This window comes from Megalobrama amblycephala, linkage group LG6 (genome assembly GCF_018812025.1).
Source record: "Megalobrama amblycephala isolate DHTTF-2021 linkage group LG6, ASM1881202v1, whole genome shotgun sequence".
NCBI classification, from domain to species: Eukaryota; Metazoa; Chordata; class Actinopteri; order Cypriniformes; family Xenocyprididae; genus Megalobrama; species Megalobrama amblycephala.
Window position 1 is genome coordinate 32,533,602 of NC_063049.1, and position 60,780 is coordinate 32,594,381.

Here is a 60,780-nt window from a genome sequence, read left to right on the forward strand (position 1 = left end):
TGCCAAAGTCACGCCCCCCAGTGGTGAACCATTGAAATTTCGAAACACTTATGATTTAACGAAGCTTTGTTTACTGAAATCACGTGACTTTGGCAGTTTGATACGCGCTCCAAAATACTGATTCGAAACAAAAGATTCGTTAAGCTTCGAAGCTTCATGAAGCAGTGTTTTGAAATCGGCCATCACTAGATATTGTTGGTTAAAGTCTTTATTTTGTTTTTTTTGGCGCACAAAAGTATTCTCGTCGTTTCATAACGTTAAGGTTGAACCACTGTAGTCACATGAACTGTTTTAAGTATGTCTTTAGTAGCTTTCTGGCCATCTGAAAGTGTTAATTGTCTGTTGGCAATGGAGGCCTCACTGAGCCATCGGATTTTATCAAAAAATATCTTAATTTGTGTTCCGAAGAAGAACGAAGGTCTTACGGGTGTGGAACGACATGAGGGTGAGTAATTAATGACAGAATTTTCATTTTTGGGTGAACTAACCCTTTAAAAGTAGTGTTTAAAACTCTGAGTTAAGCACAGTGTGAAAAGCCTTGTCAAGTCTGTATCATATTCTGGTTTCTATATGGTTTGGATCCACTATTCAGTCCGTGAATCTTTTGTCAATTCATTAGAAACATTATAGGGCACCTCTAAAATCTGCATAATTTGAATTTTGAGTTGTCGTTCTAGCACATACTATGTAGGACAAGTTACAAGCCAAATTTGAACAAATTATGTTATCCTGTATGAGTATTAGGAATAGTGAAGCAAATGTAAGGTTACAGAGCTGTGGGAAACATTGTATGGCATAATCATGTGGGCAAATATGGATTTATGGTATCATTAGGAGACTTGGATTCAATGCACTGCTCAGGAATTTGATCGTGTTTTGACTTTCTCCATGGCATTTAATCAGAGACCTGTTAACAAAGAGGGAGAACCATCAGAACCTGACACTGAGAATGTGGGTTGGTTATGGTTATATAAACATTGACATAGACTGTCTGCCCCAATGGACTAATCAAACTTTCCACTCACACACTGCACACATATAAAATTGGTATATGTAGCAGCTTCATTGAATACAATTGACTCAATACCTTGTAGTCTCATTGACATGGTCCCATGCACTAATGACAATACATTCCTGCTATACACGTTTGCAGTCCCCTGTCATGACTCATCTGAGGAATGTGGGACAGTTCCCATGCCGTTTCCCAGGCTCAGAGTAACACAGGAAGTGATGCCAGCACCAGCCACCACCTCAGTATGGCATATGAAACATATGCATCTATATGAGTAATGTACTGCACACAGGAGCATAGCTGAGCACTGACCTACATCTGATACATTATATATGCACATCCCATACAGTTTCTTTGTTAGTTAGTTGGAGATGTTCACATGCACCATATGCGTGTCAGTGTGTTAGACCGAGTTGTCCTCTCTCTGTATTTGTGTCAGTGTGTTATGTGAGCCCTTTTCTCATGGTACAATCGATTGCCCCACATCCATCCACCCTTCAATACCAATATTGTGTCCCATAATGGTGCCAAATATAGGATATAGAGAACTTTAGCTAAACTAATACATTTTTTATGACCTTAGATATTCACTTCTATTAGTCCTACTTTTTAGGGACATCACTAACTAGCATGATGTGCCAACGTATTCTTAGTTAATTCATTGTGGTATTTTTTTATTGACACCATAATCAATAATAAATACATTTTTGTAGATTTCACATATTTAATCTTTAATCTTTTTGCTTTGATTCTGCTCATAATTAAACAGAGGTTTGCAATAACCTCTTTTTAGTCTGTCATAACAGTTTACTTGAATTGACAGTTTTGTGAATGCCGTATCAGCTTTTTTTGTGTGTGCGTCAGATGCTGATTCATATGCAGTACCAAATATAGTCCCTCTGCTGCAGAAAAAAAAATTTCATAATGGAGAGGCAAAACGTGTCTGAAAGAGAATTGTGTTTATTTATTAATTTTTTTTGGTCTTGTGTGAAAGGCGGTCTGTGCTTCAGTGATCACTGTGTGGAGCTGTGTGAATGAATTATTGAGGCTTGGTAGAGCCCTCATAAATTAGGAATGGTGGAGTCTTTGGGTGACGGCCGCTGCTCTGTGGCCGCTCGGCATCTTGAGTGTCACGGCCACCAGCTTGAGACTCTCTCTCTATAAGCCCTGAGGCCCATCAATCTCTTTAATGGTTCCACTCTCCCAGACACAGCAACAAATACAGTGTATTCAAAATCTGGATCTATTTTGTGTGTTTGTCAGTTTAAAAATGCTTAATTCACATGGTTCTTAATTGATGTTTCTTCAACTGAAGGGATTTCTTTTTATGTCCAATGGGTTGATTTGTACTAAAACTAACTGTTAAATGAAGGTCACATTAAAACTTTGAATCTTGGGAGGTCTTGGAATTTTCTTTTTTAGATATAGATACACTACTGTTCAAAAGTTTAGGGTCAGTATTTTTTTTTTAAAGAAATGAATAATTATATTCCGCAGTGACAACAGTAAAGACATTTAAATTGTTACAAAGATTTCGCTTTCAAATAAATGCTGCACTTTTGAACTCTATTCAACAAATAATCCAAATTTTATCATGTTTTCCACAAAAATATTTAGCAGCACAACTGTTTTCAACATTGATAATGATAATAAATGTTTCTTGAGCACCAAATCAGCATATTATGATTTCTGAAGAATCATGTGACTCTGACGATTGGAGTAATGGCTACTGGAAATTCAGCTTTGCCATCACAGGAATAAATGACATTATAGAATATATTTTAAATTGTAATAATATTTAACAGTATTACATTTCATACATTTTTATTTATTCACTCTTGTCCCAGACCAAGACTTCCATCATAAAAAAATGAATTATGTTTGTTTAAAAAATCTCGCTAATTATTAATGTTGAACAGAATATTTTTAACTTTGACTAATAGAAAAATTGAGAAAATATTATTTTGGTGTATTTGGGATATACAAAATGCTTGCCATGAGATTAGCCTTAACAAGACAAAGGAGAGTTTTAAGGGTTTTTTTCTAATAGTTTTTTTCTAATTTTTTTCAAAATTGCCCATAGTTGAAGAAACATTCAAATATGAATTCAAAAATTCATGTTTTTACATGGTACTCCAAGATGCTTTCAAGAATTTCAAGAATGGCATTTTTCTTTATCACCAGTTGCAAAATGATGGACAATGATTCACATTTTCGTGTGCGTCATTTCCTGTGATAAAAATTATTAAATAAATGAGTAAATAAACAAGCAATCTTAAAATTTCTGTGAATAATTTGTTGATGCAGGTAAAAGAAAGACTTTCTTTCCCCCCAACTCGAGAGTCAAATGTCGTCCATGATGGTAGATATCCAAAAACCATGGTATTACTATGGTACTTTGTGGTTTGTGTTTTTAATTGAAGTCATTTTGTCATGTTTCACTGTTAATCAGATGATATTTGTGTTTTTTAACTAGCCATATTTCTTCTATTTGCACTGTGTGCCGCTGCTCATATATAGACTATATAAATCCGTCCCTCTGGAGAAGCATTCAAGCTAATGGATGAAGCATTTACTGGCTGTAGTGTATTAAACCAACCCCAACTGAACCACAGGGACCTGTGATTTTATTTCGATCTCACCACAACTGCGGTTATCCATTGAAGGGCCAGATACAGCTACATATCGTGATGAATAACTTATAAAGATAAATTACACAATAAAAACCAAAATTAGCTGTTAGAGTCTCTGATAAAAGTGCCACTTTGGCTAATGTAATGCTAGAAGCCTTGAAACAAAAGCTAATAGTAAATTTGAGTCTCTCCAGGGAGCTTGGTATCAAATGCTGATAATGCATCGGCTGCCGGTCTCTTTCGCTTGCCTTGTTCCCAATAGATCAAGGAGGTATGGCAGAGACAAAGAGGAAATCCCTTCCTTTGACCTGGCCGCTCCATCCCTGAGCCCCAGAGATGCAGTGTGCGGGGCTTGACAGGCTCAGCTGATGTCTGTTTAGCGCTCTGATCGCTGGAGGAGCTGAGGAGCATGTGTGGTAATGTAGAGGATTAGCTTAGCTCTCTCCATATGGCCCGGTCACGGCAACCCTACGCAACATACTGTAATTACAGAGCACAACCAATATGCTCTGAAAACCCTCTCATGGGAATTCTGAGGAATGCTGCAAAATCCTGCACTGCGTTCCAATAGAGACTATTACGGCCCATGCTTTGGAATTGGAATTAAATAAATATTAAAACCTAGATAAACTAGTTGATTTATTTAGATTTTTTTTATATATATATATATATATATATATATATATATATATATATATATATATATATATATATATATATATATATATATATATTTAGATTTATTTATTTATAGATATTTATTAAAAAAACAAATGTAACAAAAAATCTACATAAACTTTCATTCATTCATTCATTCATTCATTCATTTATTTATTTATTTATTTATTTATTTATTTATTTATTTATTTTAAAATAAATATAAAACCAAAAATCTTGGTAATCTAACCTTATTTATTGTTACATATTTATTTATTTTTAAAATAAATACATATTAAAAACCTAAATAAATTAGTTGATTTATTTAGATTTTTTATATTTAGATTATTTATAGACATTTAAAAAACAAATATAACAAAAAATCTAGATAAACTATTTCATTTATATATATATATATATATATATATATATATATATATATATATATATATATATATATATATATATATATATTGATATTTATTTATTTATAATAAATACATATTCAAAATCTAAATAAATTAGTTGATTTATTTCGATTTTTTATATTTCGATTATGTATTTATTTATTTATAGATAATTAATTAAAAAACAAATATAACAAAAAATCTTTTATATATATATATATATTTATTTATGTTGATATTTATTTATTTTAAAATAAATATAAAACCAAAAATCTTGGTTATCTAACCTTATTTATTGTTACATTTAAAAAAAAAAAAATAAGCATTAAAAAATAAACTAGTTGATTTATTTAGATTTTAGTTTTTTAGATTTATTAATTTATATATATTTATTAAAAACAAATATAACAAATGTAGATAAACTAATTTATTTATTTTTATTTATGTCGATATTTATTTATTTTAAATACATATAAAACCTAGGTAATCTACTTTATTTATTTATTTATTTATTTATTGTTAAATATTTATTTATTGTTAAATATTTATTTATTTAAAGTTATCTATTTTTTTTTAATTAAATATAACAACCTAAATTAACTACTTTATTAGTTTATTTATTTATTATTTTTAGACATATATTTATTTTAAAATATAAAATAGCTTATTTATTTACTTATTTTTATATATTTATTTATTTACATTTTTATTTATTTAATTCACTAATTTAATTTAGCTACCAGCTGGTCGTTTAACATTCCTGCAGAGTATCAACTCATTTTGTGAAGTAATTCTACACTGTTTAAGGTCAAATTGTGATTATGTAAATGATTTTTTTTTTTCTCATAACAACACAATTTGGATTAAACCGCAATTAACTCAAGATTAAAGGCAATGACTCAGAAAAGGATGTTACATCGCCCCTGTCTTTCATCTTAGCTCAGTTAAACTTCATGAGTGGATCTTGTACGTCAATTTATCGCCTGTGGAGCTTTGCTTCAGTGCACAGGGTTACACAGACTCAAAAACAAGGAAAACCCCCTTGAGAGGACAGGTGGGGGGAAAGAGAGAGTGTATATCAGGGAGGTCCTTTTTAGTGAGGTCTGTGCTTGAGTGGTTCCCATGCCAACAGTGAGTGGTGTGGTGTTTGGAGCATGCTCAGTGAGGAGCTGGCGGCTGTAACAATAGCTGAGAGAGCTAAAGCAGCTCACATGCTGCTATCACATCAGAGTGGAATAGACCGCTGCGTGCGCACTGCTGATTCTGCTGACACGGTCTGCCTTCTCGTCTCCTACCTGTCATTTCTGCATGAGAAAGAGGTATGTAACTCTAGATGATGATTGAGGAGGTTTTTGATATGTAATATAAAAATTTTGCCACTGGTTTATGCTTTTAAAAAGCTCTTATTTTGTGCTTGTTGAATGGGATGATTTGTATAGGAATGAGTGAAAGAACATATGTTTTTGTGCCGGGATGTAATCTAGTGTATCCACTGATCTAAGTTACATCTTTTTAATTAATATTTCAATATCTCAACTCGTGGTTGTTGAGTGAAATGCCACCTGAGGAGATTTCCATTTTATAATATGCAGAGCAGACTTGCTGAACAGTACAAGGGAACAGTGTGAATATCATTTGCATACTTCTGCTCATGACATTGGACAGATCTGAGCAGAGGATAGACCTCTGGAGAGAGAAAGAGAAGAGCTGAATACATTTATACTCGCTGCTCTGTCACACGATCCTTCTGTTGTGCGGAGTTGTCATGCCTCACTGACCCCTTGATGTGTCGTCGTGACGATGGGTGTAAGGGGTCAGGCTGTTTCGTTGTGACAACACCGGCATTCTAGTTTTGAGTCTGACCTGGTCTACCACCGTGCACCTTAACAATACACAGAGCACAGGCTTGCTGGAGATGTAGCCGTCTGCCCTAATGAAATGCTTCGTTGATTTATTGTGTGTTGTTGTGTGGGCAAAGAACGCTACAGAACTTGAGCTGGGATGCTCGAGACCATCACCTCAGTGTCTGCCACACACGGGATGAAAATGGGCCAGGATATTCCCCAGCAGAAAGCATTCAATATTTCATCTAGTCGGACAGTAGAGCGATAGAAAGAGAGAGGGTATCTCAGTGGACAGGAAATTGGAAATTGAAGCGACACATTGCATAGTATTCATCAGGGGAGAACGCCTTCTCTGTGGAGCAGAAAGGTTGGGTGGACATCTGATAATCGGAAGATTTCGCTTTCTAAGTAAAGGGTTTTCCCCGAGTTGTCTTGTAATTTAAAGAAGTAAAATAAAAACTCTGGCATCATTTATGCTACCTCATGTTTTTTGAAACCTGTATCTGTGGAACACAAATTGAGTTATTTATTTCAGCGACCAAGCTTCTGTTTTCCAAACAAAGAATGTGAAAAGCTACCATGTGAGTTCAGAAGACTGAAGTGTAGTAGACGAGTTCTATAAACCACTTTTAAATTTTTTTTTTCGTCCTTTTTGGAGCTTGACAGCCCCAGGTTGCCATTCACTGTCATTATATGGAAAAGAGCAGCTTGGGCATCCTGCTAAATTTCTCCTATGGTATTTTATGGAAAAAAATAAAGTCATACACACTCTTGGAAAAGATTTGTAGGGGTACAACAGCTTGGCTAAAATCGCATACTCTCGGAATACTTTGAATAAGTAATTACCAATAAAAAATTGTTCTATATAGAATGTGTGTAGAAATTTGAACATACAACATTCGTCATGTTGTCACTGTTACGTGACCTACCAGCATCAGTTGCATTGCTTCAGTGTCGTTCAAAACTCCACTCCCATGGCCTCATGGGATAATAAAGTGTCCATTTGATGGTGGATGCATGCTTCAAAATCTCCCCAGAAGTAGTAGGTCATCTGGGTACTTTTTGCCTTCTGTTTTATGAATACTTGGAATTCAGCATAATTCTATTTTTTTGCCTTTGTATAGTAAGGAAATATGCAGATACTTCCCTGTCACTGCATTGTAAAAAAACGACATGATCAATAAGCCAAGACAACATATGTTTTTACATTAACTCATCAAAATAATATAAGCAATTTCAACTTCATTTTTATAAGTTACAATATTAAACTTGATGTTTTGAGTCGGTTTTAACATAATTTAAGTTGAAATGACTTGTACAGCCAATTTGATTATACTTAAAAATTTATGGTAGCAACTGGACTAGATCTTTGTTCCTTATTTACCCCTAAAAGGTTCATAATAGTACCTCGGTGTTGTACCACTTACAATTTTTGCACATTTTCCTCCCTGACAGTGCAGTTTTAGAATGACTGAGTAAATGATGGCAAAATTCATTTATTTCTCAGTGAACATCCCATAAAAAAACCGAATCCATGTAAATCATTTGACTTGTAGGATAACCTTCATATTTGCCTCAGACTGTCTATACCCAAATAGTTTGAGGCAAGGTTCACATTTATGTCAGTGCAGAATGCTAAACATGTTTTGGGAGGAATAAAAGATCTGTTATGTGAACCGCTAGAGCTTGGTTTTGTTATCTGGAAGAGGAGACAGTTATGTTGCAAAGTATGTGGGGCATTGGCATTGAACTGCCATTGTTCATGTGTGATAGATGTTTGGAATAATTATACTGCATCAGAGAATGGCAGTAAACCAGCATTTTACCATCTCATTATGGATTGAGTCAAATCATAATGTGATATGAGGTTTGCATTATGGTTTTTGATTGATTTGGTAACACTTTATGAGGTTGCACTTGTTAACTGCATTAGTTAACATGAACTAACAATAGAAAATACTTCTAAAGCATTTATTACATTTACAACATTTACTAATACATTATTAAAATCAAAAATTGTATCAGTTAATATTATTTAATGCTAACATTATTGAACTGTTGAACAACTATTGTAATTTTATCAACGTTAACAACAATTAATAAATATTGTAACAATTGTTAGTTAATGCTATGCATTATGTCACCTAATGGGACATTTTTGTAAAGTGTTACCATATATTTTAATGTATATTTTCATTCATAATTCATTAATAGTTATGTGATCACAACATTTTTTTTTTTTAATCCATGTTGTTTTTTTGTTTTTTTTTAATGGAGGCATTTTTTTTAAATCTTGCTGAATTGTTATACTGCTATTCTGTTGCTGCATTTGTGGGCCACGGTCTCATTCAAATGAAATCACTTTGAAATGGAGATGATTCTGCTCCGTGTTCATCTTACCCAGTTGGATTGGACATTTTCCTGTGAAAGTTGCACCAGCCTACAGTAAGCGGAGATGACAGCTGATCAATTGCTGTCCCCCTCCTGTTCTAATTCATAATCCCCCTTTCTCCCCCCGTCTGTCCTACCCTGCTCTCACCTCATCACCCCCCGATGAAAGCCCATTACCGGCCAAGTGGTTCTGACGGAGATTGGGGCACCTTCACGTAGAGATCCGCTGCTTTGATCCCTTCTTCATTCACAAAGAACAACAAAGGAGCTGATGTGTGTGTGGGAGGGCCCCTAAAGACAGGGTTGTGTGGGTCTTGTGATGTTCTCCCAATGGAGGGTGATTAAGGCTCATATGGAGCTGTTGAAATATGACAGCCACAGGCAGCTCCTGAAGACAGCGAACAGCCCTGCTCTACTGAAAGAGAAGTGTGATGCTGTTCATCTCTATCATCTATTTAGTGCCACAGCCCATGATGTAGTACAGATATTGACTCGGTTATGTATGGCTGCGTTACCAATATAATTGTCTGTCACTTTGTAAATTATTTGTTGTGTTCTTCATTAGTATATAGTATAGATGTTAGTATAGATCTTCATTGTATTATTATATATATATATATATATATATATAATACAATGAAGATCTATACTAACATCTATACTATATACTAATGAAGATCTATAGGGCTAAAACCTTGGCTGACCTGTACACTACCGTTCAAAAGTTTGGGGTCCGTAAGATTTTTTTGTTATTCAGCAAGGATTAATTAAACTGATCAAAAGATATTAAAGAATTATTAAAAAAGATTTCTATTTCAAATAAATGCTGTCCCTTTTGAACGTGTTTTACTGTTTCCACAAAAATATTAAGCAGCACAACTGTTTTTAACGTTGATAATAATAAGAAATGTTTCTTGAACATCAAATCAGCATAATAGAATAATTTCTGAAGGATCATGTGACTCTGAAGACCATAATAACGATGCTGAAAATTCAGCTTTGCCATCACAGAAATAAATTACATTTTTAAATATATTAAATTTAAAATTAAATCAATAATATTTACCAATATCACAGTTTTTTACTGTATATTTGATCAAATAAATGCAGGCTTATTGAGCAGAAGAGCCTTCTTTCAAAAACATAAAGAAATCCTAATTCACAAACTTTTGAAAGATAGTGTACAAATGTACATTTTGAGAAAGTAAGTTGTGTTTATAAAGTCAGTCACAAAAACATTACATTTGTAAAGTCAAAAGTTAACTTTCTTCATTGTTTTAGTAATCTATGAAATATATGTTTTAGTTCTTTTAGTTTTACTGAACATCGTGGTGCAGGTTCTTGGATTTTTATTTGTATTTCTCTCACAAGGTAAAATGAATAATGCTTTAGCAAATAAATACATTTTGGTTTGTTCCCTAAAGCTATGGTCTGGACTGGTTAGAGCTTTGCTTCAGGATTGTGAAGTCCAGGACGGTGTAGTGCAGACAGCATTGAGAGAGAAATGAGAAGCTATCGGTGATTCAGTGATAGCATCATTTTCTGTTTAGCCCATATCTCTGTCTCTCTCTGCCACAGGGCCATTTGCTTCTTACAGCATTCCTGCCTTATTACAAGCGCTGTTGCCTATCAGCGGAGCTCCTGGGATGTTCTCTCTGCATGTCATGTTTGCTCTCCTCCCTTCACCGGCACGCTCATCTCTCATCGCTCGTGTCTCCTCCTTTCCACACCTAACCCTTTTATCAGGCTGTCTGATAAATCACCTATCAATCACTCTTTCCTGTCTTGTCCTATCCCATCCCTGTCTTGTCCTATCCCATCCCTCTCTGTCCTTGGCACAGTTTTCTCTGGTTATATTCTCAGTATTTCACACTTAATCCATAGCACTCTCTCTTCCTCTCTAGAGGTTGATAAGTGTGAAGTCTGCAGGTTCGTAGGTTGTTTTTGTTATTGTTACTGTTGCCAGAGCTGCTGGTGTCATTATCCAATGAAAACACAAACAGAGCCGTACTTAGGAGTAATGAAGAGGGAAGAGCACTGGGCTGACTAGATGACAACCAACAAGCTTTTAAAAACAAAAATAAATTATTTATTATAAATATAACAGTAATTGTAATAGATCTCATTTGAATAATATTGAGGTTTGTTGTTAGAAGGTTAAAGTATAAATGGTGCATGGTGCAGTGATTGCACCTGATGAATTTACTATGGTATTTTGGTATATGGGTAGTTGACATAAATAATTTGGGATGTTCTGCGGTGTGACATGCATGCTTTACTCAAAATGTATGAAATTGCATTTTGCCCATTCTTTTATAATTTTTATGCATGCTAATTTTATGATCTCATGTTAAATTATATTTATAAATTCATTTGTCAGGCTGTAAGACTATTTAAAATGAACTAGGGATGTCAAAAGCTGATTAAAAATTAGAGCTGGCTGTTATGGCCAACAAATCATATCTCTGTATTTTATGACTAAATGGCAAAATACTGTATATATCTCAGTATTTTCTATTTTTTGTTCTTTTTGTATAAAAAAAAAATCTGTATTTATTAAAAAAAAAGTTATTTAACATCCTGCCCAATGTTGTCCTACAAACAATGTTTATATTGAAGGTTATGAAAACAAATATAGTGAATATAAACATGGCTATGCCATACAAAAAAGGGTTAAAATCACATTAAATTCTAAATTGTAACATCATTACAATCTAAAACAAAAGTAAAGCAGAAGTTAAAATCATTAAATTTTATTAGCCTACATTAGATTACCCCAATAGAATAGTCACTTTATATCATAAAGATACACTTACTTGTAGGTTTAAAATTCTACATATGGCACATTTAATGTCCAACAACAAATATTGTATATATTGTACAAAATGTATATTTTATATTATGTATTTTTACATGTATGTATTTTTATATTTATATATTTCAGAATTCTGTTGTGCTGCACATTCCGCGGCAGCAACTCACTGTTATTTTTCAGATACGCTTGTAATTTCAAACTGCCTCATCCTGTATTGTTTATAAAATATATATCCACATATCATACAAGCTCGATATACCGCCCACACTGTAAAAAAAAATCCCTGTAAAATTAATGGTAAATCCAGCAGCTGTGGTTGCCAGAACTTTACCATAAAAAAAAATACGGTAGCAACGTTTTAGGTTTCACGGGACAGCACTTAGTTTACTGTTTTTTTTTTACAGTTCAAAACCATATAATTTAGAGGTTTATATTGTAATAACTAAGGTTAATAACTGTTTATTTTACACACTATAAAAAACATTTCATTAAATTTACGGTAAAAAAAAACGTATTTCTTTAAGTGATATAATGTTAATGTACCAACCTGTTGAAGTACTAATATCTGTTTTGTACCTTTTGTAATACACTGACAACCACACATGATAGATGGTGTCAACCAGTGTCACATGATGAATCAAAGCTCATCACAATCAGCTTTTCAAAAAGTTGAGAAGGACGATATTACTATATAGAAGGTGCACAGTGCTATTCACACAAACACTAAACACCATCATGGTGTAACACACATGAAATTTAAAAAATGCAATAAACATTTATTTAACAACATTAGAAGTAACATAAAACTCTAAGGTACAAAACTAATTAGAAAAAAATAAGAAAAATAGTTTATTCCAATTAAAATACATTAAATGTTAAGTGTCACGCAGGGAATTGTGGGAATGTCAATTTATGGTTTTTCACTGTAAATTATACAAGGACTTGTTATTTTTCACTTCCAAAACTGTAAATTAAACAATATTTTACTGTAAAATTACATTACATATAGTACAGAAACTTTCTGTAAACCAAGTAATTGTTTTTCACTGTAGCTTTTTTACAGTCTTTTACCGTTAAAATCACGATCATTTTTTACAGTGTAGCCCTATTAAAAAAAGTGCAAAACTTAAGGATTGACAAGTCACAGGAAGGACTAGTTACACATACATTACCATTTAAAAGTTTGCTGTTTGTAAGATTTTTAAAAGATTTTTAAATTAATAATTAGAAATTAATACTTTTATTCATCAAGGGTGCATTAAAACAATCAGAAGTGACAGTATATGATGTTACAAATGATAACTATTTCAAATAAATGCTGTTTTTATTTACTTTCTATTCATCAAAAAATCCCGAGGGAGAAAAAACATATCAGGGTTTCTATAAAAATATCAGGCAGCACAACTGTTTTCAACATCAATAATAGGAAATGTTTCTTGAGCACCCGATCAGCATTAGAATGATTTCTGAAGGGTCATGTGACACTGAATACTGGATTAATGATATAAATTTTCAAATATATTCCAATAGAAAACAGTTACTATAATGTTTCACAATATTACTGTGTTTACTGTATTTTTGATCAAATAAATGCAGCCTTGGTAAACATAAGTCTTCTCTCAAAAGCATAAACAAATCTAACCAACCCCAAACTTTTAAACAGTAGTTTATAGTTTCACATATGTGACAGTTTAATGTACTTTTTCTGCTGTCCCTTCCAGACACTGTTTCTGAAAGCAGTACAGACTACTGTTGACAGTTTGTCCGTAACTACCGGCGTTATCTTTCAGAGCAACGGTATCATGTTCATGTGACTTATCTAATTGAGGAAGAGGGGGAAAAAAATCCTTGTGGGGAGCTGCAGCGCATTGATTCATCAGTCTGAAAGGCAATTATCATCTTGCTTCATTTCCCTCTGCTTTTCAAGGCAGAAATCAGCTAATGACAGTGTTATATCACACAGGGCTTCAATGTATATTCATTTCACGGAAAAGATTCTTATCCTCGTCCATGTCTCACTATGCATTATTTAAGCAGTGGTCTGTCTCATTAGAATGAGGATAACTGTATAAAAGACATAGCCTCATATTCAGCATTTAAAGCTTGGAAGACTTTGTGGTATGGAGGCAAATGTACTGATGAACTGGGTTACATTGGTACTTCAATAAAAGCTATTTCTATCATACTCCAATTTTCAGGGTGAAATGATGCACTTATAATATTGCATGTGGCAGCTTGGTCATTAATTAAACACATCCACCAACAAGACGGCCGACAGACATTGATCCATAGCCATATTGATGTGTCTCTTGGATATGCAAGCTCTGTAAATTGCCTTTGTGTTGTTGCTGGCTAGAATGACATGATCTGTGCTAGTTATTTGAGACAATCCTCGGCCAGATATATAATGATTTCCTGCAAGATCGTCACATCTGTGTGCACCAATTAGTGATAGCAATAACTTCAGTACAGCTTTGTAATGTGTACCAATTACTAGTGCTTCAATAAACCTGCAATCACTTTTATCAAAGGGCAACTCAGCTAAGAATAGTACTGGATGTAGACTAATGTGTTTATGGAAAAACTTGTGCACTAACAATGCTTCTCTCACCTAATCTACCTAATGCATTATTCATCAGCTCAGTTAACACTGCACAAGCATAAAATATTCACTAAACAATCTTGAACTTACAGGAAAAGACACACCCTATAGTTTATCTGTCAAGGTTTTTTTTTTTTTTTTATCTGCATGATGTACGTTGTTCACCTTGGATACCATGCATGTTAAATTTGACAAACTATTGTATCTCATTTGGCTCTGATGTTGCAGATATGGTAGACAGCATACTTTGTTTGGTGCAGTGTTGAATGCAGTGAACTCATGGCAAGGTTGAATCCTAATTAACCAAGGTATGCTGGTACTTGAGTCTTCACCTCTCCTGAGGATCACTCTAACATGTTTTGAATGCGTCTCCTCTTACTTTGAAGAGCCGTAACCCAGCTCTGTCTCGGCTGCTCTTGTCAGAATGAGTGCGGTACTCTGCTGACAGGTAATAGAGAAGCTCTTCAGTTCTGCATGTGATTATACAGCACTCGCTCTTACTGTAAGGTACTACCTCACCTCCATGACTACTTCACCTGTCTGAGAAACAGATGCTAAAAACAATGCTATGAAGGGTTATTCACGCTTTCAAGAATATGGGTCAGCCACATTTTACATTGTATTATTTATGCAATATAACTGTTCAGTGTTCAAATACATTCTGGGGTTATTTTATGTGTTTCACAAATTTTGCAAATTGATAGGAAAGATATGAGGACACCATTTACTTAATTCACGTCTCGGATTTACAATATAAACCCTAATACGGATAATGTGACCGTAAAGATAGCCTTTAGTCCACTTACCTCAAGATATGGGAGATAAGCAGCCAATGATCAATAGCGGGTGGACCTTCCTGATCTTTCCCGTCTATCAGCTTTCTGCAGGATCAAGATGGATTAGGCAAAACCGCCAACAGGTACTAATCCAAAAATGGCTACTTAGCCCTAGCACGTTTCCCACATTAACTGTGTAAACCATCACCATTTTAACTAAAGCTAACCTACATTCTGCACAGCCATGCAGATTTAAACATTTTCTTTTTCTTTTTTTTACCCCTACCATTGTACTCATATGACCCCCATCTTTTGCTGAAATTGCTCCAGGAAACAGCTTAAAATCCTGTTCGTGGAAGCACAAATCCAGTGGTTAGAAATAGGTTGATATCTGCTGCTGTGGCTATTGTGACCTCAGACAAAATAGTTCAATCTCTACTACCAATCATGAGGTCAGTCTTCTGCAGCATAATCATACTGTGAATCTCCATCTGCACTCCATGTTTTTCCACCTCCCTAAACCTAGAAAAACCCCTGCTGTACTATCACACAAACCTGCAGATACAATCAATATGTGGCCTTTTAGTCTTTAATTCCCCATGGAGAAGCTTTCATAGATCAATGTTCAACCTTACTACTGCAGTGGCTCGATGGAAAAGAATAAAAAATTCACATTTACAGGTGTAAGATATATGGAAGCAGCACCTGCAAATCACAGAATTAGATGGAGATGGAGATACAGTTCTTTTTTTCCTTCATATTTGTTGACTTAAGGGATTGAACTGGTGTAGGTGCTAAAATTAGGTAATAATGAGGTTTTGTCACATCTTTATACAAAGGTTTATAGTGTAGCTCAGTGGTTAGAGCATTGGTTATTCCTGTAGTTCAGTGGTTAGAGCATGGCACTAGCAATGCCAAGGTCAGGGTTTCGATCCCAGGGATTGCACATACTCAGACACAAATGTATAGTATAATGCAATGCAAGTCGCTTTGGATAAAAGCGTCTGCCAAATGCATAAATGTAGTGTGTGGTTGTAATAGCTCTATCTATCTATCTATCTATCTATCTATCTATCTATCTATCTATCTATCTATCTATCTATCTATCTATCTATCTATCTATCTATCTATCTATCTATCTATCTATCTATCTATCTGTCTGTCTGTCTGTCTGTCTGTCTGTCTGCTATATATCTGTCTGTCTATATCTACGTCTGTCTGTCTGTCTGTCTGTCTGTCTCTCTTTATCTACATCTGTCTGTCTATCTATCTATCTATCTATCTATCTATCTATCTATCTATCTATCTATCTGTCTGTCTCTCTCTATCTACATCTGTCTTTCTATCTATCTATCTATCTATCTATCTGTCTGTCTGTCTGTCTGTCTATATCTACGTCTGTCTGTCTGTATCTGTCTATCTATCTATCTGTCTGTCTGTCTCTCTTTATCTACATCTGTCTGTCTATATCTACGTCTGTCTGTCTATATCTCTTTATCTACATCTGTCTGTCCATCTGTCCGTCTGTCTGTCTGTTTGTTTGTCTCTATCTATCTATCTATCTATCTATCTATCTATCTGTCTGTCTGTCTGTCTGTCTGTCTATCTATCTATCTGTCTGTCTGTCTGTCTGTCTATATCTACATCTGTCTGTCTGTATCTGTCTATCTATCTGTCTGTCTGTCTCTCTATATCTACGTCTGTCTGTCTGTCTGTCTGTCTGTCTATCTATCTATCTATCTATCTGTCTGTCTGTCTCTATCTACATCTGTCTGTCTATATCTACGTCTGTCTGTCTATCTGTCTGTCTGTCTGTCTCTATCTGTCTGTCTGTCTGTCTGTCTCTCTTTATCTACATCTGTCTGTCCATCTGTCCGTCTGTCTGTCTGTTTGTCTCTATCTATCTATCTATCTATCTATCTATCTATCTATCTATCTATCTATCTATCTATCTATCTATCTGTCTGTCTGTCTGTCTGTCTGTCTGTCTGTCTCTCTCTCTCTATCTACATCTGTCTGTCTCTATCTGTCTATCTATCTATCTGTCTGTCTGTCTGTCTGTCTGTCTGTCTGTCTGTCTATCTGTCCATCTGTCCGTCTGTCTGTTTGTATCTATCTATCTATCTATCTATCTATCTATCTATCTATCTATCTATCTATCTATCTATCTATCTATCTATCTATCTATCTATCTGTCTCTATCTATCTATCTATCTATCTATCTATCTATCTATCTATCTATCTATCTATCTATCTATCTATCTATCTATCTATCATACCAATCATAGTACTGGAGTACAAAATAAACTAAGTAATGATAGCAAGACAGATGTTGATTCAGTAAACATTCTGACAAATCCAGTGAAATCCAAAAATAGTGAGTATTATACTAGTGTGCTATTCTCAATTTAGCCTTCATTAAAAGAACCACTTATAACAGTCATTTGGTCATGAAAGTGTGCGCATGGAATACTTGTGGATGTATATTGTGTACAGCTTGGTAGAAAAACATCTTTTCTTGCCATCATTTCACTTTACTGATGCCCCGCTTTAGTTCTTAGCAATATGTTACTCTGAGATGCGTTAGCGAGCAGCTGGACCACATACTGACAGACATTCGTCAAACACCAAGAGCTCATGCGATTAGTAAGATGGAGTGGAAGAGCAACTGAATGTGTTTATTGACCGAAGCCTGACTCCATCCTGGTGGAGTTTGAGCAGTGTCTCCCTCAGTAATGAGAAATCATTGAAACTACATTCACTGAGATACCACTATCACAACTTTAAGTAATTCCAGAAGGTCTCTGGATGATATTGAGGTGAGAGGAGATAAAATTGTGTAAGGCCCAACTCTACAACATGCCTTGAATTACAGAGCCTTGAATCACTGGAGGTTGAAGTACATGTGATCTAGAATATTTCAAGAATGGATTTTGGAATTCAGTTTGTTGTGAATGTTAATATGTTTATGAATATTATTATAATTCTCTGAACAAGTGAAGTAGGTATGGAAGCTTGTTCCTGCCATGGAATAGAAAAGTAATTCTGACTTTATATCTTGCAATTCTGATTTTTTCTCAGAATTGTGAGATATAAATAAACTCTGATTGCAAGAAAAAAAATCAGAATTGAAATGAAAAGTTGCAGTTACCTTTTTTATTTTCAGTAAGTAGGAAAACCTTGTTAGGAGAAAAGTAATAAAAAGACATTTATTCAAAAACAAACATTTAGGTCTTTCTTAGAAAGCGAGAAAATAAATATCAAATTTAATAATGTCTTTAATACAGAGAAATCATTTTGTTTGTGTACACAGGTGCTTATAATCATCAAAATTAAAAGAAATAAACATTTGAAATGTATCAGTCTGTGTGTAATGAATGAATATAATATACAAGTTTCACTTTTTGAATGGAATTAGTGAAATAAATCAACTTTTTGATGATATTCTAATTATATGACCAGCACCTGTAAGGGAAACCACAATGATGACTTAGTTTCATCCCAAGTGTTTGACTTGTTAACAAAATATCCTCAATCAAAGCAAAACAGAAACACAAGATCCTTATACTGCAGGCTCTTGTTCATTCCAGAAATTGATCAGTATTATTTTTGGATGCCTGTATTGATGTTTTTTTTTTTCTCTTCTTTTGTAGCTTCCTGCACTTAAGGTCTCAGCAGTCTGGTGTTGTGGATGGTCTGTCTGCCTCTAACCCAAACCAAAAGAGATTCTGTTGGCTCAGAGCCTGTGAATGAGAGCCTAAAGCAAACCGACTAAAGGTTCACACACAGAGTTCATTAAAATGGGGTAAGTTTTTATGACTAACATAAAAGACTAAAATACTGCAATTCCTCCAGGCCTTACATACATATACAAAGTACACAATTTAAAATTGATCAAGCAACCAAATTAGTTTGTCATGAATCGGACTGATCCAGTCCTTTCCAAATCTCCTGTATTTTGGCTTGTTATGAAGCTTTTGTCTCAGTGAGGGACTGTCTGCTCACGCTTTCCTGTGTGCGTAATAATTCTGCTCAAATAGGAAATGGAGCATCTGCCTGTCTGTCACACACAGAGAGGACATAGTGGGCCCGGCGTGAGCTGATCCTGTGCCACATGCTCATTAAACAAGCTCCTTATGCTAATTGACTGTTTATTCACACGTCAGCAGTTTTCAAGCGCAAGCGAAAGAAAACACTGGCAGCGCTATTGAGACAGTGAGTCTACTCGCCCACGAAGATAAATCCTCCCTGCGCTTCACTGTACAATTCACAGAAAAACAAAAAGAGGGGTTTCGCTCTCCTTATCTCCCAAATGAAGCGTTAAAATTAGCCTGATAATACCAGAGGGCTTTCAAAAGCTTCGTTTTAATTAAATTGGGCCAAACATTAATTGAACACCTGAACATGCTGGGCTTCCCTCACTTTTTGTCGCTCAAAAACCCTAGTTTCCCGCCTTTTTCAATCTAATCGCATACCATTGTTGTTTTCTGACAGGCAAGATGAATATTCATCTAGATGGATTTGGCTGCCTGGAATGATTGTGACATGCTCTTTTGTAACTCCTGCCTTGACCCTGATTTCTGTTTAAGATTACGGGTGGATATTAATATGGCCCAAAGCAAGGCAATTTGTACTAATTACTGAAAGCGAAGCCCTCTCCTTGCTAATCCACAGTTCTCATCTGATTAGTGGAATAAGAGCCCCGGGCGAGTGTTGTGGCTCTCTTCATTACTGTCCCTTCTGATTTTCCTCCCTATCGGTTTTATGTTTTTAATTCCAGACATGACTCCCCTACCATTTGATTTGTAAAAAAGAACAAGCCATTTTTAGAATACGAATATGATTATACAAGTCATAGGAAACTACGCATCATGAACATTAAAAATACTGCAGTGGTTATTGAACTATTAAACATCCTTGATTTACTTTTAGTGTTGTTAGTAGGATCATTTGATGTGATATAGATGAAAGAGGGATATTGTTAGTGTTGTACAGTATACACAATCTATTTTTAAATATGTGAGAAATGTAGGGTGAATATAATTTTGCACACTTGAAGGGCAGTAATATAGGTAAAAGGAGAGCAATTTGTAGAGTTGCTGCAAACACAAGTGAGCAACCGAATCCCTTACATACAAGCCATTAGCACAGGTTGCATACAATCAACGCTTCGAGAAGGTAATTTTACATTTTTAGGTAATCCTTGGTAGCACATCCTCATGATTAATTTTGTAACCTGGGGTAATTTTAAATCTTATCTGCTATTTTAAAATCCTCAAGGATTATCATTAGAATAGGCTACATTTCTTATGTATTTGGATATTTATATATTTGTTTATTTGTATTTTTTGACCAAACTTGCCATGGAGAAACAGAATGCCAGTTTTAAAAAAATATTTGCCACAACAGTCAGCTATTGTTTATTATTATATATATAATTAGAAACCCATTTATGGAAAAAAGTAATATTATAAAGATAAAGGTTAAGTAACTTTCAAATGCTAAAATACATTGTCTTTTTAATGTCATTGTACTAAAGCCAAAAGAATTCAAAATAAATAAAAACCAAAAATATTATCTGGAAAATATTTACTTTATAGTAATGATGTATTATGTACAGTATGTATTTTCTACTTAGAATACTGTTAGATGTATACACCTAAAGTATATGTCAGTAGATAAGTAGATGTATAAAAAAAAACATTTTTAGTTTAATTAATTTGTATAGTTTTTTTCATTTGGGCAAGCTAAATGTGACAGTGGACAGAATTTATAGTGCAAATGAACAAGTCACTTTTTTTTTTAACACTATTTTACTATTTTACCATTTTTAACCAGCAGGTGTAAGTGAATTACTGATGCTTAGATGCAGAGCGTATGACCTGATTGTTCTAGTGATACCTTGTCTGTACTTCTGCAGGGCTGTGATCCCAGTGCTCCCTTCTGGAAGATGGCAGCTCCTGCTGTGGCCATGCCGGATGTGAAAGCTCCACAATGTGAGTACTCCCCAGCAGGTTCTCCTGCAGGCTGCAGCATGGACTTGTCCATGGACCTGTCTGTCCTCAGCTCCCCACTGTCTGCTTTCCCTCATCATGGCGTGCCCCCCTTCCCTGCCCAGGACATAGCGCCAGGCCACTGCAACAACAACAATGGCCTGCTCAGCAACTTGGGGCTCTACTGCTCCACTAGCAGTATGCATCCCCTTAAACAGCCTGACGGTCAGTCTGGCTACGGGACGATACGCATTCCACAGGGCTGCGTGAACACCGGCGGCACCCGACTTTACCGGAGCCTAGAAAACCTTCACTGGGCTGCCGTGTCTGACCCCAATGCGTATCCTTACAGGAGTGTGGACAGTGAATTTATTCTTCATTGCACTTCAAGCAGCCACTGGTACGATGGACCTCCTCAGGGACCACAGGTATATGGCTTAATGCCTTCCCTCGAAGGCATGGCGATCTACGGCCGCCAAGGAGTGGTCAGAAAGGATATTCCTCTCTTCCCGCAATGGCTTTTACCTGCGGTTGAGGACTGGAGCATGAACGGAAATGGCCGAAAGGGTCTTCGAGACAAGCTGCGGCTCCAGAGCACACGTGTGACAGAGCCCCACAAGCCCTTGCGTCCTCAACCTGTGCTTGGTAATGCACCTTCTCCGCTGTATCCGTGCAATCAGGATGTAGCAGTTCGGCCTGGGCCGCCATCATTGCAAACGAATGGACAGCAAAAGTTGAGTGCCCATCGCATCACCAGTCCTGAGGAGATCAAACAGGAAGCAATGCGACGACTGCAGCTCCGAAGGCAAAGAAGCACCCCTAACCTGGCTCTGAACTCCAGACAGGAGTCTAGTACCATGAGTAAAGCTCATACCGCAGAGCCCATCTGCAGCAACTCTGCCCAGTCAACCCCCGAGAGGAAAAGACCCCCGATGGGCCGCCTGCACATACCTACATTTGAGGAGTTTAAGAGAATGAGGCAAAGGGAGGGCAGTAAGAACCACAGGTCCTCTGAAATGGTGAGTAGCGACAAGCATAGAGAGGAAAGACAACAAACAGAGGAAACACAGAGTGCAGAAAGGACCGACACCGACGTCAACACCGCTCAAGATTCGAACCATCATTGCAGGCAAAGGGGAGGAGAGATCTCTGAATCCAGTTCCAACGCAGATGTCCCAGGAGGACCAATCTGCACAGGCCCAGTAGCTCGCTCTCCATTACACTCTCAAGCTGCTACAGGAAGAGAGGAGGAAACAAAGGGCCCAGCAGGCCCTGGGGCCACAGATGTAGATGTTCTCCCCTTCCCACCCCGCAGGGAGTGTGGTGATGGCCCATCCAGCTGCTGCCCCGCAATCCTTCTGGATGGCAAAGACCTTTCCAGCTACGGAGCCAAAATCTACAAAATGAAGGATGGCTTCCTGGGATCCGCCCTGGACCTTATTAAAAAAAGGTGAGTGGATGAAGCAGCAGATGTATTGGTTGTGGTGGTACACTTGTGAATTAACTTAGTACTTAAAGTTGCAATATAACTGAAGTAGTAACAAATCATTTCATCTGTATTGTGACATTCATCCGAGTGAAATGGATTATTGAAAAGAACAAAAAATGTAGGAAGGGGACTTGGTTCTAGTGTTGTCAAAAGTATCGACCACGATACCAAGTCAGTACTGAAATTTTAAAAATGAGTTTAAACACCTCTGATTGGCCATTGTGTTCACATGCTCAACATATATGTCTGTGATGTCTGTGATTGGCTACAATGATCAATGCTTCAAAAACATGTTGTAAATAGACTTACACAAACACACACAGGAGCGTTTGAAAGCAGGTGTCTATCGTGGACCGGTCCGCTGATAGACGCCTGTTTTCAAACGCTCCTGCTTTGAAAACGCTTTCAAATTCAAACACTTCCATGAGTTGATCATTGTAGCCCATCATAGACATATATGTTGAGTGCGAGAACACAATGGGTTAATCAGAGGTGTTTACGAATCCACACAACAGCACTCAAAATGTCACATTTTTAAAATTTCAATACCGACTTGGGATGGCGGTCAGTACTTTTGACAACACTACTTGGTTCTATCCATTGGTTGATGACTGGATGGAGGAAGATCTGAATGTGAGCTTGAGGTTGTTTGTAAGTAAGGGGGGGGTTTAAGTGGACAAAATTAGTGGAGAAGCCAGGCATACTCCACAGGAGAGAAGTCTGTTGTTTCAATGGAAGATCAAGTTATGATATTTTGAATGAAACTTATTCCTGGATGATAATTAAGATGCATTTAGAGAATAGATTGGGTAAATTTCCATTTCATGTCTTCTTCGACAGATTATAAACTTGAATTCTTCAGTTCTTGCCACATTTTATTGATAAACAACAAAGAGAGAGACCTTAAATCAGGGGCAAAGAAAAGGGAATGGGATGGGAAGTGGGAACATGACCTAGGCAGGATTAAAATCCAGGTCTTCCATTATATTGAAATCGGGGAAATATCTCTAATATTTGCAAATATTTCCATACCATGTCACTTATCATTTAGAGTTTAAATGGGAAAATTAGCATGAGTAAAAATGGACATTAGCTGGAACAGTGTATCTCTTGGTTATCAGTTTTGCTTGTTAACTGTGAAAATGAATCCAGCAGTGTTTTCATCAGTACTTGTGTTGGTATTGATTTATTCCAGCATCTTTGCACAGCTTGTATACATGGAAAGAGAGTCAATGTATCATTACTGATGTGATTCTAAATGTCTTCATTTATGCCAGGCACACAATAGCAGATGTGATATTTGCATATAGTGGCATATTCTGTGATGATTAGCAGGTTTAGCTACATCAGGAATGTAAGAACATGGCTATTAGAAATTCTATTAAATATCCTGTAATAACCAGTATCTTTGTCTTGTTTTCCAGTATAAAATTACAACCCAGCTTTTTAACTAGTTTTAAGTATAAACTTGATTACATTTTGTTAAAGCTTCAGGGAAATTTATTTTGTTTTATGCATGCATATTATTACTGGAAAACAAAGATAAAGAACCAAATTTTTGTAGTCGCAACAACCAAAGGTAAAGGACTGAATGCTATAGCAATAAACCACATTAATTCCCCATTGAATCACACCGGCAGTAACTGTATTACACGGATTCTTCAGTGGTTGTGTTGTGCTGTGGCGGTTTTCTGGTTCACACCTGTCCACCAACAGCATGTTTTACACATCTCACTCGAGTGTAAAATATGCAAACCTGACAGGAATTTGATTAACATAACAGCACATAACTCTGGCCCTGACAGTCTGCTCAAATTTAGCATGGATGCATAAATCCGTATAGATTTTCCTTCAGCTGCATTTGCTCCAGACATAGTACAGAGCTTAATTGCGGGTGCGTCAGAGGCTTTTCGACATTACAGAGCCTTTCTCTAATGTTATGTTCCTCCAGGGCAGGAGTTCAATCCAGGCTGCGAACCGTCTAAATATAACATCCAATATCCCAGCTGTACCGTAGTGCCTCAAGTGTGGGTATTCATTTACTACAGAGCAGCCCGGGGGCTTCCAGGTCTTTTTATGAGACTTTTATATAGTTATTTTCATTTATTGTCTGCTTGATAGAAGGAAGAAGAACAAGGCAATGTTCTTATTTAAGCTTCCAGCCACTTCATTTCTTTGACTAAAATAGATGAACATTTCACAGGAAGCTTATTGTCCTGATACATCATGGGCATCTTTTTATCATGGTGTTGATGTAATTTTTATAGATTAGTTGAGTCAGTATTCTTGGACAGGATGCACATTGTACCTTTAAATGAAAGTGCTTTTATCAATGCCTGACAATACACTGGAATAAGCGTCTTTAAGTGACATAATAAATTCTAAAATAATTTAGGGGTAAACATTCAGTGAATGAATTCCCACAGCACTGTTGAAATGACAGGTAATATATCTGCAATGCTTTAATGACAATTTCATTCACGTGTGAAAGACATTGGTTTTATTGCTTCTTTCAGAGCGGGATAGTAATTACTGTCAGTCCACGGCTACAGGTTTGTGAATGAACTCTTCCACATTTTATTGTTCGAATTAAAAATGACATTAGACACACCAAACATTAACATCAGCATTTTGTGATTCTTCTTTTCCAATTGATCCTTCTTTTCTTAGTGAGATGTCAAGGCTTCTTTGTCTTTGTGTGTGTTTTTTTTTAATGCTTCAGAGCTCATGGTTGTGCTGTCAGCACTATTCTAAGATGACATCTATGCAAATTTATGACAGTAATGAGTGCAGCATTATCAGATATTGAGGTACTGAAGCATTAAAGAAGATGGAAGTGATGTGGAAGAGGCAATTAAGAGCTTATAACAAATCAATCAAAACACCTGTTTTTAAACCTATGCGATGTCTGTATATGAACAATGGCTGAGGCAAACAGCTGATTAATATGTTTATAAGTCTGTTTATTCAACAGTGAATGCACAGCAATCATTCACACATGCATTACAAATCTTAATATTAGTCTTTCATGTCTTTGATTTGATACACTGCAGAAAATATTTCCTTAATCACTATATTTTAATTGGTTTTTAATGTGTTTGAATGCTCACCAAGGTTGCATTTATTTAATCAAAAATACAGTAAAAAAAAAATCAAATTGTGAAATATAAATATATCCGATTAATCGATTTTGACAGCATATATATATATATATATATATATATATATATATATATATATATATATATATATAGGTTAAGATGCATCATTACTCCAGTCCTCAGGGTCACATGATCCTTCAGAAATCATTCTAATATGCTGATTTGCTGCTAAAGAAACATTTTTTTATTTTTGTCATCAATCTCGAAAGATGTTGTGCTGCTTAATATTTTTGTGGAAGTTGTGATAGATTGGTTCAGGATTATTCGAAATAGAAATTTCTTTTCTGTCACTTTTTTTATCAATTTAATGTGTCCTTGCTGAATAAAAGTATTAATTTCTTTTAAAAACAAAATTATTACTTACCCCAAGATTTTGAATGTTTAGTGTACAGCACATTTACGGTACCTGAGAAGCAAAATTATGTACGATAATTATAATGTTATCGTAGAATTATGTACGATACGTTGAATCAAGTTTTTACAATTTATATTCTCAAAAAACAAAGTCTTACTTATCTTACAAAATGTTTTAGGATTGATTTATGCCTAAACAAAAAAAAATTCAAAAACAAAATGCAAAAAATAAAATTGCATTTGGTTTAGAAAACTAAAATTCACCACATATTCCATTAAAAAATCAATTCGCATTATCTTACACAGATCTTGCATAGTTTTACTTGTTATGTGCTGTTATTTATTCATCATGTGTGGGGTCATTCACAGATACATAAGCTCCTTTTCTACTTCGCGCTCACACACACACACAACGGAATCTAAAAGATCGATTGTGCTTGTTCCAATTCGGAAGCCTGTAGTGAGGAGTTCAGGTGTTAATGTGAATTGATGCGTCTAATTGCTGTCCACCCTGAGCCCCTCTGGTCTGAGGGCACCGGTCCTCCCTAGAGGGGTGGGGGTTGACCGCACGGCACGCGTACAAGCGCAGAATCAGGAATTTTAATTCCAATTTAACACTCCCATTTTCCTGTCTTTGTGTTCTCTCTCCCTCGCTGCCCCAGCTGCAGTGCAGAGATTGCAGCCGAGACTCCCGTCCGATTGTCGCGTGAGCAGAATGACGTCACTGACATCACCGCTCCCCAGTCCAGCCATCAATCTGCCCACGTTGCCATGACAACGTCGGCCTGCGGAGAGGAGGCTTGCACAGAGCCCACGGGACAACAGGGGAAAGCGGCAACAGAATGCGTAAGGAATTCTCTCTCACACTTGCACATCTCTGAATATCACTTCTGAGTGAAGACAGCAGCGACTCTGTCATGCATGCATGCGAGCGTGTTCAGGGCGCATGGGAGGCTGAGGATGCAGGGGAATCTGCACGGTAGAGGCGACTGCAGACATGCAGCGGAGCGCACAGAGCCGCAGCTAAGAGCAACACGCAGGGAGGATTAGAGCCAGGTTTCATGGTGGTAACTGCTTTCTGTTCCTCTGTTTGTCAGGTTGTGTGTCCTGCCCCTGCTGCTTGAGATGCCGACCGGGTCTTTATTGCGCCACGTTCATTCATGCCATTTGACTGGCTGCATGTTTATAAGGTTAAGGGTGATATGGAAGAATGCTGGCATTCATGTACAATGTTGCTACGATTGATTGGTCAGCCGCTGCGCACAGATGCTTCTTCTGTCTTTGCATTTCAGTGTTTTTAATTAAGATAACTGCTCCCTTATTATTTATTCTGTACGTCACCTGAAGCCATGGTGTCTTGTTTCTTGTACATTGATAACGCTTGAGAACCTAATGCTATCGAGTGACCTTTTGAGGGTTTTACGGCATAGGTTGTGTTTTCTATCAGATGCAACTGAAACACTATGTACTGACTTAGTGATGCATCATTTTGGAATAGATTTCTATTGTTTCAGAGGTGTTATCAATTCTGTTTAGGCTGATCCAGTCAGTGTGAACACTTTTAAAGTCAACCCGAGACCATTGACAACACATTTGACTTCCGCGCTGTGCTGTATTGTTGAGTGAAATAGGTATTTACAGTTGAAAATAAAATGATTGAACTGATTTTACCTTCATTGGATCATGAAAAGTCTCAAGTATTACAGGTGGTTGAAGGGATGAGTCAAACAAATCTTTGTGATTTCAGCTGAAAAGGACAGCTGTGTCAGGAAATGTAACATCCCAATTTTTTTAATTTAATAATATTAAAGGTGCCCTTGATTCAAAAATTGAATTTACCTTGGCATAGTTAAATAACAAGAGTTCAGTACATGGAAAAGACATACAGTGAGTCTCAAACCCCATTGTTTCCTCCTTCTTATATAAATCTCATTTGTTTAAACGACCTCCGAAGAACAGGCGAATCCCAACATAACACCGACTGTTACGTAACAGTCGGGGTGTATGCCCCCAATATTTGCATAATGCCAGCCCATGATGTTCCCAACATTATAAAAGGCATTAGACAAGGGCAGCCAGTTAACGTCTGGAGCTGCACACAGCCGAATCATCAGACTAGGTAAGCAAGAACAACAGCGAAAAATGGCAGATGGAGCAATAATAACTGACATAATCCATGATAGCATGATATTTTTACTGATATTTGTAAATTGTCTTTCTAAAAGTTTCGTTAGCATGTTGTTAATGTACTGTTAAATGAGGTTAAAGTTACCATCGTTTCTTACTGTATTCACAGAGACAAGAGCCGTCGCTATTTTCATTTTTTAAACACTTGCAGTCTGTATAATGCATAAACACAACTTAATTCTTTATAAATCTCTCCAACAGTGTAGCAATAGCCGTTAGCCACAGAGCATATAGTCTGTCAATAGTCTTTATGAACAGTAAATGGGCATGGAAATTTCCACTTACCACCACAATATATTAAAAGCTTTGGTAATGTAACACCCTTTGGATGTACTGTAATGCAGTGACTCTGATCGATGTCTGAAACAGTTAGCGGTTCCATTAATACTCATATGTGCTTAGAGATCAAATCTGCCTTCATTGAAGTTTTACACTGTTAACCTCTCCCCTTACACACACACAAATATATTTTATACCATTGCTCTGCCATGTGCACTGTTGATAAACCGATGTCCATCCTATCGGCAGGTTTCTGGGGCGGGCTGCAGACGCTCCAGCTCAGACGCGGCCTATGAGCTGGCGGAGTCAGTGAGGGCCCAGCGTGAGTGCCGCCTGCGGCCCCACTACAGCGACCCCATGCCTGCAGACGCCACCAAGCGTAAGCAGCTGGAGATGAAGATCGCCGCCGCGGCACGTTTGCACATTCACCGCAGAGAGAGGGACAGTGGTAAGACTCTTTCAACTGCACTCAGCTTTGCTCACAGTTTTTGCTGTAAGTAAATTAACTCTTGTCCTAGTTTTGTTCTGACAATACTTCATTTAAAATAATTTTTTGGCTTTGAATGTAACCCAAGGATATCACATTGGTTGTTATCACGAGACTCTGGTATTACTAAAACCTGGCCTTAGGTGGCTCTTACTGTAGTGCCGTCACATGCATGACCTCTACCCTGAGGTCTGCTTTTATCTTTCTGCACTGCAGCATCCATACTCAGTGTCTGTTTTGTTTGTGTTTTTAGACTTAAAGGCAACTATCAAATGCATATCTTGAACCGAATTAGGGGTGCACAGTATGTCAGCACCATATTGGTTGCTTTTATTTCTGATATAACATACTGGTATCACCAGAAATTGGATATGTAATTGTTTTTGCCTAAAGATTTAGATCATCATGTTGCACTTAAAATCTTAAAAGGAATAGCAGTAGATTATGGCAAATATTTAACTCTGATCTCTATCCTCTAGGTCCATCCTCTGTTATTTTTTTATTTCAAACAGTACAATTTGTAATAGCAGATTTCCAATGGAACTTTCATAATTTTTTCTTTTTTTACATATAGATGCAGATTAGTAGGTATTTATTGTATGTTTATCGTCATTTATCAGTTATTGTAACATGAAAATAATTTGACAGTTTAAATAAGATGACAGTTTTGACCAAAATATTAAGCAGCACAACTGTTTTCAACAATAAGTTCATGAGCACTAAATCGGCATATTAGAATGATTTCTGAAGGATCATGTGACACTGAAGACTGGAGTAATGCTGAAAATTCAGCTTTGCATCACAGGAGTAAATTACATTTTTAAATATATTAAAATAGAAAACATTTAAATTTTAAATTGGATTAATATATCATAATATTACTGTTTTTGAACAGCAGTGTATACTAACACTATCCACTATTTATACTCTGTGTAAATTTACTTTTATTGTATAACTCAAAAGTTTAAAACACCTCAAATGCATTGTCTTTTAAAAATGTTTTATTGTTTTTTCTGTACTTATTATACTGTTCCAATTTATATGACTTTAAAAACAGACATTTTAAAGAGTTCTTACATTATTTTATTATTATTTTTTTGATTATCACAAAATTATTAGTGTTAGTGTTGTTATGAAATTCTGAGAGCTGATCTCCTGACGTTTGTTTGTTCTTTGTCATCAGTGCCAGGCACAGCCAGGGGCCGCTCAGAGCCCAGAGGTGAGGAGAGGAGCAGGGGCCTGGGTGTGAGCCGCACAGCACAGCACCGCTGGAGTACCATCAGCAGCCTGAGCGCAGACAGTGGTGTCGTAGGGTTGAGCGATGAGCGCGAAGACGAGGAAGAGCCCCGCCGTGCCCGCCACAGTGCAGGAGCTGAGGTAGAACGCGTGGACAGCGGCATCGGCCCTGGATTGGCTCGGGGCTGGAGGAGACCCTCGCCATCCCTCAGGACCTGGGAGGTTCAGCAGCCCTGTCCCGATTGTGGGCACAAAGAGGGTGCCCACGGGGAGGGCATGTGCGAACGTTGCTCCAAGCTGCGCACTGAGCGCAAAGAAGCCATCCTGGAGTTTCTCAACACGGAGTCAAGTTATGGAGAGGACCTGCGCATCATCAAGGAAGAGTTTTACTGCCCCATGCAGAGTGCAGGGCTGCTCACAGCAGAGCAGCTGGCCGTGGTCTTTAGCAATGTTCAAGAGCTCATTGATGTCAATGACAGGTTCACAGAGCATCTGCAGGACAGCATTGATCAGGCGTTTGATCAGGTATGGAGCACTAGTGGTAGATATATTCAGCAAGGATGATTTAAATTGATCAAAACTGTATTTAAAGGTGCTAAAGAGGATCTTTTCGTCGACTGAGAAACCAAAGACTGTTACTGAGTTTTTGAAATGAGCGCATGCGTAAGAACAACCCCCTCCTTCACAGCTCATTTCAAGGGAACGCCTCCCAAAACTCGTGCACGAGTATTGGAACACGAGTGTTTACCACCGGCATTCGCTGTGTCGTGTTAGTGGATTCATTATGTCGGACTCACCGCAGGTAACTCATAATCTGCAGTTGTTACTCCTGTCTCCTGACAAAAACATTGCATGCGGCACCTGTGGAGTGTGGAAAGTTACTGGAGCGCACAGCCGCGCTCGTCTCGCACAAGGAACGTCATGGCAGTGATTGACAAGCCAGAGGGCCAATCGTTTACGCGATGATCACGTAAACGATTGGTCTGATGTTTTTAAGGCCCTACCTCGTGCACAGATGATGTATATTAATATTATTCCTTTCAGTGCACCTAATAAACAGTCTTTTATCAGTTAGTAAAGACAAGTTTCAAATAATATTGCAAAAATGTATAAAACAAAACATCCTCTTTAGCACCTTTAAAGACATTTATAATGTTCATCAAATAATCCTGAAAAATATTTTTCTCAAAAAATATTCAGCAGCACAACTGTTTTCAACATTTATAATAATAAGAAATATTTCTTAAGCACCAAATCAGCATATTAAAATGATTTCTGAACGATCATGTGGCACTCAAGTTTGAAAATTCAGCTTTGCCATCACTGGAATAAAATACACTTTTTAAATATATTAAAATAGAAAACTGTTGTTTTAAATTGTACTAATATTTCACAATATCACTGTTTTTACTGTATTCTTGATCAAATAAATGCAGCTTTGGCAGCTCTTGATATCTGCATTGAAAAACCTACATCGGTGATCACTACTGTGATGTATAATGTTATAAAATGTTTTATTATTCATAATAATCCATATTTACATTTAAATTTATGTTAGAATTTCCACATGGCATTACTCAGTCTGTCATTATTTTATTCTAAATTGAATTTAAATGCTTAAAATTGTAACATTTTACAAGTATATGAGCCAGGTAACCTAAATTGAATGGTGACTGTCTTTATACAGGGCGATGAGGACCTGCAGACTGTGTGCATTGGAGAAATCTTCTTGGAGTTTGTCAATATGCTTCCAGCATTTCAAACCTACTGCCTGCAGCAGTCCACATCTGTCAACATGCTCAACACTCTGGAGAAAGAAAAAGAGCTTCTTAGGTACACATATTACATTCTCTATTGCTTTAGAAAGTACTTTTAGATTATCCTCTGCCATTCAGTGTTTAGTAGGTCTTTTCAAATGTAATTCTAACCAGGGCTCATATTGTACATGCACTATCAATATTTTGACTGGCCCCACCATTAAAAAAATAATTTTAAAAAATATTTTAACAAATGTATGTTTTTAATGCAATATTCTATTTTTCATTATGTTAAGTGGTTGTAATGTGGTACAACCACTATTACCACCTGTACCTAATAATTTATTAATTTTTTATTTTGCAATAATAACTGGAAATAATACAGTAATCATTTAAAACTAACTTTTACTGGAAAACAAAGGCATAATGTTATAGTTTACTTTGTTTATTTAACTAGCTAGATAACTTGGTGATATACTTAAATCAGCACAAAAAATTTGCACCCACAAGGAAGGCACATGTACATCAATTAATGCAATAGAAACCAAAGGGGCAAGTGACAGTGAACTAGCCTAAAATTCTTGCACACTGGCTACTCTGCCATCTGCCCATCCTTTCTTGTGCCCTGCTGATGTGTTTTAAATATTTTATGGTAAGAGTGAAGTGACAATCAGATTTGTAGCACACTACTAATGAATTAGGTGAGACGTCTTCCTTCCTTCATACATTGTTACAACTTTACTTGAGAAGAACTTTCAAAAAGGAAGTGACAGCCCCCATTTTGAAAATGTTACCAATCTTATGTATACAATATACAATACCGTTCAAAAGTTTGGAGTTTGTAAGATTTTTGGTGTAAATGACTATCTTCTTTCAGACGAACACAATTTATATTTTAAAATATTCATAATCCGGAGGATTCCGATATAAGAGAAGTGGAGCTTAAATTTGTTGCACAGCTAGAGGTGTTTAAGCTTACAATACTCCTATATCCTGCATCATACATCACACCAGAGGATTACTAAAGTCGATTTACGCATTCTGCGTACGGTCATCCGCCTGGAAGCTAGTTATTTAAATTTATAATGGTTTAAATATGGATATTTTTCTTACAAAAAAGGAACGCTTCGCTTCAGAAGGCCTTTATTAACCCCCTGGAGTCGTATGGATTACTTCTTTTTTTTTATCAAAATACGGGCCCCCATTCACAACCATTATAAACATTGGAGGACTAAGGATATTTTTAAATATATCTCTGATTGTGTTCGTCTCAAAGAAGATGGTCATATACACCTAGAATGGTTTAAGGGTGAGTAAATCATGAAATAATATAAATTTTTGGGTGAACTATCACTTTAAAATAACCATTTTCTATTTTAATATTTTTTAAAATGTAATTTATTCCTGTGATGGCAAAGCTGAAAAATCCTTCTGACACCAAACATTTGAACAGTAGTGTATGTCATTAGAAGGAAGTCTCTTAATTGTCACGTTTATGTTTCCTCCCTTACATCCTTCAGGATTTTCCTCGACGTGTCCCAGAACGACAACACTGCGCTCAGGCGCATGAACCTGCGCTCCTTCCTCATGGCGCCTCTTCAGCGTGTGACCAAGTACCCATTGCTGCTGAGTCGCATCAGCAAGGCCACCAACGAGTGTCATCCGGACTATTCCCGCTTAAAAGAAGCCAAGAGCCGCGTGGAGTCCCATCTAGAGCACATCAACATGAAGACCAAACAGGAGGGGACCGCCACATGGTCCTTGCGTTCTTTCCGGCGCGACAGCCGCAAGAACCGAGAGGTCATCAACATTGAGATGAGAGAGCTGTCGATGAAGACGGTGGGCTGGACGCGAGAGAGCACGCGCTTCATCATGGAGGGGCCGCTCCAGCTGGCGCAGCCCGCCGATGGCCAGTGGCTCAAGAAGGGAAGTAAGTCCCTCAAATTCAGAACGTTCAGAGTTTACTCATGGTACGCACCCTGCGCGCCGCAGACTTGGTGACCGATGGGAGTCTGGAGACCTCGGAGACGGTGCAGGACGGTGTACTGGTGCTCATCAAGGACAAGAGCAGCGGGAAGTTCGCTGTGTTACGGGAGCCCATCTGTCTGGCGAACTGTGTGGTGTCCGCCGACCCCGACTGTGAAGACACCTTTGAGGTGCTGGACATCCGACGTGAGGCCTTCGTTTTCCGTGCCTCCGACAAACCTCGCACTCAGCAGTGGTTTCGACAGGTCAAGAGATATGCTTGTGATCTGGGATCCTGGAGAAAACGACGCAACGCTCTCCCTAATATCATGATTAACACGACCCAGAGCCGGTCCTGAGACATCCCTCATCCCTTTCCAGCGTAACTCTGATGTAAACAATAATTTAAGAAAAATCAATATTTTGTTGAGAAAACAGTATTTGTGTGGCGGAATCAGATCTGATTAAATGTTTCTCCACCAATGGACTTTTAAATTGCAAGGTTTTACTGTGATTTAAAAGACTGAATATTAATATAGACCAAAAGGGGCACTTTGTATGAGTGGAAAGCAAGCAAATGACATTTGGGAAGAGGAAAAATCCACTGTCAAGCAAAAAGTAATGCCCTTCGGCATACCAAAATGAGGGCCTTGTTAGGTGCCTCACTGCTGCACTTGTAAAACACTGATTGTACAACTAGTTTGCGACTGAGAAGAAACGTTTTCAGTTGTGAAATGGTTTTTGTGATAAGCATGAGGGAACATGTTTTGATTGGATGGACTTTTTAGTATGTACTACAGAGTGGATACCTGTGTTTTGTGTGAAGACTGGGATAAAGCTGTTTTGTTTCCACACCATTGTAATTCCCTCTTCCTCTTCTTCTCTCTCTTCCGTTAGCAACTATTCCCACTGCCATCCAGGAGCAGTTCTCATTTTTGTATCACTGTGCTGGTTTACAAAACAGCAATAATATTCATTGTATTATGTAGCGGCAGTAAAGCTGTTTTTATTCACAGGTACCCATATTCTTGTGATCAGTGATGTAACAAAACATTTTTTGGTATTTTTTTTCTCCATAAATGAGGGTGTAGCATCAGTCTAAGCATCAAGTATTGCCACATTAATGGTTGTGCTGAAACCATCTGTGGCCAGATCCTGAATTAGAAAATGTCAGTTAGATGTTTTCCCCCCAAAATTATGTAGTTTATAATAACGACGTTGCTTTCCTTTGTAATCTTTGAGGGGGAGAAAATATGTGCCTTTGTTTATTTGATACTAAATGAGTCTGTTGTACTATTTGTTCAAGTTTTCCCTCTACGTTTACCTAAAAATCGGGCCTTATGTCAAATGATTGAGAAAAAGATTATTTTTCAGTAGCTGCTATAATATTCCAACTTTCCCATTGATTTACGAACTGTGCTCTACGACAACTCGCTAAATGTTACCTGTTTTTGTTTGATGCACTTTAATATGAAGGTCCTAAAACCGGAGCGAGGACGTTGTTCTGCCGTTTACAAAGCTTTACTGTACTTTGTTTTAAAGATTATTTGAGCTTTAAGAGAAAATTAACCACAGTTGACTTGAGCAATAGCCATCAACCACATTCACCCAGTCATTCTGGTCTCTCTCTGTATGTTTAAAGTCAATACTAATGGATAGATATGTCGCCTATCACTGGATTTTGGCATTTAGGTGAATATTGAATCCATGAATATTTACTGTTTTTCCAATGGCATTGATACTGTTAGAAATACCATAGCTTCCACATTACACAATGAAAAGAAGAGTTGAACCTGCCAGAGAACTTTGTCAGAAATTTTACTTTTAACTGAGACCAATCGAGCTGTTAAATACTTTTTTTCCATTCTTAAAAATCCTAATTTAATATTTTTTTGTTGTGTAAAATATTGTGAAATGCAATTAAAAATGACAAGTATCCATCTCTCTTAACTGACTCCATGTTTTCTGAGAACTTTATTCCCAATGACACAACGTTATTGAACAAGCAAATAATTTCCCCATTGAACCACCACATGAACGGGCATTTCAAATGCAAATACTGTCAGATAGAAATCTATCTTTGCGAATAAACAAAGAATACAAACCATTATTGCTGATAATTACTAGGAATCATTTTAAGTAAAAGCCCCCCCCAAAAAACACTGAAAGAGCAGATAAAACATGCACCCACAAAGAACACACAACTAGAAGAGCGATAAAAAAAGTCAACACAGAGAATCCACAAGCAAAATAGGTAGGAACATAAAAATTCCCATAAATCTTTACAAAGGAAAACAAATGCACTGTCAGTTTGCTCTTTGAAACATTTGCTTGGAAGGTTTTAGTGTTATTTTCCAAAAGCTCTTCCTGATATGACACAATGCAGGTGGAGTTCAGCATGCAACAACATCCAGAACAAAAGGAAAGGAACATATAAACTGAAAAGTAGAAGTGATAAGTGGTTAAAAATGTACAGCAAGAAAACACTTTGAACTTTTTGATCCAAATGTGAAAATTCTGTCCTCATGCCGGTCCAAACCTGTATGACTTTCTTCTGTGCATCACAATAGAAGATGTTTTGAAAAATGTTTCCACTGTTTTGGTCAATGTAATGAAAGTCAGTGGGGTCCAAAACAACACTTGGACCCTTTTGACTTTGTATGGACAAAGAAATATTCAAAATTATCTTCTATGTTTTGCAGAAGTCAGTCAAACAGGTTTGGAGCGACAAGAGGATGCGTAAATGATGACATTACTTTGATTTTTGGATGAACCAGCTCTTTAAAGGGAGTAATACATGAAAGTGTAAATATGGCACCGAAAGGCAAACTGGTGCTTTAAGAAGCTCAGATGATATACAGACTGAAGATGTCTTTACAGTATGAAACTAAACATTTTTGGCACAGGTTTATCAACTATCTTCATGTACACCTTAGCAAGATACCATAAACATGTGATTTAGTCAAGGTTACATTCAAGAAAAGTGCCATGTGTGTAGAAAACTCAGTCTAATGAATCAGTGTATGTCATTTGTAATATTTGTGTAGGTCAACATCAAGAAAATGTCTTGATGTCTTTACTGGTCAGAAAGCAACAAAACAGGCACAGAACTTCTGTTTCTAACAGCATTTACCATCATTTCCTTCTCTTCATCAATATTTCAGTGTTTATTCTTAAATATCTCCCCCCCAAAAAGTTTTTTTCTTTCTTGTTTGACTGTACAATGATTCACAAGAGAGATGGCCAAGACAAAAGCAATCAATACTAGTAAAAAAAACATCCAATCAAAAATAACAGACAAACAAATGCATATGTACATAAACATTTCTCAACAGAAGTAAGAAAGAGAAGATCTTCCCAATAAAACCTGAACTGATCTCTGTCCTGGTAAGGGCTTCAAAACCTCCAATCTCTTTCCTCCTCCTCCTCCTCCTCCTCTGACCATCTGCACTGACAAGTTTAACCACTCTTCCAGTCGTGGAGAATCCAAGCCAGGGTAGTGCCTAGCGGCCTCTTGCGTTCCCACGCCGGCTCTACTTATCTCCTCCAGTCTCCTGCTCCTTGGCAAGGCCTCGGATGGAAAGGTCGTACACCACCTCTTCGATCTTTTTCACATCGTACTTGAGGCCGTCATAGCGCTTGCGAAGAGGGTCGTTTTTTAAGTTGAGTAAGCGAAAGCCAGAGTCGAGTTCATTGATAAAGTTTGAGATCCTAAGCGGACGTCCATAATCCCCTGCGGTCACGCTGTTCACTGCCAGCCTGGACTAAATGAAGAAAATGCACAAGGTACATTGTGTTTTTAATTTGTTTCACATCAAGAAGGTCACACAAAATACACTAATGTCTAAAAATGGCACTGGTATCATTAAAGGAGGCGTATATGACTTTCTTCTTTCTGATGAACACAATCTGAGATATTTTAATAAATGCTCGGATGCATCAGGGTTTTATAATGGCAGTGAGTGGTCACGAGTATGAGCTGAAGAAAGTGCTTCCATCCACATCCATCCATCATAAACAAACTCCACTCGGCTCTGGGGGGTTAATAAAGGCCTTCTGAAGCGAAGCAATGCATTTGTGTAAAAAAAAAAAAATCCATATTCATGAAGCATCAGAGCAAAAATGAATCAGTGTATCGAATCATGATTCAGATCGCGTGTCAAACTGCCAACGGCTGAAATCACGTGACTTTGGCACTCCGAACAGCAGATTCGATACACTGATTAATTTATGATCCGATGCTTCCTGAAGCAGTGTTTTGAAATCGGCCATCACTAAATAAGTCGTTATTTTGTTTTTTTTGGCGCACCAAAAATATTCTCGTCGCTTTATAATATTAATATTGAGCCACTGTACTCACATTAACTGATTTAAATATGTTTTTAGTACCTTTATGGATCCTGAGAGAGGAAATGTCATTGCTCCCTATGAAGGCCTCCTGAGCCATTGGATTTCAACTAAAATATCTCAATTTGTGTTCCGAAGATTAACGAAGGTCTTACTGGTGTGGAACGGCATGAGGGTAAGTAATAAATGACATTATTTTCATTTTTGGGTGAACTAACCCTTTAAGAAGTTATGAAGTAAAATATCTAGCTTCTGCCAGACCACTTTCTGTTCTGACCAACGTGTAAACCGGTGTCGCGTCAGTTACACTTTTTCCGTAAGTTGAATAGGGAAGGCGTAGGATGCAGCGTAAGCTTTTTGAACTGCAAGAGTTTTACACTTGCTTTGTACGTTGAATATGGAAGGTGGTCTGGTGGAAGCAAGATATTTTACTTCATAACTTTTTTTTTTTACACAAACACATCGCTTTACTTCAGAAGGCCTTTATTTTTTATAAAAAAAAAATACTATGGAAGTCAGTGAGGCCCATCAACTGTTTGTTTGTTTAGCTACATTCTTCAAAATATCTTCTTTTGTGTTCAGCAGAAAATAAATTCATATGGGTTTGGAACAACTTGAGGGTAAGTAATTGATGACAGAATGTTCATTTCTGGGTGAAAAATCCCTTTAAAAAGATGAATAAAGTGATTTCTGAGAAACACAGTTGAAAATTTAAATCCCAAACAAACAATTTTGTGAATATTTTCTAGATGTCTGTTCTATGTGTGTGCTGGAAAAATATATATTGTGCTTGATCAGACCGATCCACCGAGCACCACAACACTCATGATGGGGAGGAGAGAGAGTGAGCAAGAGGGAGATTTGAAGAAAGACTGTAGAAAGAGGGATGGCTGAGAGACATTACAAAAGAGAAAAGGTCAAGAGGAATAGCAATGGAAAAAGAAGGGTTATGATCAGGCAAGAGCTTTAGGACCCCTGTTAATATTAGAAAAGCTTTCCAGCACTGGAGAGACTTAAGTGGGAAGGGATGCAAGGTTGCGCTGTTCCTGCTTCATACATGATTAACATTGGTTTTGCTATGTTTCACAGAACCAAGATATGCTGTTGTATGCTGCTGTTGTTGATGATTCATCCATACTTATGCACCAGCTTTTAGTCGTTGACTGTGTTGCATAACGTGTTTGTTATTTTGGGGGCAGAGCAATGAAGGGAAGGGTGTGTTTGTTTGGGTGTCGATTTCAAATATCAGTGTTTCTCAGAAATTGCTTACTACATCTTTAAATGGTGTTCACGCAGAACATGTTCTTACGTTCCACTGCACTACTTTTCCAGTGTTGTTACTATGTAATCATGTGCTATATGGACGTGTTGGATCATTGCACTTATGACTTTTGTGGCATTCTAAAAATGTGGCGCTCAAGTTAAAATAAGAAACTTAAAAAAAAAAAAAAAAAACATCTCAAAACTTTGCATTTTTTCTCCATTCCACTGTTCGCATCTCACATTTTTTAACACGTTCTATATGAATAGCCCTAACGCTTGTTTCCACCCATCATTAAATCGAAAAAAGACAACAAAACGTGTAGCTTTATATAAACAAATGATCACATTCCAAGTGGTTCCACCAAAACCGCACTTTCGTATTCTTCAAAAAGCTTACGCTGTATGTCCTCTATGTCCTATGTCTTTTAAAGACGTGGCGAGGCGCTGAGCTTCGCGTCCGGTGTGCGAGCCCCTTCAGTCTTTTGCCACTCAGTGGCCGTGACCGCAGTCGTAACAGTCGACGGTGACGTCACGTGCATACCCTCTATTGTTTTGAATGGGAGAAAGTGTAAAGCGCAATATGGCGGAATAAGTCCCGCCTTCTAAATAAGAGCCAATCGCCGACTGGTAAAGTCATCGCGTCACTTCGGCGGCTGTTAATCACCGGTTTCTATAGAAATAGTCAGACGCGCGCCTCCGACGAGACGCGCATTGAGGTCTGCGCATGCGCATTAGCTTGATCCAGCCTGAAAAATAGTTTTTTTTGTCATGATTCGAGCGTTTAGAAACTAAATTTATGAGCCGGTTGTTGTTAGATTTCATTGGTGATTTCAAATATGAAATTTAATCGTAAGGTTGGCGAACAGTTTTGGAGAATTTGATGTTTCCCCATTCAAAGAGATTGCATGATGCCCAGGATGCCCAAGAGGCGTTTCAAAGATGGCCGCCGAGTGAAATGACTTGTCTTAAAGGGACTTTGGCTATACACGTTATGGGCGCCGCCATGTTAGTTTGTGCCGCAGGTTCTGTTGGATTTACAACATGTGAATTCATCCAATTCTCCCGAAATACATGAAAGTAAGTAAGCTGGTGAACTGGGGAAGAATAGAGTAAATTTTAAAGTTACTTACACAATGTGTATCTGATATGAATAAAACATGTCCTCTACTTATAATGGAAAGAATTGTTATTGCCGCTTCTATATACATCAGTGTGTATTTTACAATCTCTAAATGTACTGTTTTGTTTGTACTTATATGTATTTAAGTACCCCCCCACCCCCGATGATATCATCGTCCATCGCAATGTTTTACTGTATACATCACCCAACCCTATAGGACATATAGCGTAAGCTTTTTGAAGAATACGGAAGTGCGGTTTTGGCGGAAGCACGTGCAAGGCAATCATTTGTTTATATAAAGCATATACATTTACATTTTTTTGGAAAATGATCGATCATTTCGCTAGATAAGACCCTTATTCCTCGTCTGGTATCCTTTAAAGCCCTTTGAAGCTGCACTGAAACTGTCATTTTGACCTTCAACCATTTGGAGGCCATTGAAGTCCACTATAAGGAGAATAATCCTGGAATGTTTTCATCAAAAACCTTAATTTCTTTTCGACTGAAGAAAGAAGGACATGAACATCTTGGATGACATGGGGGTGAGTAAATTATCAGGAAAATTTTATTTGAAAGTGAACTAATCCTTTAATGTGAACTTAAATGTTTAAATACAGTAAAAGGTATAATATTATTGCTAAAAATGATCATATTGTTTGTCTAAATTAATTTAAGAGAGAGAAAAAACAACAACTTACCAGCTCACTGGCCAAAATAAGGACTCCTGCTAGATAGTCTTCAACATCCAAATGAAAACCCTTTTCTCTGTCGACTTCAACTGAATAAATGTAAAGTAAATTTAATCTACAATAGTCTCACACAATTATAGAAGATATATAAATAAACATGAACATTACATACTGGCAAGTATTTTTGCCACTTCCTCACGTGTCACCAAGGACTCGCTTTCCAGGTATACCACAAAAGCTGCAAGGAAGGCAAGACGCTGAAGAACAAATCTCCAATGTTCATGATACCTAGGGAAAGGTGAGGTCCTGTCAATCTTTAATACAATTATCAGGACTAGAAACATGATCATTCAGTCATTGGGAGGGAAAAAAATAGCGCAAGAGGCATCTACACTAACCGATAGTACTGTTCCACAGGGAACTTAGTTTTTAGCTCTCCAGTGTGATTTCTCACAGTGCAGAACAGCTCTCTGGCCTTCAAACACTTGCTGGGAACTGGTGGAGAGAATGAAAACTCATTATAAAAGACACTGCGTAGATCAAAAGACTTAGATCAAGTATTTTAACTCGTCTTACTGTCTTTGAAACCAGTTGGTTGATGGACACTTTGAAGAACAGTGAGGATCTCTCTCGCCGTCTGCTCCAGAACTTGGACAACTTTTCTTATGTCCTAAAGGAAAAACATAGAAAGATGAGTCAGCCAAAAGCACATATGGATCATACACAGCACAAATTCATAAAGAGATCAGCTGAACTTTCTGTCGAGACTTTAATAGCTGTTGCATTTTATCAAGTCTAATCCACAATTACCCAATGTTTGTGTGACAGGACATATTATATATGATGATACTACAATACTAGCAATAATTTTTGCGACTGTACATGACATTTCAAACGGACTTCACGTTGCTTCTTAAAACCCATTTTAGTAAAGTTATTTTGCGATGCAAAAAGCCAGTTTATGTGTCAGTGCAGTTGTTTACCTCTCGAATATCTTGATCTGCACTCAGAAAGCCTTGGATATAGCTAAACATCTCCGTTACAGACATCTTCAAATGTGTTTTTCTTGTGCGCTTTCGCTGTGCACTGTGACTAGCTGCTCCAAATATACACTATTTAGATAACGTTAAGATGTAAACAGAGATTGTTAATTGTCTTGCTCGCGAAATAAACAGCCTTGCAGTTATAATTCGAGTCATCAGCATGCACATTCACATTCACATCTGCCCTTCCTCGATTCGTCGCATTATAATGATGTAATGATCGTCTCTCTTGTCTCTTCATGCATGTTTCTGGTAATCCAGACGCCCTCTACTGGCCTTGCTCAAATCCAACGCTTTCTTTTATTCAGTTATATTTCTCAAAATTAGAGCTTAGTTTCCAATTCAAAAAAATATATAATAATAATAATAATAATAATAATATTTTAACTTCAAGATAAATCACTAATAAATGACAGCAGTTAATCAGAACTGTCAGCAGCAGCAAAGCAACCAAAGTCACAAGAATAGTCGTAATCAACCCTCATAAGTCCCTTGTTTCCTGTTTACACTTGGGGTTTTTGGTGTCAATATGACCACAAACATTTATAGAGCGATTGTACAAAAAATATACAAATAAAAAATTATATATCTTTGTTTCCGTTTACTTCTCATCTTACATTTATGCTGTTTTTTTTTTTTTTTTTTTTTTACCTATTTACCTATATACTGCAAAATTCCTCAACTACACTATTAGCATGCATATGAAATATTACATTTTTTATGGAAAAAAAAAAACACTAATTATGATCTAAATTAAATATGAGTTGTTTCTGGATATTGATCTAGGTGTTAGAGGCAGAATTCTGCCATCTGTTGGTTAGAAAAAAAGCATGTAGGAATTACAGTTTTAGAAAAAAAGAGGTAAGAGGCCCATAGAGATCCATTCATTTTTCTGGATGTGGTTTCCTGCTCTTCTGTGATGAATATTTTGTGAATATATATATATATATACAGTACAGTCCAAAAGTTTGGAACCACTAAGATTTTGAATGTTTTTAAAAGAAGTTTCGTTTGCTCACCAAGGCTACATTTATTTAATTAAAAATACAGTAAAAAACAGTAATATTGTGAAATATTATTACAATTTAAAATAACTGTGTACTATTTAAATATATTTGACAAAGTAATTTATTCCTGTGACCAAAGCTGAATTTTCAGCATCGTTACTCCAGTCTTCAGTGTCACATGATCCTTCAGAAATCATTCTAATATGCTGATCTGCTGCTCAATAAACATTTATGATTATTTTCAATGTTGAAAACAGTTGTGTACTTTTTTTTTTTTTCAGGATTCCTTGATGAATAGAAAGTTCAAAAGAACAGCATTTATCTGAAATACAAAGCTTCTGTAGCATTATACACTACCGTTCAAAAGTTTGGGGTCAGTAAGAATTTTTATTTTTATTTTTTTGAAAAGAAATTAAAGAAATGAATACTTTTATTCAGCAAGGATGCATTAAATCAATCAAAAGTGGCAGTAAAGACATTTATAATGTTACAAAAGATTAGATTTCAGATAAACACTGTTCTTTTGAACTTTCTATTCATCAAATAATCCTGAAAAAAAATATTGTACACAAATATTTTGTACAATTGTACACATTAAATGTTTCTTGAGCAGCAGATCAGCATATTAGAATGATTTCTGAAGGATCATGTGACACTGAAGACTGGAGTAACGATGCTGAAAATTCAGCTTTGCATCACAGGAATAAATTACTTTGTCAAATATATTCAAATAGAAAACAGTTATTTTAAATTGTAATAATATTTCACAATATTACTGTTTTTACTGTGTTTTTAATTAAATAAATGTAGCCTTGGTGAGCAGACGAAACTTCTTTTAAAAACATTAAAAATCTTAGTGGTTCCAAACTTTTGGACTGTACTGTATATATATATATATATATATATATATATATATATATATATATATATATATATATATATATATATATATATATATAATATTTAAACATTATAAAACACATTAAATCAGCATTTTTGTCAAAGTTTACAATTTTTTGTGATAAAATGTATAGATTTTTGCAGGAATTATTTATTTTATTTTATTATATTTCTATAAAAATGCTCTCTATTGCAGTCACACATTTGTGTGTTTGTGTGTGTGTGTGAGCATGTTCATTCCACATTGCTTTTGTGCTCTACCAGGCCTTCATTTATGTGTGAAAATGTTCAGATTTATGCATAATTGACCCCAAAGACCAGATTTGTAAACTTTTTTTTTTTTTTTTTTTTTTTTTAACATACCTTTAGAACAGTGGTCGCCAACCCGTAGATCGCGATCGACTGGTCGATCTTTATCACTGTTCCAGTAGCTCGCGAAAATAACAGAAATGAGTACAAAAATACATTACATTTCTCCAGTCTTTGTACTGTATTTTTGTATTTATTTTTATGTTATTTTCTGGAGCTACTGGGACAGACAGATAAAGGTAAATAGCCCACATTATGTCTGAGTCTGTAAACGGCCGTTAACAAGAGGCCAGAGACGCTGAAAGACGGACGCGAAGAGGAGAAAATTCTGTAGCAGGCAGAGCAGCTCACTGTTCACGATGCTCGAAATATAGGAAGAAAATACAGATATTGAATTGGGGATGAGGGATTATGAATTCAAAAGGAGATCAGTCTTCAGGAAGATTTCGATGGCAATGCCATTTTATTTTCCTCTTACCTCCGAATAAAGTAGCTAATTATTAGTGCATTTCAAAAGGTTAAAAAGGTTGGTGACCACTGCTTTAGAACAACCGAATCAAGCCCAGTTTTTGTGTGTGTGTACAGATAGATAATGTAGAAAAAGTCACAAAATCTTATTCCACTGAGATGAAGGGAACCATTTTTTTTTTTTAGTAAGGAAAAGTCGATTGGGGTCATATTGACCCCAATGACCTTAAAAAAAAAACACAATTTTGAAAGAACCGATTCATTAATTCATTTTACCAATTAAAGGAGTTGCACAACTGCATTTATAATAAACTTATTTATCAAGAATATGTACAGACTTCAGACAAACCTTTTTCTATTGTTATGCTTTTTTATTTTATTTTATTTTTTACACAGATCAACTGTCTAGTCACGTATTTATTATACATGCACGCAGTAATGCTATCTCTAGCATCAGTCTACTATGCTGTCAGTGAGAGTGTGGCTGTATCTCGAAACCTAGTGAGTTGCCTATCTAGAAAGCATTTCCTAACACCCCAAACATTCCAAAGTGTACCCTAGTATGCTGTCCAGCTAGGCTCCGCACTAGCTTTTGAGACAGGCCGAGAGAGAGACTTCCGGTGAGTGTTGCGTGGCTTTAAACGACTCTGATTGAGAGTTCAGCGATTCAGACGCTCGTCTCACTGCCGCAGAGCCAAATGAACATTTCATTTACCTCCAGACACGACAGCACTGAAATGATGCAGTATTTAGAAATCCTATCCCCACGAGACATGGATACCATCCACAAGAGGATATTAAAGGAGTGAATAACTGTTACCTTGAGCACTATTTTGTACTGAACCTGATTGTTAGCTTAGCTGGCTAGCAGATAGATTTTTTAGTCTCTGCTGCTGCTGGGTGGTGTTGCCCGAGGCCGGACATCAGCGATGGGAATCATTTTTACAAAGTTATGGAGGCTTTTTAACCACCAAGGTACGTCAATTATTATATCTTAAAACATAACGTTACTTCGATAATATTATATTTAAATATCTACTTTCTATATGGGCTTTTTATTAGCTAGCAAGTGTTTGCTAAACTGCTACTGTAGTTTCGCTTTAAAACAGCGACGCTGGTGCTTATATAGGACTTAAATAATCATAAACATGTTGTATATACATTCTTCAGGGTAGAAATATTAAGTGAACGTCTTTCATTACATCAAAACAGTCGCTAAGGCTTCAATAATATGGCTAAGGTGGTTCAGGACTGGCTGTTGACATACTCTGCTGTCAGGGTCAGTCTCTGTGGAGGATGGAGCCCTTTATTTTTCACTAATAGATAATTGTTGTGTAACGTGTCAAGCACTATGACACGCTTATGTAATTCTCATGTAAGATTAAATATGGTAGGAAATGTATTTGTTCGCATTCTAACGTTGCAGTGGGTAAAAATATATGTTTGGTTTTATGTATTTCGTCTGGTATTGTTAAAACATAACTCACCATTGAGAACATAGCAATATAAAGTGAATGTGAAAACCAAAAATCAGCACTGATTATATATTAACCTGCACCAGTAGTATGAATTCAAAAGTGAAACACCCATTGCAGCACTTTTTGCTTTTTTAAGCCAGATCATTTGTGCCTCTTTCCTTCTGTGATTGTGCATGCTGGGCATTTTGCAACACTGGTCAGCCTGTGTGTTTCTGACAGTGGTGTAATCCTCAAAGCGCTGGAGTTTGTGTCAGCATTACTTGTTATACAACGTCCATAGCCGGTGGTCTCTCATTTATTATAAATGGTGTGGGATATCCATAAAGCATAATCTTGTTTGAAAGACTTGCACATTAGTGTATGAGGTACTGAGCATGTGCAAATTGCAACATAATCCAGTGGAACATTTCCCTTCAGTTCTCACCTTACTCATTAGTCAAATAGATCATTGTGATATGGGTGAGCCTTGTAACGTGAGAGTTAGAGATTGTTGCCTGCAGTTGGATGCAGTTCCAACAGTCTGTCTTATTTCTTTTTGTTTAGATTTAGTGTAGTAAGTCATTATTAAAGGGGACTTTTTACACAATATTGCTCAAAAGGTTGGGGTCGGTAAGATTTTTCATTCTCATACTGTTCGTATTGACCAAGACATGTTGCAATACAGTAAAAAAAAAAAACTGTAATATATTAGTGAAATAATATTACAATTTAAATAACTGTTTTTTTTTTATTTTATTATATTTTAAAATGCCAACTGGGATTTTATTCCTGTGATGGCAATGCTGAATTCTTCAGTCTATGCTGTTTTTTTTTTTTTTGTGTGCTCAAGAAACATTTCTTATTAATATCAATCTTGTGCTGCTTGATTATTTTGTGGAAACCATGGTACAGTTTTTTAGGAATCTTTTGTAACATTAGAAATGTCTTAAGTCACTTTTGATCAATTTAGTGCATCCTTACTGAATAAAAGTGTGAATTTTTAAAAAAATATATAAAAATCTTAATGACCTCAAACGTTCAAATGGTAATAGTCTTTCACCCTAAATTCATGTTAAATTAGTTTTACAGTTTTACTTTTTTCTGACTGTTTCTGCAATGCATCACACAAAACTGCTTCAGTTCTTTGAAAACATTTCATGGAATAGACAGAACTGATAAGATGATATGATCAGAGCCGCTGAATGGGTAGAATCTAACCTTCATTCATACACGCTTTGTACCTCTTTGTTTTTTTTTTAATTCCTCAGTTTCATGTTTCGTCTTGTGTAGGTTAGAATGCAACTTTCCAGGAAACTGGAATAGATATGAGTGTAACAAACTTTGATAATATGAGTGTAAGATGTATTTAAAATGTTTCTCATTCTTTAGGTTAGATGTTTGAAAGTTGACACTGCAAATGTAATCCCGCACTGTGATGAACTGGCTAGTTTTGTCTTTTTGTTTTAGTTGTCAACTTTGTACTGTTGCCATTATGTATTTCATGCATTAATCAGGTACTTGTGTGTTTATGCCTTGCAAATAAAACATTATTCTTTGAGGTATTGAAAATTGCTGCTGTGACTTCTACAAATAATCTGCTGTCACATATTGAAGTTGCCTGGCTGTTAGGGTTAGGTAGATTATGATTTGTTGAAATTGCACAAATGACTTGTGATATTTGGAAGCATAGCTAGAATGGTCTGAAAATGATACACATCATATTCCATTGTTTCCAAAAGCTTATTTAAAGCTGTATAATTTACAGATATCATTATTTTTTGGTTGGGAAGAGAACTCAACATTTAATTAAAAAATATATTTCTTTCTTACACGTATACGTTTTAATTTAATGTGGTGTGGTAATGAACTTTAAAAGTACTGAAAAACCCTTTTGTTGAGAACTTCTCATGTTTTTATGTGTTCAGAGAGAGATCCGAAACCGTGTGACTCCAGCCACCTCTTTAAATATAAATGTAAACACAACTGTACATTTACACCTCATGTTTGTCCCATTTAGCAACTCATTTTTTGCTACAAAGGCAAGAACTTGGTATTAAGCTAATTTGTATGTTCTTAAATGAGAGATAGGAAAAAAAAAAACATTTAATTGAAAGCACAACTTGACAATACACCTTAACCTTTGGACCCTCTTTGGCAATTGAATGCTTCGCTGACATGATTTTATCAGCTTAAACTCTTGAGCGTCATCAGTTTCAAAGTGTCTTGGTAAAAAGCATTTCTTTCTCATTCTACAGAATGATTTTTTTAAAAGCTGTCTCTATAGATTAATCGAGTAGTGTCAGATTCCTCAACAACGACAGTGGTCTGTCTAGTGTGCATACTGCATAGTATACTTGTGACTCATTTTGAACACATCTGAATGGGTGTGTCTCAATTAGGGCTGTCAAATGATTAATCACGATTAATCACATACAAAATAAAAGTTTGAGTTTGCCTAATATATGTGGGTGTACTGTGTGTAATTATTATGTATATATAAATACAAACACATCCATGTATATATTTGAGAAATATTTACAAGTATATGTATTTATTTATATTTTTATATAATTTATATTATATATATAAATACCTTTTTTTGTACATAAATAACATATTTCTCTTAAATATATACTTTAATTTGTGTGTATTTATATATACATATTATTTACACACATTACTCACACATATATTATGCAAACTCAAACTTTTATTTTGTATGCGATTAATCGCGATTAATCGTTTGACAGCCCTAATGTCCTTGAATCCCTGATGCTTTTAAGCTGTACGGATACATTTCATACAGATCTATCTCAGCTTATGACCAAACAAAAATGTTTATATTTATGTTTGTATATGATACAGTTTGTATAAATTACCCCAAATTTCCAACTTGGAATATTTCTAAAATTCCCCAACTTAACTTACCATGAAAGGTTTACTAAATTTCCCAGTAATTTTCCACCCCTTTGCAACCACATGTCAGATTCATCAAGATTCGAGTGGTGCAGGTATAATGGCACTTTGTAGGCAAACCAGCAGTTGGCATCACACTGGTTCCCTTGACAACAACCCAATAGGATTTTTCTATAGGCTTTTGTATTATCGCAAAAAACAAGCTCTGTGATCAACAACAGTCTATGATACTTACACGTTTTGTCCATCAAGATAATTTACACAGATAAACACAACTTTTATTAATTTTGAAGCCTAAATGCATTCACTAGAAGTTAAAGGTAAAGGTATGCTATAAACAAACTACACGGTCCCACAACTTCAACGTCACCACCACTAAGCTTCTGATAACTCTTTCAGTTTTTATCTAAAAAACATTTTCCCAGAAAGTTTGAGTTAGAATAGCTTATACAGTAGTTTGTCGTAGAATAAAATGTGAAAGTATATTGAGCTTGTGTTAACCACAAACCTTATTTTGGCCATTTAACCAAAAACCCATTCAGAAAAATCCATTGACTTTAGGACGATGGAGCCAGAAAGTGCTAAAATGCCAACTCGTTTCATTTTGGCTTACAAATTTACATCATACCTGCACCACTCTGTCTCTATATGAATCATAGCAATTCTTCAAATGTTTCCTCACATCCTGTCTGTCAACGCTGATTTAATTTCCCTTGGTTTTATCAAAATTGTAAATCTACATGAAGAAACCCCCCCCAAAAAGAAGTCTGATATTTATTATATCAATTCTAAACCTCTATTGGGCCTGTTTTGTGCTTGGTGGGGCTGAAAAAAGTGCCTGCTCTTTTGCATGTTGCAGTCAGTTAAATTAGATTGAGATATTTGCATTAGCTATGCATTTGTCCATTGTCATGCATGATAAACAGTATGCAAAGTTCTGTTGCAACTAAGAATTGTCTTTTCATGTGGAAACTATTCAGACACCTTTATACACACTCATAAGTGTTACCACGTCACCTAGTCTCTAATGCCTTTGACGTGTCTGCATGTGCAAACAGGCATATCCGGAGTCAGTTAAAGCTTGAATTGTTATAGGTTGCAGTGTCAAAGTGGTTTAACAATAGTGCTGCACAGTATAATCATAATTTTAAAATAGAGATACATTGCCAAGATGCTGGGCATGAGTTCCTTTTTAAAATGTGTGGTGTTTTAAGAAGCAATAAATTCAGTTGGCTTAATATTTAAAGATTATTCTGCTGTATGTTTAGTGTCCTAGGCAAAATTAGTCTAATTAATGTCAGTACTCTATCAGACACTTTATTGGCAATAGAAAATCTTTTTGAGCAAAATTAAAGGTTTCACAACTAGTAAATTGCTTCCTATTATTTGTTGATGTTGTTGTTATATATTATATTTATTATTATATCCAAATGATCAAAATAAGCATTTTTATGTCAAATTCACAACTGTTTAGCTTAATTGAAATGGGGCCGTACTGGAAAGTATACTGTATTATCTCATACACCATTTTTTTGATGATGTAGGTAGAAAAACATACTTTAAAAGGGCAGGGGCTGATTGGCTCCATTGGTCTTCAGCCTAAAACAGGTTTGAGACATGCAGCATATTTTACTCTTTAGACCTGCTCAGTTCCTTGCTATTGTTAGTGTACAGGATGACGCATTTCTCAGTGATGCATCCACATACCTGTCATACGCATGTTTGTGTGTTAAATATTCTAGCTAAATTGACAGCATTCAAAATCAAACCAATGCTGAGTATGATGTAAAGTGTTTACTAAAACATTTTAACTGTTTTCCTGTTCTTCCCCCAGAGCACAAAGTCATTATTGTTGGGCTGGACAATGCAGGAAAGACCACCATACTTTATCAGTTGTAAGTATTGCACTTAGTTATAAATCAAGTTCATTCTTGAATAATCTAATGTAGTATAATATAATTAGGCTGTAATTTGCATGATTTCATCATACCATGGCACATACCCTCACCTTATATGGATGTATATTTCACAATATTACTGACTCCAACCTTTTGAACAGTAGTATGTGTTTAAATATAATTACAGATTGCAACAACTGTTTTATATTTAAATATATTTTAAAATGTAATTTACTCCTGCAATGGCAGAGATCAATTTTTAGCAGCCATTACTCCAGTCTTCAGTGACACATGAATCTTTAGAAGAAACTGATTCCTTTTTTCATGATTTTATTTATTTGATGATGACAAAATTCAAATGAACAGCATTTATTAGATGTAAAAATCTTTTAAAACGTTATTAGTGGTCTACTGATATATCGACAGGGCTGATATATTGGCCGATATTTTACATTTTTTGAAATATCGGTTGATAATTTTCTTTGTTTGGCTGATGTGTGGAAAGCGTTGCCCATTGTCATATTCATGTCAATTTAACTGTGCGCTGTAAATAAAGTTAGTGTTACCATGTTTTTATTTGAAAAAATATGATTCCTAGTGTGCACAAACTTACCAGATTACTGAGTGCCCTGTTGGTTATAGTGTTTAATTGCTTTTTATTCATATTTTTTTAACAATTTCTTTATTTGTGAAAAATACTGTAATAGAATTACAGAATCAAGATGTTGCCATCTATAGTATAGGTCTGTTTATTTTACAGATTGTTTTTAAATTCATTTTAAAATTTCTAACTTATTAAATAAGTAAAATAAATATACATTTTAAATATAAATCGTCCATCAGCCACCTTGCACTCTAAGATATCAGCATCAGCCATTAAAAAAATTTATATCGGTCGACCACTAAACATTATAAATGTCTTTACTGTCACTTTTGATCAATCTTTGCTGAACACAAGTATGTATTAATTTAATTATTTTTTAAATTCTTACCGACACAAAAAATACACACGTGATGATTAGATCATGCAAATTTTGTAGTGTATTTGTATTTATGGTGTTTTCCTATTTGTTGTTTGCTTCATGCTCATGTTGTTGTTGTAATCTCCAGCTCGATGAATGAGGTGGTGCACACTTCACCCACCATAGGCAGCAACGTGGAAGAGATTGTGGTCAATAATACTCATTTCCTTATGTGGGACATTGGAGGACAGGAATCACTGCGCTCCTCTTGGAACACTTACTACACTAACACAGAGGTAGATGCACTGAGACACTGTTAAGTTATCTTGAATCGTAAAGGCAGTGTCTCATTAACGTGTTCCTTCTATGTAGTTTGTGATCGTGGTCGTGGACAGCACAGATAGAGAGAGAATCTCAGTGACCAGAGAGGAGCTCTACAGGATGTTAGCCCATGAGGCGAGTATATGTATGACAGTATGAGAACAGGTATTGCGTGAGAGTGTTCATACACACATATTTGCCAAATGGGTCATGCTAGGGGTAGGCGATATACTGGTAGACACGAAATTTGTCAACCGGTAGAGATTTTGGACTATCGTCTCTATCGTGGTTATGCTCGCGTCACATTGCTGTGCTGCATGGTCATGAATGCCTATCATTCGCATGCGTTTTTGAACTGCAGTAAGCAGAGAAAGACAACATTTTGTTATATGCGCGTGCTGTCTGAGAGATGCGCGCACATGAATCTGCTGCTCATAGAGCGTGCGGGTACTGAACGGAGTTCTTTTTGTCACCAAATTTGGCTTGAACGTTAAATGCATGTACTTTGTGTAAAAAAAATAAATAAAATGCAAGTCTTTGCAAGAATAAATAGTCATTTATGTCTTAAGTGAACGTAAAGTTGAGAAAGATAACACAAGAAGTATATTGCATCTGTGCATTCGGTCTTAAAGTGACAGCATCCAAATATACCTGCTGCTGTCTGTTTCATAATTAATGTTATTCATACAACAAAAAAGAGAAAAACTCTCACTGCTCTTGACTGAATGACTTTTGTAACTTTTAAACAGTGAAGACTATGCAGTGTTATTTTAAGATGATGATACACGGGGCAACTTTTTGAGCAATGTTGCCGGGCAGTGTCGCCGAGCGGTGATGATTGGGCACTTTCCCATTGAGAATGGGCAACAAATTTCGATCTAAAGTATCCAGACATATACATTTGATTATACAATTGATGTAGTTTTTCTTATTTCTAGTGCTTGAAGTTTTTCAGGAAGGTCTTTTATTTTTGTCTTTGTTCTATTGTAGTTTGTTTTCCTATATGCTTGTATTTAGTTTCTTTGTTCTTAATCACTTTTTACTTGTCTTCAGTAAGCTTGAGAGTTTTAGTATTAGTTTTTTGTGGTATTGAAAATGAAGCATTATGAATTATTAAAAGAATTATGAAATTTCAATAGAATAATAACATTTTATATCATAACCTTATTTAAAGCAAAAATAACTACATAGTAATATACAGTCAAACCAAAAATTATTCAGACATTTTACATTATGTTTTTGATATATTTTTACTAGTGGATGCAGGACACTATAGTTCAATTATGTAATTGAGGATTGCAAAATAAACTGTGACACATTATACCCAAAAATTCTACTACTAAAATTGACAAAAATTTGTAACCAAAAATTACACTTTGACCTGACTTTGCTTAAGTATTATCTGACATAATTAAGATTATTTTTTTCTGACACAGTTTAACTCTGAGATCTTGTCATATTTTATTACCATTTTTTAAAACTATAGTGAATAAACTGTATTAATGAATGAAATGTTCAAGGTTTTGTTTTGACTGTATATGGTTCAATGAGTTGTACTGAGACTGTCTTGTTTGCTCTTCTGTGCCACAACTTCTTGATTCCACTTTCCTCTTTATTAGGATCTGAAAAAAGCTGGTTTGTTGATTTTCGCCAACAAGCAAGATGTGAAAGGTTGTATGACTGTTGCTGAGATTTCCCAGAGTCTTCAGCTTACCTCCATCAAAGACCATCAGTGGCACATCCAGGCCTGCTGTGCCCTCACTGGAGAAGGGTAAGGCCACAAAAAACTACAGCAGAGCCACATGACAAACATGTACATAAAAAGATCCAGTTCAATGTTATGTTTTCCATGAGTAGAGATGATGCAATGAGTCACAGATTGTGTAAAAGTCATTTTGGCTACATATAGAACTAGCAATGATAGAAGCGATGAATCAGTATTAGGCATCTAAAATTTGCATAGACAGCAATTGCTGTCAGGCAAATGCAGACATGTCCATGTTTGTTTTTAATACACTGCATGGCCAAAAAAAAAAAAAGTCGCTGTTTGGATTTTAATAGGCAAATACTTAAGAATCTATGAATGGATCATTATTACAGTAATTATTATTTTTCTAGCATGTTATATGTTTGGCAACAGTTCTTTTAACCCTTAAAGATGGAGTGTGTAGCTTTTCATTTCTTAAACAACCATGTAAGAAGACACATCTTGACCATATTCCAGGATGACAATGTCAAGATTCACCAGGGTTAAAGTTGTGAAAGAATGGTTCAGAGAGCATGAAGAATCATCTTCACACATGAATTAGCACCTCTGAGTCCAGACCTTAATTTCATTGAAAGTCTTTGGGATGTGCTGGAGTAGACTTTACAGAGTGCTCAACTCTTGCATTGTCAATACAAGAACTTGACCAAAAATTGATGGAAATAACATCACAACATTTATTTCCATCGAGAGGTGCATCATTTTTTGGTCAAGATCTTGTATTGACAATGCAAGAGATGAGCACTCTGTAAAGTCTCCTCCAGCACATCCCAAAAACTTACACTGAGGTTAAGTACAGTGCCAATTCATGTGTGAAAATGATTCTTCATGCTCCCTCCCAACAATTCTTATACTTATAGAAAAGCTACACACTCCATCTTTTAGGGTTAAAAGAACCATTGCCAAATATATAACATGCTAGAAAAATAATAATCACTGTAATAATGATCCATCCATAGACTTGCCATATATTTTCCTATTAAAATCCAAACTTTTTTTTTGCCGGGCAGTGTATTAAACAAGAATGTTCCATCTTTAGCCACCATTCCACTGCACACGACAAACGACAGCCGATGGACCGAAAGTCATTCATTTGCTATGGAGAGTCACACAGGGGCTGCGTGGGGTGCTGACCATCTGCGGAGGCACCTTTTTGGATCCGATTTGAGATTTGGATACAAAAAAATTTTACTTGAGTGACTACATCGTATTCGTCATGCCAACCTGGTGTGATTATATTCCAATCAAATCGGTGTGTGCGCAAAGTGACAATTATTAGTACTTTTTTGTTTAAATCTATCAGAAACACTTGATACTTTTAAAAACTTTTAAAAAGGCATGGTTAATGATAAATAGTAAATTATTAATTTAATATTTAGATTTTATTATTTTTAATGTTGTCTCCATATTTTTGCTCAAATTATTGGCAGTCATTTGTCCTATCTGCATAGCTGTTTGTTGCTTGCATTCATTTAGTCATTCCACCATGGTGAAATTTTGGAGGATAAAGTCTCTTGCTTTCGCACTCTGCTGGAGATGCAAAAAGAAGTCAGTGAGGGTAAAAAGCTACCTTGCTCAAGCATCACCATTTAGTGCAAGAAATGCGCCTTAATGGGGAAGATTTCTGAGACAGTGAGAGCTTCTCTCCATATTGCATTACGACCGCCACTAGGGGGCGAATTCCGACAGTCGTGCCCAAAGCAGACAGCTTTGGGAGCCCATTTTTGCCACATAAGAAAAAAAAAACTTTCTTTGGACATTTTGACACAAAAAGTTGAATTTGTGTTGTAATCTGTACTTTTTGTCATATTGAGTTTTTGGCAATATGACATAAAAGGTCAAAATTATGAAAAAAAAGTTGAAATTATGACAAATTTTTAGTAATAAAATTATGAAATATAAAAAGTAAGAATTATGACAAAGTTCATTTTGACTTAGTATGTCATAATGACTTTTATCTCATAATTTTGACTAATCTCATGATTATGATTTTACCAAAGCATGATTTTTTTTTTCTTATGTGACAGTAATATGCTTTTATAGACAACCCATGCTGGCCAATGCAGAATTTCACAAAATGTATCAATAATTCAAATTCAAATTGTACCTTTCTGTAACCCTGTTCTGACTGCTTTACAGATACCTTTATGCACAGAAAATAATATTTAAAATGTGTTGAAAGCCATATTATGATCCAGAAAGTCTGTAGCTTTCATAATGGAATGTATGAGCAGCCATTATCGTTTACTGAAAAGACCTAAAATGCATTCCTCATTTTATGGCCAAGTTCATTAGTTCAGAGGCCTTTCCCTGACTAACAGGCAGAAAGCACAAATGTCTTTCTTTGTCTTCTTTAGAGAAAGAAAGAAAATGGAAGCATTGTTAACTGCCCGAGCTGAATGTCTCTTTCCTGTCCACAGGCTCTGCCAGGGTCTAGAATGGATGATGTCACGGCTGCGAGTAAGATGACCTCTGACCTCAGATAGCAGTGTGCTCTCTCTGTCTTTTCCACCGGGCGTGGAGGCCGGTTGTCGCTCACTGTGAAGGTGACTCAGCGACGTCACCAGAACTTGTTTGATTAATTTATTACAGATTATTGAGAACTGTGAACAAACAATCTGTAACTAACTTACTAAAATAAGTCAGGACTTGCAAGACAGCATAAACCCAGTGTTTTTCTGCACGGATGGCCATCGAAAGAGTGATAAGGTGGCACAGACCTTGGACTAAGAGAACTTTTCTCTAGCTGAGCAGATCCCTGCCTGGAGTGGCCATGCTGCTTTACCCATCTACCTGACATGGTGTTGCCCAGTGTGTGCAGTCCAGTATTTTCATTAACCTTGTGCCTGCACCTGACTTGTCTCCTCTGGGCTGAGGAGACACATTACCATGCAACGGGAGACTGCACTCATGTAAAATACAACTAAATAAAGTGTTTTTATCTGTCATGACCGGTTTCACATTTTAATTCTCTACAGATTTTCTCATTACCCCTCACTGATTGACATTCAAGCACTATCAAAATTGACAATGTTGAAGTATTTGGTATTCCACAGCTCTTTTGCCACCTAGGGGCATTGCATGGTGAAAAATGAATTAAATTAGCTTACTAGTTTAACCTGGAAAAAAAAACCTGTTTGAGGATCTGAACTTTATCTGGATAGAACTTTGTATACTAAAATTATAGTATTTTAATACATATCACAGACCATATACATATAATATCACAGAGTTTTTACTTTAGATCAGCTTAATTTTGTAATTATTTTTTTTAGGACATAATTAAAACACCACTTTAAATCTGGTACTTAAAAACTGGTCAAAGAATAAATTACATCATATCTTCACAGAGCAGATTTAAAAACAAAACAAACAAAAAAATATTTAATCTTGTTAACTTATTTGCTAAGTCCTAAAGTGTTAGTTCACCCAAAAATTAAATTTCTGTCATTTATTACTCGCCCTCATGTTGTTCCAAACCCGTAAGACCTTCATTCTTCTTCGGAACACAAATTAAGATATTTTTGATGAAATCCGATAGCTGTATGACTCCTCAATAGACAGCAATTTAACAACCACTTTCAAGGTACAGAAAGGTAAAATCGTTAAAATGGTCGACGTGACTAGTGGTTCAACCTCAATTTTATGAAGCAATGAGACTACTTTTTGTGCGCAAAAACAAAAATAATGACTTGTCTTTAGTCAACAATATCTTCTGTGTCATTCTGCTACGGTGTTTACGTCTAGCGCTTCCAGGTTCTACGTCAAAACGCCGACTCACTAGGCTTGTACTACTTTGATGTCATATGCCGATCAGTCTGCACAGCGCCAATGCATTTTGAACAAGCCTAGTGAGTCAGCATTTTGACGTAGAACCTGGAAGCGCTAGATGTAAACACCAGAGCAGAATGACACAGAACAGAAGATATTGTTGAATAAAGTCATTATTTTTTTTATTTTTTTTACGCACAAAAAGTATTCTCATCGCTTCATAAAATTAAGGTTGAACCACTGCAGTTACGTCAACCATTTTAACGATGTCTTTAGCAGCTTTCTGAACCTTGAAAGTGGTTGTTAAATTGCTGTCTATTTAGGAGTCGGACAGCTCTCGGATTTCATCAAATATATCTTAATTTGCGTTTCGAAGATGAACGAAGTTCATACGGGTGTGGAACAACATGAGAGTGAGGAATTAATGAGAGAAATTTCATTTTTGGGTAAAGTATCCCTTGAGTCCTCATCACAGTGAAGAAACCTTGACACTTGACAGACTTTTCCTTTTGGAATCTCTATAAAAGATGATCTCATGTAGAACTTCAGTGCCTCATAATGATCTTGATAGTTATTTTTGTATCTGTCTGAAGACAACACTGTTGATGGGGTTGTTAGTAATCCTGTTGATGTTGCAGTGTAGTTACTTGAATATATGCCCAGTTTCACAGACGAGGCTTAAGCCTAGTGCCAGACTATATGCATGTTTTATTAACTGAAAGCAACTTGCACTGCCATTTCTTAAAATATGTCAGTGCCATTGTTTTGTCTCAAGACCAGTAATGTTTTTTTTTTCTTCCCCCCCCCCCCCCCCACCCACAAGGCATGTTTATAAAAGGTACTTAAAAAGTCCTAATTAGCTAAGGCCTAGGGTTGATCTAATCCCTGTTTGTGAAACCATGCCTTAAAGTTTAATTTCATGAGTCTTGGTAAACAGGTTTTCTCTGGCACCTTATCTGCATCTGTGTACCGCAGTGTTATGAAATGCCCAGAGTGAGAGATATTGTTTTTATTTAAACAAGGAGTCATCGAACGTGTTTTAATACCCATCCTCAGCTGTTCAGACCCCCCTATTAGTTACTTATTTTTCCAGTGACTAAGCTTTATGACACTCAAAGCATCATGTCACTGGATTGAAGTATTGTGTACAGCTCAGTCAACAGTTGTCCATGTTTTCATCTGTTCCCAGTATTGCTTTGCTTTACCTGTTAGTATGTACTAATTATTCCAGTCTTTAAGATATTAACCCAACCAATATTAATTTTGTTTTATTTTCAATGTCGGCTTGTCCCACTCATGCACATTTCACCCTGTAAGGCAAATTGCAAGGAAAATCAATACAGTTTCCATATATTAAAATATGTGACACAAGTTAAATAGAATCATCAACCTAGAGTTAATTTTCCTTCAAATTTCCATTCTGTTTGACCCCACTTTTTTGTATATTTTATTTATTTGGAAGCCAGGAATATAGAGAATTAATGCAATAACTGCATGTAAATGAATTTTGGTGTTATTTCCACCCTGTTAAGTCCATGACAGTGTTTATTTTTATATTTTTATTTTTAATTTTAAGGTTTTAGTTAATTTTGTTGTGTTTTTGTAATTTGTATTAGTTTGTTTTAAAAGATTTTTTTTTTTAATGATTTTAGTTAACTATAATAAACCCTAGTCCCGCATAGCTAGTTTTTCAGACTGACGGCAGAAGGACTCAGTCGCAGCTTTCATTGGCCAAGAACCGCCCAAGAAGACGTTTGACTGACATGTAACGCAACCAATCACAGTTCGTTTTGTTTCGCGTCAGGTTTAGGGGCGTGAAAATGAAAGTCAATGTCCCAACCGGCAAGCATCTAATAAATTATTCATTCAAGAAAGTTGTGCAAGTTTACTGCAACAATGGAGCCGCGAACTTCACATAACTTTTGAAAATCCAGCGTTTATTTGATCCTGGTTGTCACAGTTGTAAACATGACTGCGTTTTTCTTCTTCGAGGGGGTTTGGCGTCACGGCATTTGTTTCCAGGCGGACCGTTAAAGGGTTAGTTCACCCAAAAATGAAAATGTAAATTATTACTCACCCTCATGTCGTTCTACACCCGTAAGACCATAGTTCATCTTCGGAACACAAACTAAGATATTGTTGATGAAATCCGAAGGCTCAGTGAGGCCTCCATTGCCAGCAATGTTACTGCACCTCTCAAGATCCATAAAGGTACTAAAAACATATTTGAAACGGTTAATGTGACTTCAGTGGTTCTATCTTAATATTATAAAGTGATAATAACACTTTTTGTGCGCCAAAAAAAAATAAAAAATAAAAATAACGAAGCTTCTGAGCTTTATGAATCTTTTGTGTCGAATTAGTGATTCGGATCTCCTATCAAACGACTAAACTGCTGAAATCACGTGACTTTGGCGCTCCTATTCACTGATTCAGTTCGTAAAGCTCTGAAGCAGTGTTTTGAAATCGGCCCATATAGATATTGTTGAAAAGTGGCGC

At 36.2% G+C, this 60,780-nt stretch overlaps 3 protein-coding genes across 3 annotated transcripts; 2 read left to right on the forward strand and 1 right to left on the reverse strand.

The window, feature by feature from the left end:
- Positions 1 to 5,877: 5,877 nt before the first annotated feature.
- On the forward strand, positions 5,878 to 35,999 carry si:dkey-91i10.2 (uncharacterized protein LOC555224 homolog). Its single transcript, XM_048194096.1, is given in 9 exon segments — positions 5,878 to 6,028; positions 18,791 to 18,942; positions 21,058 to 22,580; positions 26,797 to 26,980; positions 28,850 to 29,048; positions 30,271 to 30,848; positions 32,011 to 32,156; positions 33,601 to 34,025; positions 34,028 to 35,999. Coding segments are annotated over 7 exon segments (3,402 nt in total). The 5' UTR covers positions 5,878 to 6,028; positions 18,791 to 18,942; positions 21,058 to 21,087; the 3' UTR covers positions 34,405 to 35,999.
- tsn (translin) lies at positions 35,992 to 42,722 on the reverse strand. Its single transcript, XM_048194097.1, has 6 exons — positions 42,448 to 42,722; positions 42,041 to 42,134; positions 41,863 to 41,959; positions 41,637 to 41,752; positions 41,474 to 41,553; positions 35,992 to 37,809 (listed from the first exon to the last, which is right to left on the reverse strand). Exons 1-6 carry the CDS (start codon positions 42,511 to 42,513, stop codon positions 37,579 to 37,581), a joined length of 684 nt encoding a protein of 227 aa, XP_048050054.1. The 5' UTR covers positions 42,514 to 42,722; the 3' UTR covers positions 35,992 to 37,578.
- A 3,095-nt stretch (positions 42,723 to 45,817) lies between these two features.
- On the forward strand, positions 45,818 to 57,458 carry arl5a (ADP-ribosylation factor-like 5A). Its single transcript, XM_048194098.1, has 6 exons — positions 45,818 to 46,166; positions 51,399 to 51,459; positions 52,573 to 52,720; positions 52,797 to 52,880; positions 54,365 to 54,516; positions 56,931 to 57,458. The coding sequence occupies exons 1-6, from the start codon at positions 46,121 to 46,123 to the stop codon at positions 56,977 to 56,979; spliced, it is 540 nt and encodes a 179-aa protein (XP_048050055.1). The 5' UTR covers positions 45,818 to 46,120; the 3' UTR covers positions 56,980 to 57,458.
- The last annotated feature ends 3,322 nt before the right edge of the window (positions 57,459 to 60,780 follow it).

What these genes read in the sequence shown, in the direction of transcription:
- tsn (XM_048194097.1), bottom strand. Translation starts at nt 42,513, where the DNA reads ATGTCTGTAACGGAGATGTTTAGCTATATCCAAGGCTTTCTGAGTGCA. An exon ending in CAGATCAAGATATTCGAGAG is followed by an intron (nt 42,135 to 42,447) that starts GTAAACAACTGC and finishes TTTTTCCTTTAG; the next exon opens with GACATAAGAAAAGTTGTCCA. An exon ending in TTATTTTGGCCAGTGAGCTG is followed by an intron (nt 37,810 to 41,473) that starts GTAAGTTGTTGT and finishes TTCTTCATTTAG; the next exon opens with TCCAGGCTGGCAGTGAACAG.
- arl5a (XM_048194098.1), top strand. Translation starts at nt 46,121, where the DNA reads ATGGGAATCATTTTTACAAAGTTATGGAGGCTTTTTAACCACCAAG. An exon ending in ACCACCATACTTTATCAGTT is followed by an intron (nt 51,460 to 52,572) that starts GTAAGTATTGCA and finishes TGTAATCTCCAG; the next exon opens with CTCGATGAATGAGGTGGTGC. An exon ending in ACAGGATGTTAGCCCATGAG is followed by an intron (nt 52,881 to 54,364) that starts GCGAGTATATGT and finishes CCTCTTTATTAG; the next exon opens with GATCTGAAAAAAGCTGGTTT.